The sequence below is a fragment of the Netta rufina genome, assembly GCF_964035555.1.
Source record: "Netta rufina genome assembly, chromosome: 1".
Lineage (NCBI taxonomy): Eukaryota > Metazoa > Chordata > Aves > Anseriformes > Anatidae > Netta > Netta rufina.
In genome coordinates this window covers 158,422,110-158,492,053 of record NC_140123.1, presented here as the reverse complement: position 1 = coordinate 158,492,053, position 69,944 = coordinate 158,422,110, and the positions used below count along the sequence as shown (strand labels likewise).

The following is a 69,944-nucleotide window of genomic DNA, read 5'->3' as shown; positions in this document are numbered from 1 at the left end:
ATTGTAACAAGATCTCGTTCTGTTTTCAGGATACTGGAATAGAAGCAATGGATTTTGCTATACCACAACTGGCTAGCCATTACTGAAGTAATATATGTGATATGAATATAACCTAAATTATAGTGTGTCTTATTAGTACTGCTGTCTATAAGTCTGTGTCTACAATCCTCTGCGAAACCAGCTTTTCCATTTAAAAATCATTACTCTGTTAAGACTTGAGACTTGGAATCAGATTTTATTTCTGTAGAATTTATTCTTTTTTTTTTTTTTTTTTCAAATAATCCACGTGTCTTCAGAATTTCAGTGTAAAGCAAGAGTGACATATGCACACACACGTGTGAAAACACATAGACATTTTGAGAAAATGATGAAAATAATGAAATAATAATTCGATAAAAGTCAAATTGTGGCTTGGCTAATGTCAACAGACTTTAGGATCCAAATGTTAATTTTTATATTTAAAGACCAGATTATAGCTCAGAGTTTAAAGATGTGTCTTTACTATTAAGTGAAATCATGCCATTTCCCAGCTCTGGAAACTACTAGCTACTATAGCTTAGCCTGGTCTCTGTTCTAAGGCTATCTCACTCCACAAAACTATATGGCTTCCTTTTAACATGCTGAGAGTAGTAAGTCTCAGACCATGGCTATGAGTTGTTCAATTCAGGCTAGATAAATTATAAAATTAAATAAATTAATAAATTTACTGTAATAAATTATTTGTCAATGCCAGAGGAACTATCTGATTTACTATTGTAAGTAGAGAGTAAATGGGAAATGTGTCATGCTCATAGTCAATAATATTAAATGGGGTTCTATTCATATTTTACATTGGCCAATTGACAAATTTGTTACCTACTTGCTCTGTGAAGGCTTTCCTTTATCATTATTTTTTTCTCAGTCATTTGTAATGCCTTCTTCAGCCCTTCACAACAAAGTTTACATCTGTCTTTGTTTGTCTTTGACCAACAGCTAATAACATGGAGTTCTGATCTGACTGAAAGCTTGGAGGAGTTACAATATTTGAATGTAATATTTTACTTTCCATAATTATGAGAAGAAATGCAAGAGAAATTGCAATCCAGCTTTTGAAGAGAGAAAAAAGAAACTCCCTCTAGGTTAAATACATACCGCTATTCTGAAAACATGAAGTGTGTTTGTAAATGTAATTCAATTTTTTCCATAATATATATTTATATATGCAAGAAATCATGAAAGAATCCACCAGGAAGTCAAAGAGATTTCTATTATGTCCATTTGTGAGGCCAAATCTGTTTACCATTTAGCAAACAGACATACATGTATAGAAATATACAGATGCATAATTATACCAAAATGATTGTGAAGTGTTTCCTGAAATTTGAAATACATGAAGAGGTAAAGAAAAATATGTCAGACTGAGTAGAGAGAGCTCTAAGATCTATGGGAGGTGAGGAAGAAACCTATACCTAGAAAGTGATATATTTTCCTCCGTCAACATGGGATGAAGGAAATGTTGGTATAGCTTGTCCCTTCCTGAGTTGGATGAAGAGCAAATTAGACCTTAAGCAGTCTTGTATAAATTCACAATAAGCCCGTGAAAACCTATGATGCAAATCTCAAAAGCTGTAAACTGTTTCTTTCTTTTCTAACTTATACAACTATATAAGAAATCCATTTAAAAGACTTTAATAAAATAAAAGAAAACAGCTCACTGAGGAATCAAGTAATGACTTAATAGAAATATTAGATTGTCTTCTAAATTTTTGTTTTACCTTTGACCCCTTCCACCCCTTTTAAAAACTATACTTTTTTTTTTTTTTTTTTTTTTTTTTTAAAAAAAAAAAAAAGATACCTTTGGGACAACAGAACAGATCCTTACTGTCTCCAGGTTTGTACCTTGTACATCTCATTTTGCCTGACACTATTTCTATCATATTTGAATGCAGATATTGTTCTGAACACTCAGCTAATATAAATTGGCAATGAAAACTGTTGGAGAGAATATCATTCAGACAATTTCCACAAAGTGGGCATATTACCTCATTTTAAGAGATTGGCTGTCTCCTGGACTGGAGCTCCAAGTGAAGTATCAGGTCCCCAAACATTTTTAAAGTAATTTTAGATTACTTAGACATACCCGATTTCCTGCCACTCTTTCCAAATAACAAAAAAATTCATGATCTTAAGTCATAACTGTCAGTGATGTGGAGATGTGGATATGCTGGACAGTCTTGGACATATCTGACAGCAGTAGATGTCTTCATTTCACCAGCTAAATGAAGCACCTTGATAAATGGCAATTGCCTGAACACAGGTATTTTTTTTATTATGTAATATGAATTACTATGATTTGTCATCAGTTGCCATTTGAAAATAGAACAGATCTTTAAGCCATTTCTCATAACTTATACATATGACCTTGATATCTTAGAGTATCTCAAATAATACTATACAAAAATACAAATTTATGTAACTAAATCCTGTCATGGTGTTTGTGTTAAGGAGAGCTAAGTCACTCCCTAGGCTTCATAACTCTATTTTCTAGATTCTCATTGACTATAAAGAATGCTTGCAATCTTAGCATACATGTAGACACCTACATCAGCTGTCTCTCAGAAGCTAAAGTGTGAGATACAGCATGTGAGACAATTTATAAAAGAGAAAGTCCACATCTTACAGACAGATGGAGGTAATCTTGATGAGGTACAAGATGAAGAAACTTTTAAAATAAATATCTTTTCTAATAGGAAATTTTATTTTCTGAACAGTTGTCATAATAAAGCATTAGTAGAGCTTCTCAACACTGTACAATTTCTAAGACACAAAGTATTGCATACAACATGAGGTAAATCCATTTTGAACTTCCTTATGATGAATAAAGACAAGTTAATCACTGGATTGGAATCTGGTGGTTGCCAAAGTTGACCATTTAATATGGTCAAAAGCATGTTTCTAGCCAGTACTTCAGAAGAGCTAAACGTCCCTGAAGAGGAAAAGGATTAACAAATTTGTATGGAAGGAAAAAATTAGAAGAAAAATAGGAATACCTATACTTAAAAAGAATTTAAGAGATTGTCCTTAAATACTCCCATGATTTTGCAACCAAAAAAGGCCAATTTTAGCCATAAGCATATTTGTTTCAGTAGAAAAGTGAAATGCAATTGGAAGTGAAAGAATATAAAAAAGTATGAGACATGAAAAATTAGGAACTATAAAGTATATTGAGAATAATAAAATCATAGAATATTTTGGGTTAGAAGGTACCTTTAAGGATCACCTAGTTTCAATGACACTGATATGGGCAGGGACACCTTCCACTAGATCAGGAGTCCCAACGCCCCCTCCAGCCTGGTCTTCAACACTTCCAGGGAGAGGGCATCCACAACTTCTCTGGGCAACCTGTTCCAATGCCTCACCACTCTCATAGTGATGAATGTCTTTATATCTGATCTAAATCTACACTCATAGTTTAAAGCCATTGCCCCTTGACCTGTCAGTACAATAACATCCTTCCCCATCTTTCCTGTAGGCCCCTTTTAGGTACTGAAAGGCTACTGAAAGGATCTCCCCATAGACTTCTCTAGGTTAAGCAAGCACAACTCCCTCAGTCTTCCTTCAAAGGAAAGGTTCTCCAGCTGATTCATCATCCTCATGGCCCTCCTCTGGCCCTCCTCTAACAGGTCCATGTCCTTCTTTTGCTGGGGGCCACAGAGATGAATGCAGCTCTCCAGGTGGGGGTCTCATGAGAAAGGAGCAGAGTCACCTCGCTCAACCTGTCAGATACACCCCTTTTAATAAAGCCCAGGATATGTCTGGCTTTCTGAGCTGGAAACACATGTTGTACACATACAATAGTGTTTTTGCTCATACCAGCAATAAGACAGAAATAAATCTGAGTTGCATTGAAGATATCAGTGCAAGATCCATGGATAGCAAGGCTAAAGATAGTTATAAGACGCTGATGTTTATGACAAGAAAAATTCTATTAATTTTATAAAGCCACAGCTAGACAGACACAAAAATATTCATAGTAATTAAATATGCAAATAAAGTCAGTATAAATTGTTCCTCTGCATTTGGAGAAGAGTAGACTGACATACTTTCATTAGGCTGAAGTACTTTCATCATATGAGAATGAACTCTTAAGGGGAAATAAATAAATAAATAATATTTGTTAGTGATAAACATTTTTAAATTGGGATGTGACAGTAATTTGTACCTAAATGTTTTATGAAGCTATGTAAGAGATCTTTGGCTCATTCAAAGCCCATTTTCATGAGCCTGGGACTAACAGAACATCAGTGCAGTATTTGAGGATTATAGATAGGTAAATACCATAGCTACAAGTTTGCTAATCTGCCATCAGTCCCAGTAAAAATAATGTAAAAATGAATGAATTAATGAATAAAGTAACAACTAATGTTATAATAGGTACAAATAAATAAGTAATCATAGGATCACAGAATCATTTAAGTTGGAGAAAACCTTTAAGATCAAGCCTAAAAACCTGCCTAACACTACAAGTCTATCACTAAACCATGTCCCTAAAAGCCAGAGACACGTCTCTTAAATATCTCCATGGATGGCGACTCCAACACCTCCCTGGGCTGCCCATTCCAATGCAGAACTCTTCCCATGCAGAAATTCTTCCTAATATCTGATCTAAACCTTCCCTGGTGCAGCTTGAGGTCATTGCCTTGCATCCTGTCACTTGTTATCTGAGAAGAGACCAACACCCACCTCAGTGCAACCTTCTTTCAGGTAGTTATAGAGAGTGTTAAGTGAGATCTCCTCTCAATCTCCTCTATACTAAACAGTCCCAGTTCTGTCAGCTGCTTCTCATAAGTCTTGTTTTCTAGTCCCTTAATCAGTCTTGTTGCTCTTCTCTGCACACTCTCAAGCAACTCAGAATACTTCTTGTAGTGAGGGGCTTATAATTGAACACAGTATTCAGGGTGTTGTTTCACCAGTACAGAAGCACAGAGGGAGGATCACTTCCCTCGTCCTGCTGGCCACACTATTTCTGATAAAAGCCAGGATGCCATTAGCCTTCTTGGCCGCCTAGGCACACTGTTGGCTTATGCTCAGCTGGCTGTTAACCAGCAGCCCAAGGTTCTTTCCTGCCAGGCAACCTTCCAGATACTCTTCTCCAAGCCTATTTTGCTGCATGGGGTTGTTATGACCCAAGTGCAGCACTCAGCACTTAGCCTTGTTGAAAGTCATGGGATTGGACTCAGGGCATAAATCCAGCCTATCCAGATACTCAGATACCTCTGAAAAGCCATCCTGCCCTCAAGCAGATCAACACTTCCACTAAACTTAGTGTGATCTGAAAACTTACTGAGGGTGCACTCAATACCCTTATCCAGATCAAAGATAAAAATGTAAAACAAAACTGACTCAAGAACTGAGCCATGAGGAATGAGACTTGTGACTGGCTGCCAAATGAATTTAACTCCATTCACTGTGACTCTTTGAGCATGGCCAACCAGACGGTTCTTCACCAAGCAAACTGTACATCCATCCAAGGCATGAGCAGCCAGTTGTTCCAGCAGTAGACTATTGGAAATAGTATCAAATGCTTTGCTACTGTCTAAGTAATAAACATCCCCAGCCCTTCCCTTGTCCACTAAGGGGGTCATCTTGTCATAGAAAGAGATCAAGCTAGTCAGGCAGGACCATCTTTTCATAAACACATGCTGACTGCGTTCTCCTGTACGTGGTGTGTGTTGGCACTCATGATGCCATCTGTGACCTTCCCTTTTACTGAGGTCAGACTGACAGGCCTTTAATTCCCTGGATCCTCCTTCTTGACCTTCTTGCAGGTGGGTGTCACATTCACCAACACGCGGTCAACTGGAACCTTGGAAAGTCACTCCTTCAGTACCCTATGGTGGATATCATTTGATCCTATAGGTTTGTGGGTATTTGAGTGGTATAATAGGTTGCTAACCATTTCATCTTGGATTGAAAGTGCTTCATTTTGCTCCCTGTCTCTGTCTTCTAGCTTAATGATATGGGTACCTTGAGTAGAATTAGTCTTACTAATAAAAACAGAGGCAAAAAATGCAGTAAGTACCTCAGCCTTTTCCTCATCTCATCATTATGTTTTCCCCCTTCAACCAGTTAAGAATGGGGATTCTCCTCAATCTTCCATTTCTTGTTTGTGCACTTATAAAAACATTTTTGCAAAGTTAAGGTCTATCTGGGCTCTGGAACTTCTAACTTCTTCCCTGCATAACCTCACAACACCTTTGGAGTCCTCTTCAGATAATGGCCCCTTCTTCCATTCTTCCAAAGGTCTTTTTTTTATTATTATTATTATTTATTTTTTTCCAAGTTCCAAAATAAGTTCTCTATTTAGCTAGGCTAGTCTTCTACCCTACGAGATCATCTTTCAGCACATAGGGACAGCCTGCCAGCCTGCTCTTGTGCCTTCAGGATTTATTTCCTGAGGAATAAATATTAAGCCTTCCTGGACTCTTTCACTCTTTAAAGCTCTCTTCCAAGGGACCTGTTAATTTATCCTTAATTAGGATAAAATCAACCCTATGAAAATTCATAGCAGCAGTTCTGCTGACTGCCATCCATGCTTCCCCAAGGACTGAGAACTCTATCATCTCATGGTCACTGTGCTTGAAACAGTCTCCAAACATTACATCAGCCTTGAGACCTTCTCTGTTAATAAGCACGAGGTCCAGTGGAGCACCTTCCCTAGTCAGTTCCCTCATCACCTTTGTCAGGAAGTAATCCTCCACAAATTCCAGGAATCTAGTTTGCTCCTTCTCCTCTATTTCCAGCAGACACCTGGGAAGTTGAATTCTCCCATGAGAATGAGTGCTAGTGATTTACACTTCTAGATACTTACAGAATATTCTGCCTGCTTCTTCAGCTCGGTTGGGTCTATAACATGCTTCTACCTTAATATCTTCCTTTTTGGCCTTTCTTATGGTCATTACGCAGAGACATTAAACCCTTTCATCACCATAAATAAGCTCCATACACTCCAGACCTCCCCTTATGTAGAGGAATACCCCCATCTCCTCTTTTTCCCTTCCTATCTCTCCCGAATAGCCTGTAGCCATCCATTTAAGCAATCCAGTCATGTGAGCCATCCCACCACATCTCACTGAGGAATGTGACATCATAGCCCTGAGACTGGAATAAAAATTACAGTTTACCCTGCTTATTTCCTATGCTATGTGAGTGTGCATAGAGGCATTTGAGTTGGGCTCCTAATGAAACTGACTTACTGGTTGGCATTTCTTTGTGCTGCATTTATGGGCAGCAATAGTTAATGTCAGCATCAACATTCTCCTACCCTGGTAGCTTTAGTTTAAAGCTTTCTTCACCAGATTTGCAAGTCTGTAACTAAAGATGTACTTTCTCTCCTCATACAGATGGACCCCATCTAATCCCAATAGACAAGGTTTCTCAAAGCAAGTCCAATGGTCTAAGTAGCCAAATTCCTGACTGCAACACCAGCCCTGCATTTTTTATTTATTTTTTATTCACCAGATTCGACTGTCTCTGTCAAATCCCTGTTGGAACTTAGTTGTAGACAGTGTGTCATGGAGAAGCATGATACAGTTAGCCAGCTTTGCAGGAGGAAGCAGTTCCCACTCCCACTGAGGTCTTGTAGAAAAGGATGTGCCAGCATGTGCTGAGTGCTGCAGCTACATGCACAAACATAAGTAGATAGATTCCCGGGACCACCCTGTATGCCTTATGAGCTGGGAGCTTCTGTTCCTGGATAACATGGCAACTCTGTTAAGTTCATAAAGCTAAAGTTGCTTGATGTTTATGCGTGAAGGAGAAACAGAGTAACACTGATATTTAAACTGGGGATGTCTTGGGTCTGCACAAGTTGAGCAGGTCCTCTTTTCTACCAGCCTGCGAATGAGGCTGAGTGATACCTGAAAGTACATGCTACCAGACACAAGGATGAAAACTGTGAAATCTCTGATAAACAAAACTTACTTACGTAACTGGCAGTCTCATTGTCCAACTTTACCTCAGAAAGCAACTCTCTGCCCACAGATGGGACAGTGCTGAGTATCCCATCATAACGTGCCAGCTTGTGAAACCAATTCCAGTAAGGAACTCTTATTTTTCAGTAAGGAAATTTTCAGTTTCCAGTAGGGAAATCATAATGGAAAAAAAGGCTCAGAAATGAACTACTAAAACCGTTATGACACAAAAAAACACTTATGTTGTGCAAATGTTGGCTGTATAACAAAGAATAATGAGGAATTAAAGGTGTTTTCATCTTTGTGTAAAATAGTGACACATATAGCTGTAGCAAAAGGAAAAAAAAAAACCAAAACACTTCATGGAGAGGATAGCTAAAATGGAAGGCAGAAGATCAAGAGCTTAATCTGCTTTTGTTTGTTTGTTTTAGTTTATTTTCTTGATGATCTAATGGAAGATTAAGAAATGACCATGTGGTAGAGGGTATTCTTTAATGGTGGCAAGCCTTACAACTTCTTTCATCTGTTAGGAAAAAGAGTTACCAGAGCCAAAGATGATTTTATTTTTATTTTCATTTTTATTTTTTAATTGGATTTAATACAGCAAAGACAGGATAAAGTTTAACGTTTTGTGATATATTACAAATTGCGATGCAACAACCCTCCTGGCCTTAAACAGTAGTGATCTGAATGAAGAAAGACATTGCTAATGTCTAAATTAAAAGAAGATGTAAGAAGCTAATGACTTTCAATGGAGGTCTATGAAGGTAGAGCATTGTTATATTTGAATGCTAGTCAGTGAGCTAACCAAGTTTGCCATGTCTAGATCTTTCTTTCCCTATAAGTTATCTGTGCTGTTTAATACTTTGTAACTTTTAACTGTAACCACAACTTTCCCAGAAATTCACCAAAATTCCTAGATATCTTCTATCTTCTCATACTCTATATTTTAGTATTATCTGAGTTGGTTCTTGTTCCACGGATACATGATTTTCTATATGTTTATAAAACAGTTACCAACCTTAGTCTCTACTAACACAGAGACTAACATAACCTTAGTCTCTCTTAACATACAAGTCTGGTCAAGTTTTGAATTAACTAAAAGGAATTTTGTCATTGATGATTTGAGTCGAATTAAGTGCAGATTAGTACCAAAAACAGTCTGAGAAGCAATGGAGAGTACTCAAATATAGACACTGTCAAGTCTGAAGTAAAACAGTAATTCCTCAGAACCACAAAAACAAATATCCATATTCAACTAAAATATCTGTTGTGGTCTGCTAATAGGTTGTACCGCTACTACCATTTTTGTAAATTTCCAAAGCTGTTATTTCCTTTTTAGGAGAAAGGGAAAAAAGGATTTGGATCACTACAAATTTTGTAATGCTTATAGTATGTGCTCTAAAAATTTCCATTTAACATGTAAGTGCACTGTAGAGGCTGAATAAATAAAATTTCAATTTGGAAGAAAGCAAGCTTTCAGATGAAGAAATAATAAGCACCTACAGCCTTCAGAATCTGGAGCTGAATTGTTTTTAGTGGAACTCATATGATATGAGTCAGCCTTAAGCAATATTTTCAAAGTGCTGCAGAACTTCACAAAAACATTTAACTAATTATTACTGGAGGTTTGAGCCAATATAATATTTTTTGCTTATTATCTGCATATAGGCTCACAGGCCTATATGCAATTACTATATAGAGATGTGGAAAACATCACACATTTGCAATAACTCACAACAAACACCGTACCATCTATTTATAATTTGTGGCTTATGTTATGTGGCCCATGGCATAATCTTTTTCCTTAATGGATATTTCTTTACCTTCTGCTGCAGTAAAAATATCCAATTAAAATGAACTGGCCTGCATTTTGTTTTGAGAGAAATATTTAAATTAAAAGAGAGCAGTGAACAAAATTACAACTCCATTTACGTGGCAATTTGAAAAGTTCCACAAACACTTTATCTGGGGCTATATGGTCCTAGAACCCAGATTTCATATTCTTAAATCACTCAAATCTCTTGGCTTTTATGGAAATGGTACTTGCTTCTGAATAAGTACTCATAGAGTTGAAGTTTAGTCACAATTAAGCACTGATGTACTCTACTCAGTACCAGATATGTACAGTTTTAAGACTAGAAAGAAGCAGTTGTCATATGTAATATCTATTAAGTTTCAGCAACTAGAATATTTTTAGAAAAGTAGGACAAAAATAAACAAACGAACAAAAAAAACACAGATTAGGAGGAGTTATTAAGAAGGTATTTTTCACAAGAGAGGAAGGGCAGAAGGGATATCACTAATGACTGAAGGGAGAAAATAGTGGTATTGTAACTCACAATTCTTGAAAGCTAGATCTGACTTACAGCAAAGTGATATGCTTACCATGAGGTTTGCTTTCAGATCCTTTTACTAAGATCTACCAGACTTCTTGGCCCTCTCCAGCCCTGTACATGTCTGGAGAAGAAGCCCTGAATCTAGTAAAAAGAACATTTCTGTTAATGTATCACAAGCTGAAGAGAAACAGATGACAGTATGTTCTGATCACATTTTCCATTAATGAAAATAAATAGGAAATAAAGCAGACAAACGTGGAAAGGGGAAGAAAAAAAAAAAAAAAAAAAAAAAGATTAATTAGAAGTACAGCTACTGTAAGATGAAATATCTGCATGTCCTGACATCATCAGGCATAAAGCATATTCATCATTGCTTTTTAAATTATATGTCATAGGTGAATTTACATGTTATTTTGTGAATTAATTGGAAATTAGCTAGACTATACTCACATTCAGTTTAACAACTTCTGAAAGCTGTGGGGAAAAAAAAAAAAAACAAAGGCCCAGAAAGAAGAAATGACCCACCCATTTTCCCATCCTTTGTTGCAGAAGAAACCATACCTCTACCAGCTGTACTTTAGTCCCTACCTGCTCCCCTAAGCATAAGTTTATGAGGTGTGTGCTTCCTGAGTTAGAGCAGAAGGATTAAGAAAGCATATAAGATGATGTTGAAGGAACAGCATTCAATCACAGAATAGAGAGAAGGCAAAAATCTTATTGAATAAAAGGAAAATTCTATTATTTTATACCTTATTCTTGGCATGTGATTCTTCATTTTGACTGTGCAATTTATATAGCTAATTTAAATCAGTCAGCAAGAAGGGAATTATATGAATGAAAAAAATCTCATCTGAACTTTATGTGACCTAAGATCTTACCATATGTTAACTGTAAAATATCATCACGTTTGTTTAATAAGATTTTTCTACCAGATATGAAAGATATGCATGTTTTGTGTTTCTGTTTATAGTATGACACCAACGATTTAGACTGGACCTACATAAATCAGTGTAATAAACTACTGGTACGTAAATATAACTTTGCCAAAAACATGTTGAGCCCACACTAACATGTAACATACAACGACATATCTACCCAATGTACAATTCTGTTTGTACTGCAGAAGTAAAACCATATCTATTACTGGAAGATCAAAATATCTGTTAACTTTTTATAATGAGCTTTTCTTCCAAAATATGTTTTTGATCAAAGAAAATACATCCAGTACCTTTCCTGTGTATTTTTAAATTGTCTTTACAAATGTTATTCACCATTGCTCAGTTTGTTGTACCTTCTTCCCCAGAGCAATTCCCCAGACACTCCAATGCATCCCTTTCTGTACTCAGAATGTTTTCTTTATTCCAGATAGATCATTTTCTCAATACTCCTGTTTATTGTTCCATTTGCAGTCAAGGCTACAGTTTAGGTTTTCTCTGGTCAACTGAAACTAACGAAGTTATTTTCAGATAAGTATCATACCGTGTATGAGAAACTCCATCTGGTCTCCATTTGTCCATGCACAGGACAACAACAGCTTTGTCCACTTTTACATTTCCAGTCCTGATCCCATGCACATTTCACCTACTTAGCTTAGTTTACTATGGCAATCCCATGGCTTTAAATGGGAGGAGTTTTCACATTCTATTAACCATTTAGGTGATTTACATCATTCAGTGTAGCTATGATCTGTCTTCAGCCTCTGTTTCTTAATATATAAATGGATCTCCCATGCCACAGTGACCAGCATGACATCAGAACATCAAAAGAGTAAAATTTACTCCCTCAGAACTGAACTGGTACTTACTACACTGTCTTGCGTAAGTTTGTATGCCAATTTTGTTATGGCAGAAACAGGAATTGTAGCCCAGGGGGCTGTAACTATGTAGTGTTTTTTCCCATTCTCTGTGAAGGACACTGAATTATGGCCAATCTTTCCCTGCTACCAGTGACCCCCACAAGCATGGTGGCCTAGATACATCATCATCAGATCTCAGTGGAAGCCCCATCCAGGCTTCTCTGCTGCAAGACACTGCTAGGGTTCTCCAGCCTAGATAAATACCGTACCATGACTTTCTACAGAAGTAACTGGTTTCATTCACTGCATTATCATGTGACTTAAGACAAAACTAAATTTAGTAAAAGGAATGGATTACAAAAAGTTATGGAAAAGTAATTTACTCCATACAGGTGATCACAGATAGCAAAAAAAAACAAACAAACCACTACCACCAACAAAATTGATAATTACAGCTATATGTAATTAAACACCCAAGGTTCTTTAAAATGTATGTGCGTTCTATATGCACATTTGTTTCCATCCAACTTTAGAACAGAGCTTGCATCCCATAAAAAGAGAAGATATCCACCAATTAGAGATAAGGGAAAGTTCTCACAGAAATATTAGGATCCATTTTAAACAGTTACTGTCTTAGTGCATTATTTTCTTGGCATTTCCCAGTGAAAATAACATTCTCCTCCAAGCTGTAAGATGCATTCTTGAACTACATCCACGGAATAAGAAACAGACAATGTAAAGCTGAGTAGTTCCAGATTCTGAAAAGCAGAAGAAAGTCGTAAGTGTAAAAATGAACAAATGTATAAAGTTTACAGTAACTGCTGAAAAAAAATATTCCTCAGATGTGTTTGTACTAAACAGACATGCATTTAGACACCAAAGAAAAGTTAGAGACCATGTAAATTCCTAAGCTTTGTAGAACAAACTTTGAACTCATTATTTAATGCTGAGCAAAAGGTTGTAATTTAAAGATAATTTTTACATCTTTTAATCTAGTCCTTAAGCTAAAAGTTGTATTAAGGATGTTTTATTGTACACATATTACAAAAATAAAACAAAATAAAATAAAAACAAAGGAATGAGTCACTTGGCTAAAGAAATACAGCAGCACAGAGGTCTTAGAGCTATTTGTTAACTCATGTCTAGCAGCATAAAATAAGTTGGGAAACAAAAGTCTGTTTAAAATTTGTTTTATAAAGGAAAATATTTTCCTTCAAAAAAAAATAAAAATCTTTGTATAAGGCTGTGGCTAGTGGTCTAAACTTTTTCAGGTTTCTGAACACTTATCATTCTCTCATCCCACAGGAAGAGCAGATGGGTTGTCCTTGTACAAAATATGGTATCCACCTGCACTTCATTAGAGAGCTGCATTTTTGTACATGCCACACCACAAGATCACCATGATGACATAGCAGCTTCAGAGAACAGCGTGACTAGGGCTTTTTTTTTTTTTTTTTTTTTTTTTTTTTCTCCTCCTGTAACACAGAGGATCTGGCAGACTTTTACCTCCTGACACTGTTTACAGCATATATTGGTCGATACAGTCCCTTATTGCATCTGCTCTGGGAATTAACGAAAGCAGCTTCAAGGCAGTAAGGTAAGTGTTTCTGCATGTTTTAACTGTAATGTTCAGCTATTTAAATGTAGTTGTAATATGAATGTGAAAACATGTCAGGATAAGTTTGCCAATTTGTAAATTGAACACAAATCAACAGTTGTTTAGTACATTTACTTTTTTAGTTTCCCTAAAACGACCTCACATGTTTTGTGCATAAATCTTGCTCTCATTTCAAGTCTGTTTTGTTTTACTTCAAAAGAAGAATTGATGTACAGTAGAAATATATTTTTAAAGACTATTCATTCCTTACTTATTCATTCATAGTCTATTAGTAATAGCTCCATAGCACTCCGTTTGTTAAATCATTTTGCTTCATTTCACAAAAAGACAAGGCATCCAGACAGTGAAATATTTAATCAAGTAAACAACAAGAGGAAAATCATAGATACTTTGAATAATTTAGTTAATTTTAAGACATATTTGAAATATCCTATTGAAGCTTATTAATGATACCTCTTATGCAAATTGTGTAAAACATTATGCTGCAGAATTAAGGTATATTAATTATAGTGGGATCATAAATTTATATTTATTTTATTTCACAACAACTTTAGAAATAAGGCAGTATAGGTTCCAAAATAATTTAAATAGTTTTTCTACTCTACTGTAGTAAGCATTTTTCCAAATTTGTGGATTTGTCATTTAGTATGTTTTGGCATGTCGCCTGAGCAACTTCATAAATGTTTTCACAGGTATTTTATAACATAACTGAGTAGAACAAACACAAGCAATCCATTCAAGAATGCTTATATTTATAAGATAAACATCTAAGAACATATTCTGATGTTATCTTTTGAATTCATATAGTTCAGTGTAACAACCAAGTATGTGTACATGATCTATTTACATCTTACATTTCTGACAGAGAAACATTTAGAACCACGAATTAAAATAAATAAATAAATAAAATAAGTTAACTACACTAAATATTTACTTTACTGTGCTATTTTATGTCAGACACATACACTTATGGCTTTGCAATAAGGAATTGGCATCTAATTTTAATTTTTTTGATAAAATCATTCAAAAAAAAAAAATTGCTGTCTAACTCCAAATTACTTCCAGGGTTTTGTGAAGCAGTTAAACATTGTATACTCTTTAAAATAACTATGTCAGCCTATATAATGACTATATATAATACTATGTCAGCCTCAGTAATAAATCAAGAATTATGAGTATAATTTATAAATACAGGAGCAATAGAATTTGAATTTAAAATAGGAAGTTTACCCTACTTTATCAGTAAGACTATAAAATAATGAGGACGTATAAAAATGTCATTGTAAAGCCAAAGAACGTAGTCCAAGAAGTTCTCTACAGTATTTTATATTTTGAGAACAGAAGCAGTTAGTCTCCTGTCCTTAATGTTTAGTACCTAAATATGACCAGATTTTGAGGTGAATTTTGTCAATGTAACTTTTCTTTCAGAGGAGCTGTACTTACTTATACCAGCAGGGGACTGAAGATCAAGTTTTCATGTTCCCATGCAGTAATAAAGAACAAAGAAAATTACACTGACAATTCACATTTGATTGATTCTCTATGCAATACTTTGTAATTAGGTAAATGTGATGAAACCAACACCATGGAAAAAGATATGCAATACTCCTATTCATCCAGAAGACTTAATATCCAGCTTAATATCCAGCAGAGGGGCTTTTGGGATGGTTGACTAAATTTAAAAAAAATAAATAAATCCTTTTTCTGCACCAGATCAATAGGCCCTGCTTAGAGTTACTTTAGTTGAGCGATTATGTGGATTTTATCAAGTTAATAAAAGCAAGCCAATTTATTAAAGACTTTCTAGCAATGACCCTGCATTTCAACTTTAGGTATTCTGTGTTACATGAAACAGTGCCAATAGCAAGGCTGACTTTTCTGGAAGACTGCCTAGATCTGAGATCAATGCATAGTGGTCAGTTTAAAGGCTGTACGTGCTGTCTCAAATTACTTGAGAGCATGATTTTTCTAAGGATTTTCTTAATTGTCTCACTCTTTAAACAGTAGTTGAGTACACTTTCACCAGTGAAAATCAAAATTAGTTCACTGACTTTACAACACAGAATCCATGTAGGTAGTAAGAAATATTATCAAGATATTAATCTATGAAGATTGTGATATAATAATAAATTAATATCTTATGAAGTATGCCTTTAAAATGTAAGGTGAGATCACGTATATTGTATCACAATAAAACATACCCAAAGACACTAAAACATCCTTTAGCTATATGTGATCTAGAAGGCCAACTATGCAAAGCAAGTACTTTATTAATTGATTTATTTAGAATGGTAACGCAATGTAATTATCACATTCATTGTTATATATCGACTTTGCAAGGACACTTGCACTATCTGAAGTGCAGTCATTTCAGATCCACTGTAGACCCCTGTTAGACAGAGAGATTATACTCATGCACCATATGTAGTACTATATGTAGTATTGGTTGACAGGTCCAGGAGAACATGCACTATGTTTCCATGAGTTTGTTTATCTGAATATGAAACTTGGTGGAACTTCCTACCTTTCTTTAGAGGAAATGGGAGAATAAAATATTTCAAGCTACTGGAATTTAACAACAAATTATATAGTAGACCATCCCTCTCAGTTTGTAACTTTCCTGACCTTTTTGAACTTAATTGAAAACATCATGTTATTTAAAAATGAGGAATTCTAACATATTAGTAATAGCAATGAAAGCTTGATAGAATTTACATGGAAAAACTATCTCTGAACATGGCCTTCAGCAAAATTGGAAACTCTTCTGTGCCAAGTTTAGAAAACTTGGACATTATCATCCTTATTGTAACTTGATGAATGGCTGCAGTATGACTTTAAAAATGTGTTATTTGCAACAGCAGAATAACCTGCAGTTTCACACTACAAAGCAGTTTATAACAAAACAGGGACTGTAAATTTGTAATAGCAACTGTGCATTACTAACAAAGGAATATATTTTTATTATTTAATAGCTTTATATGGGAAGCCTGAATTGATTAGCTTTGAATCATAGTCTTTGTGTGCTAAAATTTCAAAATATTGATTAAAAAACAAACAAACAAACAAAAAAAAAACAGAATTGTAACTTTTTTATCCCCCTTCACTATACAGGGACAAGACACATTGAAAAGATGACTTTAAACTCACTGCACATTTTTCTGGTATTGATTAGTGGCATTTTTTGCCAGTATGACTATGGTCCTGCAGATGATTATGGTTATGATCCTTTTGGGCCATCCTCAGCAGTCTGTGCCCCAGAATGTAATTGTCCTTTAAGCTACCCTACTGCAATGTATTGTGACAATCTTAAACTGAAAACCATTCCAATTGTACCAAGTGGAATAAAATACCTTTATCTTCGAAACAATATGATTGAGGGCATTGAAGAAAATACATTTGATAATGTAACAGACCTACAATGGCTTATCCTAGATCACAACCATTTGGAAAATTCAAAAATTAAGGGAAGAGTCTTCTCTAAACTAAAGCATCTGAAGAAACTTCACATTAATTACAACAATTTGACTGAAGCTGTTGGACCACTCCCAAAAACTCTGGATGACCTGCAATTAAGTCACAACAAGATCACAAAAGTTAATCCCGGTGCACTTGAGGGGCTGGCAAATCTGACTGTCATTCACCTCCAGAACAACCAGCTGAAAGCAGATTCTATTTCTGGGGCATTTAAAGGCCTGAATTCTCTTTTGTATCTTGACTTAAGCTTCAATCGACTCACAAAGCTACCAACAGGACTGCCTCACTCCTTGCTTATGCTGTATTTTGACAATAACCAGATCTCCAACATTCCTGATGAGTATTTCCAAGGTTTTAAAACCCTGCAATATTTACGTTTATCCCACAATAAATTAACAGATTCTGGAATACCAGGCAACGTCTTCAATATCACATCACTGGTTGAGTTGGATCTCTCCTTCAATCAGCTGAAGAGCATTCCAACTGTCAGTGAGAATCTTGAAAACTTCTACCTCCAAGTCAACAAAATTAACAGTGAGTTAAATTTGCATATTTTCATTTCTGTTTACCACTATCTAGACACTAATGGTTGATGCAAGTATCTGGAAGTGTAGTTCAACCAGTTTAAATAAATGGTACTGGCTATCATTTTTCTTACTGTTGCTTGCATTGATATTAAAAGACAGACATTTAGCTATGCAAATTAATCTTAAAGATACAATATTCTATTTTCATACATATATGGTTATTATTTGCCAAATACTCATCTCAGGTACACTGAAGCACCTCTATCAAAGTCAATGGAGTGCACATATACAATTTAGAAAATAAACAAACAAACAAAACTCTGGGAAAAATTTAATCAGTGTGGAGGATAGTCATAATTAGTAAGTCAAAAAAAAAAAAAAGCTGAGAATCAAACTACAGTATGTGCAACCTTTCAGAAGAGTGTCAGTGAAAGTGCTGGAGGAGAGGAGAGAACAAGAGTACAATAAATACTAGTATAAACACTTGTGATACTAGGCACAAGGCATAATGAAAAAGACAATGAAACAGCTTATATATATACATACATACATACATATATATATATATATTTTTTTTTTTCTCACATTTCCTGCCCTTCCACCTAGCAGATCCTGATACTGTTGCTTTCTGTTTTTAATTCTCATTTTCCACATCATATGATTAGGTGTCAAGTTTGTCTCCATTCAAGCATGATTTTAAAACAGTTCCTTCTAAAATCAATAACAGCCACACCTTGTACGAGATCATGGAGATTTCTACTGAGACAGAGCTTTTAGAAGGTTGTCCTAATCCTAGGATGGGAAGGAGATACTATAAAGCTGGGCCAACCCCACCTTCATGTTAGAAGCTCTCCAGCTGGATCTCTGTCAGCAGTGGCCTCTCATGTAGAGGTAGTAAGGTCAAATACAGCATTCCTGCTGGAAGACTTACATCATCCTGCTAGCTAGCATAAACTATAAACCATAAAATCCTCATCTTCTTATCTGTATCCATCAGGGGTCTAGGATACCAGTTAGCTAAGAAACATTTTTTTCTTTACTCAATACAGACTTAGCCTTTGCAGCAAAATATTTTAATGGAGATCTTACCGGGGAGAAGGCAAGACCTTTTGTTTGTTATTTACTGTTTCACATGTTCCCCAATATTATGATTTTTTTTCCCCTATATCTCATTTTCTTTCATTTCCTTGTTTTGAAGAGGGAAAAAAAAAAAATGAATTAATGCTTCCCACATGAGGTACTACATACAGCAACCTGTAGAACTCTGTCAGATACTCTCTTTCCTAAAAAAGCTGTTGATATTTAACTTATCCTAAGATAAATGAGGCAATTTTAACTGATTAGAATGGCTTTTCTGAGCCTTCTGCAAGATACCCAGGTACCAACTTCGTTTTCCATTCATGTTTCCAAGGACTTCTAAACAACTGTGACAGCAATATACTTTTCAATGAAAGCTGTATTTCCAAAATGCTAGTCAGCAGGAGAGGGTGACAGTGTAAGGAGTAGGACAGGCTACTGCTGCGCTTTCATTGCTACCATATGGACTAATGCAAGAGAGCTCTGATTTACTCTTTTGCCTGAAAAAGAAATGTAGCAGATTTTCATAATAGATTTCCTTGACTATCTAATTTCACAGAAACGATATTGTGTTCCCTAATATGCTAATAATCAACGTGGGACAAGCAATAATCATTTCTTTTTAAGGAGATACTATTTATGTGCTAGGTTTTGCTCAGCTTTTCAGTTTAAGTGTAATGATGTAATGAATTGTAATGTTATGTGCTAGTTGGATCTCCAAGCGAACATAAGACCAGTGTCTTTGCTCTCTTCATACCTCAAACCCAGAATGGATAAGATTGAATCTTCTTTTTTAGTATGTCTTTTTAAATAATTTCAGGGTGGAGTTTCCTGATTAATGACAACATTGGTTTACTCCCATGCCTTAGGATTGCATTGGGATTAAATACATATTTGTAATATTTATTATTATACATGTAGATTGCTCAAGGCAAAAATACACTTTGTAGTTATAGAAATCAATGAGGATCAGTGAAGAGGGTCCACAGATGGACTTCTCCATATTTCACTTATGAAGGATTAAGGAAACAGTGGCTTCCACATAAATTCCTAGCAAGAAGATATCATATGAATAGAGTATTACAAGGGGAAACTTGAAAATGTTCAAAGGGACAGTCAGGAGACAAAATATTCTGCTGGATCAGTAGCTGTACCATAATTTTAATTACTCTAAACACAGTTAGTTGTAGAGATACTTCGTGGTATTTTATCTGAAATACTTTAGCAATCCCAAATTTTTTTTTTTTTTTTTATAGTGGCTTGTACAGTAATGACTCAGATACAATTACTATGGGACCACAGACCAGCAAAGGTGACTAGGACTGCTGATCCCATTAATCTTTGCTGTATTGCACACCTGAACAAAAAATCTTAACACTATTAATCTTCCTCAGCTTAAGGCTGCTTGTAGTCCTGATGTGCAAGGGATATACTCTTGCCTAGCATATAGTCAAAATAAATTCTGTCTAAAAATCTTAAATATTTCTATGGTCCTATTTTTCTCTATGGGTATACGAGAGCAGAGGGCAAAACCTTCTCCTGATTTTTTTATATTTTTTTCTCTCTCTAGATATTTCTTATTTAAATATTGTTAAAACAACAGAATTTCTTCTGGGAACAGACACATTTAGTGAGAAAATAACTGTTCAGGTGAAAATCCAATTTTTACCCAATCCCTGTAACTATCTCTTTGTCTGACTCATGCAGAAATTCTGAGTAGGGAAAATATGAATATCATACTAATAGCAGAATTTAATGTTCTTTACCTCTAAACCTTAATACTATTTATTCAGAAAGATATTTGAACAGGAACATCTGAAACATGAATCACTTCAATAAAGGAGGAAGTAAACTAGTAATGTCTTATCTGCTTCAGCTTCACAGATTGCAGTTTCCATACAGAACATATAGAACACATTGGGTGCACTTCCAAGAAACACTTATCTAATTTTCTGCTAATATAGATACAATTAGAAAACAGATATTTTTAATATGCTTCTTACAAATGACAATTATATGAACTGCATAATAAATTAATTCCCAAATACATGCACTTTACACCAAGAAATGGAACCAAATATCACTGAAGTCCATGACAGAGTTCCTTTGACTTCTGTGAAGACTAAATCTGAATCTACTTGCAAAGTTGTCTCAATCTCATAAACAATCTGCACAGCTGGGTATTTTGGTAACACTAATAAACTTGCTTATGTGCACAACATTTACATATGAACTTGTGCTCAAAAGTAACAATATGGTAAACAAAGTAAATTTTGAAAACTTATATATATATATGGTCTTCAATAAAATTATACTTACTGTGTCATTTTATTTTCCATTAAAGACTAGAAAACGAAAAACATATATATTAAAATTCATGTTTTTTTACCACTTTACAAATTTTACCCAAACAATCTCCAGAGACCTTGGCCTAGATAATAAATGGTTGAGGCTGTAGGCCAAGCAAACTTGTTTTCATACAACAAAATCCATACAGATCCAATCCTGTAACTTTTTCTTAGATTGCGTGACCCTATCTCATGAGAATCATCAGTTCACTTCAGTGGGTACATTAACTGGTAAAGTATTAGAATTGGTCTACAAGTTTAATATTGTACAATATTCCAATTTGGACTGCCCTATACTTGTTCCATTAAGGATGCCTTTTTTATTTCACCCTTTCAGAACAAGATTATAAAATATTCAAAAATCAAGGATTTTTGTTTTTGTTGTTTTTGTTTAGTCTAAAAAATCTTGGTGATCAAGATCTAACACTTGAAATACATTTCCTCAATCTCCACATAATATTCCTTACTTTGTGAAAGATATGCAAATATTTACCCTTTCTTTGACATCATCTCTCTGTCTGTAACAAATTAACTACACTGTCATTCTTTAAAGATCTGCCTTTAGAGATGGGTGTACACTTATACCTAGTTTACACAATAAATATTTCATCAATTATAGAAGATTATTGTAATGTCAGTTCTGGAAAAATCCAATTGAGGTTAAAGTAGAGATATGAAAGATATCCACTTCCTCTTCCATTATTACTACAACTGAATGTAGGTCATCTTGTTTTCTTAAATGAGATAAATAGTCATGCAGAAAGGATATATCGTGGTATTTTCAAAAACCCATGAATGACCTATGACCTGTAGTCAAAAGCGTTTTTGATTTTGAGAATCCTACCTTGATTTCTCAGAAATTATGAGAGCTGATCCTCTGTACCACAAAAGCATTTAATAACGTTTAATCACTGACAAAAAAATTAAGAAGATCAAGTCTCTCAGATTGGCTCTTGAGTGGTGACAGTGTCTGAATCAAAGGGAACTGGGAGAAGAATGAAAAACTATCTTTGCAGAATTACACAATGGACACTGTGTACAGTGGAGATTAGGTTAATCAGGAGATTCTCTCCTGAGGACAAATCTTTTCTGAATGACTGAGGTATACAATTCATGCATATGAATTTATGTATACCGAGCACAGAATTTCTGTTTCATGCATTTTTTTTCTGCTTACAGTTAATACTGCTCATAACATACAATTTCCACTCAAAGACTGCCATATTTCAATTGGATGGAAGCTATACATAGCATGATATGTGAACTGCAATAAATATAAATATTTTTACTTTTTTTTACTTTTTTTTTTTTTTTTTACTTTTATATTTACCTTGCAGTCCTGCTTTTCTGGAAAGGTTCAGTTATACAATTTAAATGTCCCCAGCCCAAATTTCATTTTAAAACTAGTAAATCAAAATGAAACATTCCAAAAATAATATTTTACAAACATACTCAGGGGACTGCCTCTTCATATGAATAAGATTATGTTATGTACAACTTTTCCAGAAACTTATCCCTTCTTTCCTTCTCTTTCTTTCTTTCTTTCTTTCTTTCTTTCTTTCTTTCTTTCTTTCTTTCTTTCTTTCTTTCTTTCTTTCTTTCTTTCTTTCTTTCTTTCTTTTTTAAATGCCAAATTGAGCCTCTAAATAAAATCTGAAGACTTAAAAATTAAATAGATGCTGCAAGCACACAGCACTTGTAATACCCAATCTTTAAATTCTGAACTTCTCGATTAATGTGAAGAAGCTCTCTGACAAAACCCCCTGAAGTCCCAGTAAGCTCAAGTAGAATGGTATCAGCAGAGACACACAAAATATTGAAATAAAATAAAATAAAATAAATAAAAATAAAAAGTAGAACTCACAATTTCTAAGTTAAAAAGAAAAGGCAGAAAAATAATATTTTTATCTCATTTGTCTTAATTATTTGTGCTTTCTCTTACTTGTGTCCCCTTTGTTTCAGAGTTCCCACTGAGCAGTTTCTGTAAGGTTGTTGGACCATTGACCTATTCCAAGATCACACATTTGCGCCTGGATGGAAACAATCTCACTCGGGCTGACCTGCCACAGGAGATGTACAACTGCCTTCGGGTGGCTGCCGAGATCTCACTGGAGTGAGATGCCTCAGAAACTTAGATTCCCTTCTAGGTGGTCATTATTACATGAATTACATCCAGATAGCTCTTTAAAATTAAAATATGCCTTAAAAAATATCAGTCTGCATATTAACCATTCTCTTTGTTAATATTTAGCATGCAACACTAAGACAACAGTAAAGAAATGTGTGCATACTTTTACAGATGCTTGTATTTAGGAAGCACAAGACTGACCAGATGTGGTGTAAAATATGCCTTCATCTGGTTAGTTAAATTGAAGGAAAACGTTTGGCCTCATAGAAATCTACATCCATGCATGCAGTATGTGCCATGTGGTATCAGACATAACTACATAGTCAGATGGGTTTCATCAGAGCGTTGAGCAGTATGGGCTAGTCTGTGTAAATAGAAGATTCTCCTGCAAGCAATCCAGCATTCTTAATTATTCATGCCTTGCTCATACTACCAATCTCAAGGGAAAACAAATGATTTAACAATATAAAAACAGTTTAAAATATATGAAAATATCTTTCAGAGACCATTACAATATACTATTAATGGAATATGTAAAAGATAACAGGATGAATATTTTTTCAGGTTAAAAATTTTTTATTTTATTTTATTATTTTTTTTTTTTTGTCATGTTTCATCTAAGTTTTCATGGCAAGATTTTAATCTATTGCTGGTAAAATTCTTATTTCAAAATAAGTCATATATACAAGTATTTTTATTCAAGTACTTGCATGCTAATATTATCCAAAATTGTAGAAAATAAAACATAGCAAATAGTATTTCTGTGTCCATATCATTGTCAACTGTGTTTCAGTCTTTTATAAATTGAAAAAAAAAAAAAAAAAGTTAAAGTATGATAATCTAAGCTATTCTATTTTGCAAAATTTATTGTAAGATTAAATAAACTGTTTTCTCTACTTTCAAGTTTCAATATGTTTGTAAAGATATAGTTTAACACTGTACTTGTGTTGGTCATTAAGTCAATGTCTTATGGAGTTTGCAGTATGGGAGTCACAGAACCATGCAACAGTGTGAATTAATTCATCAACATTGTCAAAAGAACAATAAAATCTTTCAGAAACTGCAGAAAATAAGTAAAAGGTAAACATAGCTATTCACAATAAACAGTAGTATATTCTACCTGGGAATGAATAGTCCAAATATTGTCAGCATTCTGGAACACACATTAAAATAAATGCAGATGAGAATTATAAATAGGTTGTTTGCAAACACAGATAATCCCAGAGGTACTCCTTCCCCTCCAACCATTAGGCTATTAAGCACTCAAACAGAAACTTACAGTTTCCATAGCAAAAAGAGAAAATATCACCTATGGAAAAAATGCAATCAAATAAAATAAAGAAAATAACACAAAAAATCTCAAACAAGACACCTTAGTCAGCACCTTGCCAGTTGCAAGTGTTCAGAATCAATATGTAATCCCAAGGAACCCTAAAATTAATAAAAAAAAATGAGGTGCAGGAGACATTTCCCTACTTATTTTTGTCATTTGGAATTCATAAGTGTTATTACTTTTATGTGCACATACAGGAAGGATTGAAAATAACCTTTGCTACAAGTAAGCTAGAATTTCCATAAAAGTCTAAAGCTGAATGAAGAATTAAGTCTAAATCTGTGAGTTTTGTAAAACATAAGAATGGGGATCATTATGGAACAGAACCTAGGAATTGTAAAATGAGAAGAGAACGGAGTGCCAAAAAAATATTAAAGAATTAACAAGTAGAGAAAGTTATGAGAAAATTATTCAACCACTTCCATAGATTTTTTAACCCAGATGTCTTTTTCACAGAAAACACTGAACACTAGGACTTCTGCAGCACAAAACAATACTGAAATATATTGCCACTCAGCAGTGATCTAGCAAACAGGACAGAAAAAAATCTTTTCAGTTTTTTTCAATGAGTAATTTTTCTTTGTGCAAAATGAAACAGTGTGAACAGTGAGGCTGAAAACAGTTCACCTCAAGACAGATTAAAACCTGTTGCTGAGGGTACTTTCTGCATAGCCAGTTGTTACATATAAAGCATCCACTGATGTTCACGAGGTCTTTTATTCAAGGGACACAAGAAAATGAAGCTCACTGACAAAATATCAAATTATCAAATGATACTAGTGAGCTCCCTCAGAAACTGGGAAACCTTTATCTTGCAATAAGCACTTGGACAATTAAGAGAAAATAGTATTTGGCAGCACTGTTTTGTGTTGAATAGCTCTTTCCTATGATTTGGAAATTCCCTAAAAAAATAATAAAAATACAGAACATGATGTCCCTCCACTAAAGGAGAAAGAGGACATTATATCCTGTATCTCTTTGCTCTTATATTGTAAACCACAATAGCATACTTTTGCATTAAGTGGTCATTTTAATCACTATGAAGATTGTTTAAATTCCCAGTCCCTATGTCTAGGAGAAGCAGATATACAATGATATATATTATGTACCTTATACTAAGGTGCATCAGTATATCTTAGTTCTCATTTTATGAAAATTAAATAGTTTTGTAGGCACTGGACAGAAATATAGGTGTTCAGTAATCCTTAACAGAGCTAGAGCCTTGGAAACTGAGTCACTATAACTTGCAATTTCTGCTCTTTCTGGAAGGTAAGTTGATGGAGCTTGGTTATACAGGCTTCAGCACCCTGGATACAGAAAAACGTGTTGCATACACCTTTGTTCTCTCCTAACCTTGGTCATATTATGAAATACATGTACGTACAGGAGCAAATATAACTTAAAAGTAAGCAGACATTAATGGATAATAACACAGATGCAGTAGTATGGAGATAATGGAGTCTGTAAATTAGCCTGAACTAAACTCTTTTTAGGACTACAAATAGGCATTGGGAAATGTTCTCAGATATATGGTTTAATTTTTAGGTGGCCCTTTTTGGAGCCAGGAGTTGGACTCAATGATCCTTGTGGATCTCTTCCAATTTGGGATATTTTATGATTCTATGAAATTATGAAAACCAGTGAAGCCTCCCTGTTATCTTCAATATAAGAAGATCAGAAACTTCATAATTGTACAGACCTTCTACATGAAAATTACCCTAAAGGGCCTATCATGCTTCCTGAAAATAACTGCCTTAATGACCACAGTGCACATGAATTCCTGTAGCTATCCAGGTATTTCTAAATTAGAAAGAGCAGATAAAAGTTGTTTTGCAGAAAATAAATAATTAAATAAAAGAAAAATAAATAACATTATTTATAATACCAATAATGGCAATAACTGAGATGGTGGTAATATTTCCATTATAAATTGTTACTGTTACAGTTTTATAGTTATGACATAATAACATTTTTGTAATTGAATTTTACTATTGCTGGACTCAACTCAATTCCTAGTATAAGTATGAATTTAGAGACTGAGAAACTCATAAAAATGATACTAACATTTTCTTTCTTTTTTTTTTTTTTTTTTTTTGCCTTTATTAAAAAAAAAAAAAAAGGGCAATCTAAAAAGAAGAATCATAGGTCAGAAAAAAAAGGCGTCCAAGTGCAAAAGTTGTCTTTAGACCTAGGCTGTGAATTTGGTTCCCATGTTGAATCCGGGAGAGGTGAGAGTTGTCTCCGTCAAAAAGAGACAGAGTGAAGGAACAAATTTTAGGCTAGGGAACAAAATGTATATTGGAATCATTTATTCTAGGTAGCACAGTAGTTTGACAATAAATGTAATTTTATTACATTTAGGGAGCGTGAGCGATAAATGTAATTTTATTACATTTAGGGAGCGCGAGCGACCAGGAACGCGGCGAACAGGGCGGGCAAACAGGGCGTGGCGCGTCAGAAGGGAGTGGCGCGGCAGTTAGCGCGGCAGTTCGCGCAGGCAGGGCGCGCAGGAAGGGCAGAGCGCTCCCCCTACACACAAACAACACCTCCTTAACAACAGCTGTTAGCTAGGTGATAATGGTCGCCACCAGGCACGGCGCACTCTCCAGAAAGTCGGTACACACCCAGACCGACTACCCGTTAAAAAATGCCGCAGTTCAGGTCACCGGATGCAAGGAGTGTCTGAGCCTGTTGCTGCCATCGGCGGGAGGCAGAGAAACAGCGTGCGTGAGGTGCGAGCAGGTGGATGACCTGGTCCGCATGGTGGCGGAGCTCAAGGAGGAGGTGGAGAGGTTGAGGGCCATCAGGGAGTGTGAGCGAGAGATAGACTTCTGGAGTAACTCCCTGCAGGGCCGCAAGGGGAGGTGCCGAGGTGAGACTCCTCAAATGGGGGTAGACCCCCTGCCCTGTCCCCGTCGGGCAGAGGGAGGGGATCTGGGAGCTGAGGAGGAATGGAAACAGGTCCCTGGTCGACATCGCAGGCGACGCCCTCCCCTTCCGGCCCCACCTTCCCAGGTGCCCTTACACAACAGGTTTGAGGCCCTAGAGATTGAGAGGCCGGTGCGTGAGGAAGAGGTAGCAAGTGTTCCCAGGAGGATGCCTAGGGCGAGGAGGTCGACTCCACGCCTCAGGACTGACTCCACCAGGAAAGACAGGAGGGTTATTGTTGTTGGAGACTCGATTCTTAGGGGAACAGAGGGCCCTATTTGTCGGCCTGACCCTACCCGTAGGGAAGTCTGCTGTCTCCCTGGGGCCAGGGTCAGGGACGTTGCCAGGAAGCTTCCCAACCTGGTACGCCCCTCTGACTATTACCATCTTTTGATAGTCCAGGCGGGCAGTGACGACATCGAAGAGAGAAGCCTGAAGGCTATCAAAAGAGACTTTAGGGGACTGGGTCGGTTAGTGGATGGAGCGGGAGTGCAGGTGGTGTTTTCATCCATCCCTACGGTGGCAGGGAGGGGTTCAGAGAGGACACGGAAAGCCCACCTGTTAAACACGTGGCTCCGGGGCTGGTGCCAACACAGAAATCTTGGGTTTTTTGATAATGGGGCACTTTACTCAACACCTGGCCTGATGGCCGCAGACGGGTCCCTATCTTTTAGGGGAAAAAGGATCCTGGGCCAGGAGCTGGCAGGGCTCATTGAGAGGGCTTTAAACTAGGTAGGAAGGGGGATGGGGCTGAAGCTAGGATTGTTGGGGCTGTGCCAGGGGGAACGATGGCAAGGCCGAAGGATAAGGCAATGGCCCAGCTGAAGTGCATCTACACCAATGCACGCAGCATGGGTAACAAACAGGAGGAGCTGGAAGCCATTGTGCAGCAGGCAGGCTACGACTTGGTTGCCATCACGGAGACGTGGGGGGACCAGTCTCATGACTGGAGTGCTGCAATGCCTGGCTATAAGCTCTTCAGAAGGGACAGGCAGCACAGAAGGGGTGGTGGTGTGGCTCTCTATATTAGAGAGTCTTTCGAGGTTGTAGAACTCGAGGCTGGGAACGACAAGGTCGAGTCCCTTTGGGTTAGGATCGGCAGGGACAACAAGGCTAGTGTCCTGGTCGGGGTCTGCTATAGACCGCCAAACCAGGATGAGGAGACGGATGAGGAACTCTACAGGCAGCTGACAGAAGTTGCAAAATCGTCAGCTCTTGTACTCGTGGGGGACTTCAACTTCCCTGACATATCCTGGAAGCACAACACAGCCCTGAGAAAGCAGTCTAGGAGGTTTCTGGAGAGCATGGAAGATAGCTTCCTGACGCAGATGGTTAGTGAGCCTACCAGGGGTGGCGCCCCGCTAGACCTTCTCTTCACAAACAGAGAAGGACTGGTGGAGGATGTGATTGTTGGGAGCTGTCTTGGGCAGAGTGACCACGCAATGGTGGAGTTCACTATTCTTGGCGAGGCCAGGAAGGGGACCAGTAAAACCGCTGTATTGGACTTTCGGAGGGCTGACTTTGAGCTGCTCAGGACACTAGTTGGTGGAGTCCCTTGGGAGGCGGTTCTGAAGGGCAGAGGGGTCCAGGAAGGCTGGGCGCTCTTCAAGAGGGAAATCTTAATGGCGCAGGAACTGTCTGTCCCCAAGTGCCCAAAGATGAGCTGGCGGGGAAGAAGACCGGCCTGGCTCAACAGAGAATTGTGGCTTGATCTTAGGAGAAAAAAGAGGGTTTATAAGCTTTGGAAAAGTGGGCAGGCCACTAGGGAGGACTTTAAGGATGTAGCGAGGCTGTGCAGGGACAAAATTAGGAAGGCTAAAGCTCATCTGGAGCTCAATCTGGCTACTGCCGTTAAAGATAACAAAAAACGTTTCTATAAATACATCAACACAAAAAGGAGGACTAAGGAGAATCTCCATCCTTTACTGGATGCGGGGGGAAACTTAGTTACAAGAGATGAGGAAAAGGCGGAGGTGCTCAATGCATTCTTTGCCTCAGTCTTTAGCGGCAATACCGGTTGTTCTCTGGATACTCAGTACCCTGAGCTGGTGGAAGGGGATGGGGAGCAGGATGTGGCCCTCATTATCCATGAAGAACTGGTTGGTGACCTGCTACGGCACTTAGATGTTCACAAGTCGATGGGGCCGGATGGGATCCACCCAAGGGTACTGAGAGAACTGGCAGAGGAGCTGGCCAAGCCACTGTCCATCATTTATCAGCAGTCCTGGCTATCGGGGGAGGTCCCAGTTGACTGGCAGCTAGCAAATCTGACGCCCATCTACAAGAAGGGCCGGAGGACTGACCCGGGAAACTACAGGCCTGTCAGTTTGACCTCAGTGCCAGGGAAGCTCATGGAGCAGATCCTCCTGAGAGTCATCACGCAGCACTTGCAGGGCAAGCAGGCGATCAGGCCCAGTCAGCATGGGTTTATGAAAGGCAGGTCCTGCTTGACGAACCTGATCTCCTTCTATGACCAAGTGACGCGCTGGGTGGATGAGGGAAAGGCTGTCGATGTGGTCTACCTTGAGTTCAGCAAGGCTTTTGACACCGTCTCCCACAGCATTCTCCTCAAGAAACTGGCTGCCCTAGGCTTGGACTGGCGCACGCTTCATTGGGTTAGAAACTGGCTGGATAGCCGGGCCCAAAGAGTCGTGGTGAATGGAGCCAAGTCCAGTTGGAGGCCAGTCACTAGTGGTGTCCCCCAGGGCTCGGTGCTGGGGCCGGTCCTCTTTAATATCTTCATCGATGATCTGGACGAGGGCATCGAGTGCACCCTCAGTAAGTTTGCAGATGACACCAAGCTATGCGCATGTGTCGATCTGCTTGAGGGTAGGAAAGCTCTACAGGAGGATCTGGATAGGCTGCACCGATGGGCTGAGGTCAACTGCATGAAGTTTAACAAGGCCAAGTGCCGGGTCCTGCACCTGGGGCGCAATAACCCCAAGCAGAGCTACAGGCTGGGAGAGGAATGGTTGGAGAGCTGCCAGGCAGAGAAGGACCTGGGAGTGATGGTGGATAGTCAGCTGAATATGAGCCAGCAGTGTGCTCAGGTGGCCAAGAAGGCCAACGGCATCCTGGCTTGTATCAGGAACAGTGTGACCAGCAGGGCTAGGGAGGTGATCGTCCCCCTGTACTCAGCTCTGGTGAGGCCGCACCTCGAGTACTGTGTTCAGTTTTGGGCCCCTCGCTACAAGAAGGACATGGAGGTGCTTGAGCGGGTGCAGAGAAGGGCGACGAAGCTGGTGAGGGGCCTGGAGAACAAGTCCTACGAGGAGCGGCTGAGGGAGCTGGGCTTGTTCAGCCTGGAGAAGAGGAGGCTCAGGGGAGACCTTATCGCTCTCTATAGGTACCTCAAGGGAGGCTGTAGCAAGGTGGGGGTTGGTCTGTTCTCCCACATGCCTGGTGACAGGACGAGGGGGAATGGGCTTAAGTTGAGCTAGGGGAGTTTTAGGTTAGATGTTAGGAAGAACTTCTTCACTGAAAGGGTTGTGAGGCATTGGAACAGGCTGCCCAGGGAAGTGGTGTAGTCACCATCCCTGGAAGTCTTCAAAAGACGTTTAGATGTAGAGCTTAGGGATATGGTTTAGTGGGGACTGTTAGTGTTAGGTCAGAGGTTGGACTCGATGATCTTGAGGTCTCTTCCAACCTAGAAATTCTGTGATTCTGTGATTTATTTGGAAATATCCCAATACACTTGGCAGAAGGAATCAAATCTATCTGACTGCTTGTGGTTATTGTGACTTCTTTACGTTCTCTCAAGGTGTTATAACTTTGTGTACATTTCTACAGGTATGTACGATTTACCAGAAAACCCTCGGTTTTAACAAAAGGGGAATAAATGTCTGTTCAGCATAAACTAAATTATTTTGAAAAATGGGGACAAGAAATTAAACATCTTTAAGAAAGGCAGCTTGAATTTTTGTACCTACAACTGCAATAAACATCCAGTGAAGAGGCTAGGAGCTGTGAGGTTGTAAAAATAAATAAATAAATAAATAAAATTCCAGTAGAGAGCCACTAAGACAGAAAGTGCCTGTAAGAATGTCCCTCAGTCTACTTTTTTTTTCTAAGCAATGCGAGTTCACTTCCCTTTGTATCTATGAATATACTATATACCTCAGACCAAGAATCTATTTCAGTCTTCCACTGGCAAAAGAACACTGTAGAACAATGGACCAGATTCAGGGGTGCACAAAGGACAAGAATGCAAAGGAAAAATTTCAAAGAGAGAAATTCAGGCTGGACAGATGAACAAATGCTTCAAAATGAGCGTATAAACACTGACATGGATTTCCCAGGGAGGCTGTGGACTCTCTGTCCTTGGAGGTTTTCATAACCTGTGTTGGCATTGCCCTGAGCTTTGAAGATGAGGTGGAACTAAATGACCTCCAGAATTTCCTTCAAACATATTCATATTGTATAAGAATATGTGATTCCAAGAATGATGGTAAATAATAGAGAAAAAATATCAATTTTAAGAATCATCACTACAGTTGAAGAGTTTTGTTTTAAATTCACGTGGAAAATTTATCATTTCACATTCCAGTCTATAATTCAAACTCCCCTGATACTTGCAAAATCATAACTCAGCTAACATTTGGATATATATTCCATAGGTAAGAACTGTGGAAACTTTCATATGATACCCAGATGCCTACATTTGGCTTGTACAAATCTGTTCCCATTCTGACACTTGTGAACTACTGAGCACTAGCAGTGAAGTCAGGGATCCAGACTATCTAACTCTTACATGTGGGACAGCACTGTCAAAAATGCTTAGATGTATATACAAAATAATGTTGTGAGTCTTAAGAGCTACTGCCCAATGGGCAAAGTGCTCATTCCAACTGAACAAAAGGAAAAACCTCTTTACTGTGAGGGTGACAGAGCAGTGGCACAAGTTGCCCAGAGAGGATGTGGAGTGTCCTTCTCTGGAAATACTCAAAAGTTATCTAGACAAAATCCTAGGCAATGTACTCTAGGGAACCCCCTTTGAGAAGGGAGGTTGGACTAGATGATCTCCAGAGGTCCCTTCCAACCTCAATCATTCCGCGATTCTGTGACATTTTGGTTCTCACTTTTTTTGCAGATTTAGATTTTGGATAAAAAGACTCTCTATTGTAAGAAAATAACTTAATCAAGAAACTATATGAATTTCATGGATAAATCTTTCTTAAAGCTTTTCTACTTAATGTGAATAGTTGAATACTAGCTGACACAAGGGAAAAAAAGATGAGCTAAATCTGTGCTTCAGGGCATTCACCTTGAATGAAGGAATGTCAGATTGGATGCCTGGGGCATTTTATTATGGAAAGGAAAACAGTTTGCTGTTATGGGCTGTGACAGGAAACAATTTTGCCCATATGTCTACATGCTGCAACCAAAAGAAAGATTTCTCTCTGAGGCAAAAGGACCTTCCAAAATTGCCCAACTTGAGCAAGTTCAAGGTTGTTTTTTTCCCTGAATCACGTAAATACTTTGCCATGAATACTTCAGTTTGCATTCTTTAAATTCTTTCATTTAATCTTACTTTAATCTTACTTTGATAGCTTTTGTGGAACCCTAAGGTTCAAACTGTTTTTTTGTTTTGTTTTGTTTTGTTTTGTTTTTTAAACATATATATATATATATTTTTTTTTTTTTTTTGGCTGGTATTTACATGCCTTTGTCTACATGTCCAGACAGATGTAGATATATAAACAAGAGAGGAAGCTTTATTTAAAAGATTTATTTAAAGAAAAGTTATACTGTTCTTCTGGCAAAAGAAGGCAAATCATACTCATTGCACAAGGAAAATTATACATATCACAGAGTTTTTTATTTTCTCCAAGAAAACAATCATCAACAATGTTTTTAACGAGTGTCTAAATTCATCACTAAGACAATACTAATAATACTTTTAGCTGTTAATAAAAAAAAAAATACACATGACTTAAAATGGTTTATGAATGTTGCCTGTGCCTTCTGTCATATTTAGTCATAAGAGCTTAAGCAAACATAGATTATTCTGGTTATCATATAGGCCATGTTTTTATTGTTGCAGAAAACTACCTACTATAGAATCTCTACAATGGAGGTTGGAAAAATCAAATATTTTTTCATACTCAGACTCTGTTAGTCTTTTTTGTTCCCAAGAGACAGGCACGAATTTTTATGAGGGAAAGCAGTAATGTCTAGGAAAACAATGAGAATGGCAGCACTTTTTTTTTATTGCTTTTTTTTTTTTTTTTTCCAGAAAACATAACCACCTCCTTAAAATGATATGACATTGGCTAACTTTAGGCTTCTATCATTCATTAGATGTGCAAAAACTCACATATCTTATATCTCTTAAGAATATCCCTTGAGGAGCTGCTTGCTAGCTGCATCTCTGAGGACAGTCTCATTGCCTGCAAGGTAGCACAACCTTCCTTTAATCATATATTTTCTTAATAGGTAGACGGGCTCCTTGCAGCAGTTGTTCTGCCAGCACTCATCAGAGAAAGACACTACTATACTACAACATTACTGACCTAGACAGCTTCTGTTTCAGGAGCTGCTAGTATGGAAGTTGCAGCTCCTTGTATCATTTCCACTGTAGCTCTAACAGTTCTTGTATCACTTAGTAGCACAGCCACAGAGATTGGCACAGTTGTCAGGTAGCCTTTGGATATGCAAAGAAAATGGGCTGTTAGATTTAACTGTATGGACAGTTATGCTGTGCAAAAGAACATTTTTGGTGTCTCCTAGCATGGGATAAGTTGTGCAAGAGAGCAGTGTTATCTGATCAGCCTGACTAGAGAATACATTCCAAAAAAATTATAAAGACACTTTGGAATGTACTGTATAATATCTGTAAAAATATATTTCTATTGAAACATATATGAGATTACAGACAGAAGCACTGGAAGTTTTTATAAATTTCATACCCTGTAAAACAATTTATTAGTAAGATTAAGATATCTAGAAGATAAACAAGGCTGAGCAATGTCTTTTAATTTATTTTTTTTTTTCATGAACTTTCCAGTACCTCACCACGTGAATCTGCTGTACATCTTACTTTATAGACTGGTTTCCAAATGGAATAAAAAAAAATGTTTCGTGAACTTCACATTTAGTTTTCACCGTGAGGACCATTTTACTGCCAAAGAAATAAACATCAAAACTAATAAGTTCTCAAAAGAATGCCAAAATTATATGCAACTCTGTGTTTATTCTGAAAAGGAATTGTGATTTTGTGTATAAAAATAAGATTTTATTTATTTATTTTTTTATTTATTTATTTTTAATTCAGGTTCCTAAATGTGGGAAAGAAAATTCATCCCCTGCAGGATTTTTCAGTCCCACTCTAGATTCAGGATGACAGGTATCCAAAACCATGGCATGAGTTGCGTATACCTGTATAGTACAGAAAGAAACTAGTCAGTTAGCTCTGGACTTCACAGAAACTGTGTGATGAGTGGGAAATCAGCTAAGATAAAGAGTAGGCAATGATGGAACATGACCATGCTCCTTTATGGTCTCTGGAATGCTGCAGCATGCTTGGATAGTGATGGATGCATTAATTCTGGCATGGAGCTGGGCTGTGCATCTTTCTTCAGAGAAGAAGATGTTGTTAATTGGCACCAAAGTACTTATTGAGGAATTTCATCTACAGTATATAGTTTCAACATATCTTGTCTGGAAGGATGATTAACAACTGGAGTGGTCATGGTGAGTGAGATTCTAACTTCAAGTTAGGACTCTGGAAGATAGCATGAATGCCTTTGGAAATGCCAGTTCTGGAAAATTACAATCATCATGACAGTTAATTTCAATATTTTCCAGGGAGTATCTACATTAAAAATTAGACCAAAATATGTTACAATTAATGGAATATAAAATTTGGGCTAGATTTTCATACAGCTTATACCATCTGGATTTTCTTTTTAAATGTTAAAAAATCACCTGATCCTTGAATTTCTCATTTGGCAAAATAAGTATAGTATGGTTTTATTATAAGAGGACTACTATATATATACATATATATATATATACATTTCAATAAGCTTTCTCAAAGAAAGATTTTTCTTTCTTTGAAACTCTTGTTATTCTTTTCAGAAGACAAATCTTTCTATAGGTCTAAGCTTCTCAGAATTAGGTTCCCTCTTGTGGGAAGCTAAACGTAGAAGAATTCAAACAATTTGCACTTCTTAAACAATAGAATTAAATAAGGAAATGAAAGAAACACTACTACAAAGATTCTCTATCTGTTTTCACTATCTATTTTCACTATCTTTGTGATACCTTCAAGTATTTAATCAATGATAGCTTACTTTTCAAAACTGGAGATATACAAAATAGTCATTGAGTGACTAATTCATGTTTTATTTTATCATTATTTTCCTATTAATCATTTAAAAAGTCATATGGAGGGCCAAGAACTCAGTGTATGTGTTTAACCAATAAATGTATAATTTGGGTACTCAATTTAAGATACACTTACCATAGTGTTGTACATCTAACATTTTAAAAATCAGGTTCCTGTTATTAATGTAGGATAGATTTGTCTCAGTATTGAAATTGATGAAAACTTGAAAACAAACTAAGGTAAGAGATTAACAAGTACTTTTACCTGGTAGGTAATCTAAATTTACCTAGCCAAGGTAAATACCAGATCTTGGCATTGTGTTGTGGAACTTTTGTTGTGTGACTGTGGTAAAGAGCTTAAAATATAGAGAGAAAAGCAACAGAGAGACAAATCATTCCTTAATGAAGCATATTCAGGAGAGCTTGATATTTTCAATAAAAGCTGAGCTACTGTGTTCTGAATTTTGCTGCTCTGCAAGGATCTCTTTAAACTGAAATATTCATTTCATAAGGAAGTGAGGGTGTGCAGAAAGTAAACCATCAAAATATTTTTCCAAACTTTTAGGATAAAACCAGATCTTCCTAAATCCCATATAAACCAAGAGTCAGGTGATATTTGCATTTCACAACATAAGCCAGCTCAACAGTTTTCCAGGATTCCCTTAACCAGTGCCTCCTATTTGAACCTGAGAGCTCACCAGGCAAACTTGGTGTACTTCATCTGAACATATATGCACAGAATGCCTGTTTAAACAAGAGACATATCTCCTAACTGAGAGGTCTAGGCAGGCAGTTCTAGGTTCTATTTAGCCTTTGGAGTTTGATCCTACCTTCTCTGTAGCTAGGAATGTAGGCACCAGTGCCCCAGCCTTCTCTTGAACCTCTGTACTGTTCAAGAAGGCTGTTTGAAGGACTGTTGCGGAGAGGAAAATTACGAAGTCTTGAAATTACTTTAAGAGAAGGAGAGGGTCAGAGTTCCTGCTCCTAAATCTGTTTTTGATATATGTTTGGTTTTGGTTGTTCTGTTGTTGTTTGTTGTTGTGTTTTTTTTTTCACCAGGAATGATGTGAATGATGTGAAGTACCACGTCTATAGGTGCTGGGTCTGGCCGCTTGGGCTAACTGCATTGTCCTTTGTGCTATACTGATGCCCTCACCCATCTTCTTTATTTTATACTGTTTGGTCTTGCCAACCTGACTGCATATCTTTTAAGATAAGTAGAAGCTATTATTAATTGCAATATATCATGCAGGGTAATCTTTTGTCCTTCTGACTCTGAGAACAGCCTGAAAATGAAAGCTTCTTCTCTATGTTTTAAGCAACAATGCAAAAAGAGAAATATATCACCACTAAGTGCCAATCTGCAGAAGTGAAAGAGGCAGAGTGAACCCTGAATAAATATAAACACCTGGATTAAATGGATCACACGGCTGTCTGGAACTGCAGAATATATGATGAAAGGTGCTTAAACTGTGCACAGACTTTGTTTCGGCAGATTTTGAATCATCACCATTTCTCCAGTCACCCTGAAGAGAGTTTAAGAGAATTTTGGGGAAGGCAAACTGATTTTCCTTTTAGACAAGAAACCTAAAATTTTAGTAAAGTAGTACCCAAATTAGGCACACGGGATTGCAGTCTTTGTTAAATGGAGCAGTCCACAGGGCTGGTGAATTAGCTCTGCTTGCAGTGTACTCCTGGGTTTGCTGGTAATGAACTATACACATGCTTGATGTTTAACAGACCTTGCTTCATACTAAATCTGAATCATATGGCAGCCATTATTGAAAGAAAGCAACGCATTTCTTCCCTGTCAGCAATGTTGATACTGAAACAGAGCAACTGTTCTTACAGCAGTCTCAGTTGTCCATATCTCTTATTTGTGGGTCTTTCTAGTCTTTGACCTTTTAGCCATTCCAGTCTTTCTTAATCATATGGGCTATTCAATTCCCAAACAAGTACACCACTCTGTTCAAGGAGATTTTATTGCCCTCTGTGGTTATCGGTGTCCCTCAATCTCTGATTTTTTTTTGACAGTGACTCTTATGACATTGATTAGCAATGTGGACCAGTGGGAGAAATATGGAACAAAAATTCTGTAATAGTTTCAGACATTCTTCTTAAACTAGGATAATTTCAGCCATATTTTTTAAAAGACGTCTAGGATCCACGGAATAGGTATTTTCAGGATTTTTATTATATTCATATTTGCACTTCCTTTTATTGTCATGCAATAACATTGCAAGCACAGGGGGTTGGACCCGACGATCTCTTGAGGTCCCTTCCAAACCCTACAATTCTGTGATGCTGAAATACAGTTTTAGAGATAGTTCACGATGTCAGAAACATTTTGTGATATTTGTCTTTGATTGCTCAGCTTTGCAACTTAAAAGTGACCTTGTTAACACAAAACTTTCAGTCCCCTCTTACTGAAAATAAGGCTCTGGAAAGTCTCTCAGGTTGGATACTCACGTTGAAAAGCCTCCCAAACCGTTAGTCATTTTTGGAAATCTTGGCTATGGCCTTTTATTAGTCTGTAAAACTTTATCACCATATATTTCACCCTTTAAATAATAAAGATGATGGAGAACCATACAAAACAAATGCATGAAGGAGAATTTGTGGGTAATCTTAATGGCTTCATGGAAAGTAGGCTTTTCTGCAACATCTGCTTGGGCACCCAAACAGTCACATGTTCCTGAAGAGCTCTTTCCAAAACTTGGGAGTGCATGTGAGAATACATATTGCAGCCATCACATTCTTGATATATTCTTGAAAATATTATTGATCTTGAGGACTTTTGTCTCTATTTATTTATTTATTTATTTATTCCTACAGTTTGCATCAGTAAAAAAAATACACCTTATAAAGAATCTCTTAGCAAATGCTTTTGTTCTTTTCTTCTCCTAGTGAGGAACTGCATCTTTAAAAGGGATGGCAACATATGTGTTTGATAAGGATCAAATTTATGGTCTCCAGATCCACAAAGGTCTCATTGTGACCTGCTTCTCCTTTGCTAAACAGTAGTTCACTCAAATAATACCACCACCTGTCACAAGGTAAGGCAAAAGTCCCTTGTCCATGACTTCTGTGATAACATAATGAACATCTGTACATGATTAGCAGGTTAAAGGGTAAATTCAGACCCTCCTGAAGTATAAGATAAATTCTTTCTTTTTAAATGTGCAACATCTTGGAACTTGTATTTAAGTGTGTCACAGAAGATATCTGCCACCAGTACTCACTGTTTAAAACCTTTCAGTATAACATTTGTGAAGGTCTTGGATTGTTCTTTAATGGTGAACAGATCTCAGAAAGTCCATATCTTCACTATGTACTCCATGAAGATTTAGCACAAATACAAACCAGATTTGCATTGTACTGTCTGGCTTTGACAAGAATCATAGATACACTTTTCATGTTGAAGCCTCCTTAAATCATTTGTTACTGAACTCACAGCTATTGTAACATTAATACAGTAGCACTTTCTGCTTTTACCCACCTCTCTTCTGTGGAGTCTAGCTGACCATCTTTCTTGTCATTAATATGCAGCACCATGACTGCTGCAGGATGTCAAAGGTAACATTTTAAGGCCTAGGTGTTTAAAATGGCACACATAATGAAAAATGGAATGTTGTACATATAATTTTTTGTTTACAGGCATTGCATCTACTCAAAGATAGAAACTTTAATTTTGAGGTATAGGTGTAGATTGTTTTCATATAATTTAAGATTTTGAAATGTTCAGCATAGCACTCATGAAGGAATCAGTTTTATCCCTTACTTACAAGAAAGCCCTAATAATTTGTATGCTGGATGAGTCTGGACTTCTAACAGGGTGGAACACATAAACACTTGTTTCGTTTTTAAGCACATACTTACATGTAAACTATGCAAAAATAACAGGTAATGAGGATGTATTTTATTCCTATACAAAGTAGCACAAATATTTACTCATGAACAAATTTTTGTTATGTGTTTAACATTAACCTTACTGAAGTCACTGGAAGCTGAACACATACTTAAGAGTTGATTTACACCTTTTTGTTTTGTTTTGTTTTTGCAAGATAACACAGAAGAGTGAGGATTAAAATGAAGATTATATTACTAGATATTTCTTTCTATTCTTAAATGTTGTTTTTTTTAGACATTCTCAGGAATCAAAGTATTAAACATTATGATATAATTTGTTAGAGATTTTATTATTAAAATGAATTAGACTAAACTCTAATACATTATATGAATTTTATAACTAATATAAACATCAAAGTTATGAGGATATATTTTGTTTTTAGAGTATTTTCATTAGCTTTTTCCTTAAAATACTTAGGCTCTGTCTTTGAATGTCTAGTTTTTCTTATGTTCATCTGTTACTTTAAGTTTGTACCAGAAAAGAAAATAAAGTACTTAACATCAGAAATATGTGTCTATGCTTTGGAAAGCAAGTTGGCTGGAAAGTGTTTACTTCAGATCGATGATAAAACAAGATAATTAATATGTGCCTTGATAATTAAAAACAGAGATCACTGCAGGAGGCACTGGAGAGCATGAAGTCTTTGAAGAAATATATGCAAAAATATCAAAAAAAAAAAAAAGCATGTTTTAATCCTTAGAGAAATAGAAATAGATGTTATTAAAAAATTCTTAGCAAATGCTTTTGCTATCTTCTTCTCTTAATCAAGAATTATGTCTTTAAATGGCATGGCAGCATCTGCATTTGATCAAAATCAAATAAAAGATTTCCGTAGGAGCAGATGGCACTGTTTTTCATTCATTGTGGCCAGTTCAGGTATCATGAGAATGAATTATGATGCAAGCAAGCTTTGCATGTAAAGTATCATTTGACAAAAATGTTGAATAAAGGTACATTTTGTGTTACCTGTTTCATCTAGACCAGTTCCTCTCATCTGCTAAACTATAAAAATCAAACTACTTCAGCTCTGTGGCTGTTTGACATTAAAACCAGTATTTCCTGTCTTTTCTTGCTTAGGTGCTGAGGTGCCTTAGCTATTTTAGGGGTTAAAAGCTGTAGTCACTGATGCGTATATATTAGGCTGTATTCATAGAACACAGCTTGTAGCCTGAGTCAGGCTATTACGGTCTAACAACAGTGACCAATAGAAAGAAAAGAAGATCCAAGAAAGCTGAGGTAAGCCCAAATTCTGAAGCAATGTCAAATTAGAAACAATAGCTAATAAGGTGTGTATGGTAATGCAGCTGGGAATGTTAGCATTCATTTCAAGTTTTATATGCTATTAATTCTTAGAAGAACAGGAAGCAAAACACAGTGATTAGCAGCCAAAGGGAGCCAAACACTGATTTTTAACTGGCTTCAGATAGCTCCAAGAACTTGACTAACAAGGTAAATTACTTTATATTTCTTTTTTAAAATGTTATTAAAGTACTATTTCATTGTGTAACTTAAATATGCTATTCTTCAAATACTTGGAATATTTCCAGATAGCAGAATGTAGGGCTGGAAGATCTGTAGGATACTGCACTTGTTACTGGTAATAACAAAAATGAAAACTATTAAATGACTACGTATGGTATGCAGAGATTAACTGAGCTATTAACCTTACTTTTTCATTAACCATATGAGAGAATTCCTTCTGTATTTAAATATTATTTTTGCTAAAACTAATCTCTTTATTTGACCAGAAATCTCAGCTCTCTCTTACCTCTTCATCGCAAAAAAGAAAAAAAAAAAAACAAACAACAGAGTTTGTGAAGCCTTTGTGCTGCATAGATATGTCCTGTTGTAGTAAATTATCATTGAAAATGTTGCTCATTTTTTAATGATAGAAGAGTATAAACAAAGCAAGTAATTAAGTAGGTAAAACTGATACAAGAAGCATGAATGTATATGATATACTTTCTTTAGGACTTACTTTTTCTGTAATTTAGATCAGGCATTTATTTTGGCTGTTTGCTTTAGAGAAGAAAAAAAAAAAGAAAAAAAAAAACCAACAAAAAAAAAACTTTGGATTTGAAAGAGGGAGGGAGGGGAAGGGATTACTCCATATTCCGTCCAAGCTGTTTAAGAACATGCCCAACAAACAGCTGTTAAAACACTCTTTGATCTTTCACTTTTCTGTGATGACAAAAGACCTGGAAAATCTGATCCAGATGCCATTATAATTTAGGACAGAGGAAAAACAGAAAAAGATTTCATGATTAATTTTAAATGGAGTAACACTTACTACAAAGGTATAAAGATCATCATAGTATTGATAGCATTATTGAAAATAATACAGTTCCTTAACTAGCTTATGCAAAACAGCTCTGTATAGGAAAACTTAAATAAATTTATAAGAAGTAATGATTTATTGTCAGAGAAATGATCTGTGTTTCCAGATTCTTTGAAATTATATCTGAAAGAACATCTGTTAAATTGGTAGTAAATGTAAAAACTAAGTTGAATCAGGAAAATGTTTAACATTTAACACTTGTATTACTGTTAAATTTGTCCTGAACATGCTATAGTAATTCCAGAGGTAACTGAATTTGGCTGTTCATAAAGGAAATATTATTTGCAATGTAATACAGTTTTGTTAATCTCGTATATGGTTAGAGAATTGTGTTAAAACGACTAATTGTTTTTCTCCCCTTCCAAGGCAAAAGATGACTCTAAAAGTCTGTCCAAGCCTTTTGCTCTTATTCTTAGCTCATTCTGTGTGGACTCGAACTGTGAGACAAGTTTATGATGACCTGGATCCTGAACATTGGTCTCACTACACTTTTGAGTGTCCACAAGAATGTTTTTGTCCTCCTAGTTTCCCCAATGCATTATACTGTGATAACAAAGGTCTTAAAGAAATACCTGCAATCCCAGCAAGAATTTGGTACCTCTATCTTCAAAACAACCTAATTGAAACAATTTCAGATAAGCCTTTTGTGAATGCCACTCATCTGAGGTGGATAAATCTGAACAAGAATAAAATTACCAACAGTGGAATTGAGAGTGGTGTGCTGAGCAAGCTGAAAAGGCTGCTTTACTTGTTCCTTGAAGATAATGAATTGGAAGAGGTGCCTGCTCCATTACCAGTGGGCTTGGAACAGCTAAGGCTGGCTAGAAACAAAATCTCCAGAATCCCAGAAGGAGTCTTCAGCAACTTGGAAAACCTTACTATGTTAGATCTGCACCAGAACAATTTGTTGGACAGCGCTCTTCAAAGTGACACCTTCCAAGGACTCAACAGTCTTATGCAACTCAACATAGCAAAAAATTCCCTTAAAAAGATGCCTTTAAGCATTCCAGCTAACACACTGCAGCTGTTTTTAGACAACAACTCCATTGAAGTGATACCAGAAAACTACTTCAGTGCAATACCCAAAGTGACGTTCCTTAGGCTGAACTACAATAAGTTATCTGATGATGGTATTCCCCCAAATGGGTTTAATGTTTCATCTATTCTAGACTTACAGCTGTCTCATAACCAGCTCACTAAAATTCCACCTATCAATGCTCGTCTTGAGCACCTTCACCTTGATCACAACAGAATCAAAAGTAAGTGTGTATTGTCATTAACATTAATTCTTTGAAAATGACTGTTTAACTACAAAAATTACTATTTGAAAACAAAGAGTAAAAATGTGCCACAGGCTATAGGAAGATGAGCAAAAAACCTCCCACGGGCTAATTTTCAAGTCAGTTTTAAATATGACAACCAAATATATTTATGTAAGTAATACCACATTTGATTTGTTAATTCTGATACTGAAAATAAATAAATAAATAAAATAAAATACAAGCAGATCAGAAGGTCAGAAATACAGGTGGCTTAAGGAAATTTTTTCCCTTCACATTTTGATATATACATACATATATATATATACATATATATACATACATATTTATATATACATACATATATATATACATATAGACTGCTAGTTTTCCAAAGCTCATGAGCATCTTAGAAGCTTCACTAAGCTAACAGAATCAAAGATCAGCTGATTTGAACATCTCTCTTTTACCTGTTACCTAAACAAAAAAAAGGAACCTAATGTGAGAGACCCTTAAAGCAGAATAAAACGTTATCTGCAGTCAAAATGGTCTTTTTCTAATAGAACATTGTGGCTATTGAATATTTCAAGCTTGAATATCCTACCCATGTTTTATTTTTTTTATGTATGAAATGCTGGTATTTATCATTAACCTTTCTTCCTGAAAATTCTTTTAACTAACTTTACAGAAACTTCATTCTACTAATGCTTATCTCCTCAAATGTCTTCTTTGTATAAATGACACAAGACTTTATTCTCAAGGCAATAGAAGCCCGTCATGACATAATTTTGCTTCTAGCAATGTTTCAGGCATTCATCCTTGTACAGCAAGAACATGGTAGTTAGGTATATAGGGTAGAGAGAGCATCTGCTCACAAGTTCTGCAAATCCTTATAAGATCCAAGTTCTTAAATCCCTTAGTTTACTTATCTGTGGTTGCCTTTTGCTAGGCAGTACAGTAAGCTGTTTCATGTCAAAATCAAAGTAATCACTTTCTAATTATCACTTCACAGAATATATTCACCTCTCCACATTTTTCATCTTGTTACACTGATTTAATTGAATAAATGGTTCCTTACTTCTCTGTTGTATTACCTTAGTTCACAAAGATACTAAAAATAACAATTAGGCTGCTCTATCAAAGAAAAACATACCAGAAGATAACTAATAATAATTTAATTGAATGCAGCAAATCAAATGTATGAAACCTCATAAAGACAAATAAATTTTGTACAACCCAAACATATTTAACTGGCCTGCAAAAAGCCTAACAGTTAATTAAAGTTAGGGCTCAAGACATGTATTGTCACTGAACACGTTTCATTGCCGCCTTGGCAGCAAAGAGATTTAGCTTAATTGTTTCACTGAATGGCCTCAGGAGTAGACTTTATCTCCTGTCTCTTTAAATGGATCCTAAATTAAGATCAATGGAATATAACTTGCCCAATTAAGATGTGTTTTGTGTCCAGGTAACACAGACCCTCTGAAAAACCTACCAAATTATTTTATTTTCTTTAATAAGATAAAAAAATAGGTTAAAACCAGGAAAAGTCACCCATTGAGACTAATTTTCCAATTAGTCTGTCATAATAATGTTCTACAAGATTTACATTACTAAATGTGTTTACCACTTTTCAAAATGGGACATTCATTAACTGTTTAATCACTTTGAAAGGTTGCTCTTTTTTTTTTTTTTTTTTTTTTTTTTCCAATGAGGATTTACTCTAAGTAGCTGTGTATAAAATGGTCAAATAAACTTTTTTAAAAAAGAAGTCTTTGGGCCAAGCAGCAATACTTTTCTATCAGAATCCATTATATAGTATTTGGAAGAAAATGATAAAATGATTCAAGTTCTAGATTCTGACCTATTGTCAGACCCCTGAGCTATAACTGCTACTAGCTTCTTTGCTGAAAGAACCCAGAAACATACAATTTGCCATGTTTGTCCTTGGCTGCTGTAGTTAATATATAAGAAGGAAAAAGGAAGTCCAACTATTTGAGTTAGACCACGATGGGCGCAGCTGTAGGTTACAAGACTAAACCAGAAACATCCTCCTGATCATATATGTCATAACAGATTAATCTTCTATATAAACTCATTTTCTAAATGTTGAGAGGCTATGAGTTTTATTGATAAAAAAAAAAGTAAGATTCTTTCTGGTTCTTCAGCAGATACACAGTGTTGGTAAGTAATGAGGAAGCTTTCTTCTATAGCAGCTCCAGAACCTCATTTTTAAATATTCTACTTATCAATACTGTTGACCACGTATGGATTCATGTTATTTGAATAAATCATCCCAGATTATAGTATCTATTTTGAATTAGTCATACAGTCTTCCAACTTAGGAAATGGAAAGTGATACACAATTCCAGAGGGAAATTCAATCCATCTTAGGGAGATCTGAATCACCTTTTGAATGTATCCATCTTTCCAAAGTTTATAAACAGAGTCGAATGATTTGCTTAGGCTGACACTATTGTCTGCATAGATCAGTTTAGGTGGATGCATTCCATACAACTGGATTGCCCTGTCCCTCTTGCGTCTGCTGGTAAAATTTATCAATATACCTATGAACCCCAAGTTTGAACGAGAAGAAAGAGAGACTTTTACTCTTCTGATAATTTGGCAGGATTTGTTACTTACAGGAGGAAAACAGTAAAAGACCAAGCCTCTTCATACCACACACCATCAAGAAATCATTTCACAGGTTGCTTGTTACATAATTTCTTGCTCACGTTAAGGTTGGAGTAATTAACCCAGTGAAGACTATTATACTGAGATATTCTCTAGATCAGAGAACACAGAGGTTTAGAGTTCATTTGAAGCCATCTTGTTTCCTAGGGACAGCATTTTGACTTGAGAAGATGTATTTTCTGCTACATAATGTTGATTCATTTGTAAAACTTGGAAATACCATGTAAATATCATTTCCATAATGATAGTCTCAAGCTTCCTGCTTCATTTTCACACATGAAAAAAAAGTTGTACCTTGTTTCTTCCAAGAATATCAAATGCCTTCCCAAAATATCTGATGAATTAATAAAATTTCACAACATAGGCAAAGAGGATTTGATATAATGCTTCTGATAAAATATTCAGTCCTTGCCTGAATAGATGTATTTATCTAGTTTTCATGACAAAGATAATGTTTGTTTCCAAGATGTTGCAAACATCTGTACTATGTTATTCAGAAATATTATTTTTCTTTTGATCAAATCAAATCAAATCAAATCATGTTTTATTTTAAATGAATTTTGGGGTTTGTAATCAGATATTGTGGATATACTATTATTGATATAATATGTGGATATTATTATTGCTAAATACATGTATAAGGGAGAAAAAATGCAAAAAGCTTTTCTTTTTCTATTTCTAGGGTACTCAGAAAAAAAAAAAAATCTGTTACATTCTCTATTCAAGTAGTTTTTGCAGGTGGTCTGGCGCCAACAAGATCTTCATGCAGTCAGATTAATCACTAAAGACTGTAATTTGGTCCAAGGAATTTGACATCTTTAATAAGCAAACACCGCCAGTATTTTCTAGAATAAGGCTGAAATAGGTCAGCTGTGCTATACAATAACTGAAGACAAGATGTGAAAAACATTTTTGTTAAGTGATGGAAGTAATTTAGGAGAGACAATGTAAAGAATCCAATCTATTTAACCCATATGAAAATAAGCAAATTCAAATTATTGTTTTATTATTATTTTATGAATGTTAATATATGTGTGATTCATAAAGAATTTTAAGCATGTCTTGGCTTTTAAATTAGGAAAAAGTATATTCCGTTGCACATTTTATTACTGCAATTAAAGAGAACTGTACTGAGGAATTTGAAAGAACAGGAAAATACAGACATATGAACAGGTCCTCTGATTCAATATTGTTATCAGTTTGAATATGACATCTTCAGTGAAGTATATCTGCTAAAAATTGTGCAGTATAATTGCAGTAAGAGGTTTGAAATTCCTCAGCATTAGCCTTGTTTTGGTCCCTCTGAGGTCAAAGAGCTATGTCTCAATAAATACAGACAGTTGTCTAAGCTAGTCTCTGTCAAAGAAAAATCTCTGTCCAAGAAAAAATTATGTATCTAGTACCTTTTAGTCATAATTACAGAACATTAAATATGCAATTCACTGTTCTGGATTACGTTATTTAACATGTTTTATTACATTAACAACAAAGTAGTTAATTGTTAATTCTGTGTTTTTCCAACTCTGACAACAAGTGACTCCCATAAAAATACTGGTGAAAGGCTGTCATATTTGTCTTCTAAACACATTTTATCTTCATGAATCCTTCCCGTGGAAATTACCTAACATGTTTAATCTATATTTTCAGGTGTCAATGGTACTCAGATATGCCCAGTCTCAATTACTGTAGCAGAAGACTATGGTTTTTATGGTAACATTCCTCGCCTCCGCTATCTACGCTTGGATGGAAATGAAATTCAGCCTCCAATTCCATTGGACATCATGATATGTTTCCGACTACTGCAGGCTGTTGTCATATAAACATATTTCAGTGTCAGTCTTGTGCTGTGAGATCTCTAAGATACAAGTTTTGCTGGAATGAAACTTGTTCCAACTCATAAATCAAGAAGTAACAGTTTTATTTTGACCTTAATTTGTTCTTTGCTTGCATCTTTTCTACAGCTGAAAAGATTGTTCTTCTTTTAGAAGAGATTTTGGATCTACATAAGACATGCTTAATACTTTACCTAAGAATTCCTAATGCAAATATGTTGAAAAACATCTGTAGTACTATTCAAAATATTCCAAAAAAAATTCTTACCTACTCTATCTCTCTTGTCAAAACCTGTGATATCTAACCTATTAACATCATTGGTATAGACGAATTATATCTCCATGTAGTTGTTACCTAGTAACTAGCATGAAGAATGTGGATACACTTGGCTAAATATATGATAGAAAAATCATGTTTTACATGAACACTATCTATCAAAACTGTCAGTCTTTAGGATAGTCACTGTCTAACAATAAACAGCTACTTATCATGTAAATAATTCATAAATTGTTGTCATCCCTTGAAGATGGGAAGACTGATATTGGTATTTTAAGACATGAAATGTGTGAGATGTAGGCCCCAAAACAATATACCAAATATATATTGATATATGACTTATTCAGTGTGTGATTTCAAAATTGAAATACACTTATCCAGCTCAAATCCTTACAAGGGAATATGACATGAAACCTTACTCTATCAAAGTGACAATTTTGTGCTGTTTCTTTCTTCGGTATTCCATTTCTAACGTTGACATAATTTCTTTCTTCAGTTTTAGGACTGTCATTGAGTATTTGGTTTATATTTTGTTTCCCTAGAGATAAAACCAAGTAAAGTAATGATTCCCTATCACAGAGTAGGTTCTTCACAGAAATTAAAATGTCAAGTTAATATAACAGGAATAAATATAAAATTAGGAAATTAAGAGAAAACATTCCCTTCCCCAGCTACTCACAACTTACTTTCTGAACTAACCAAATATTTGTATAGGAAGAGTGTCAGTTTAAGCAAATACAACAAACTCAGAGCAGTATTTAATTATCATATATATGTACATAACACTGGATTTTGGAGAAGTATTTATCACAGCAGAATTTTGGAGAGGTATTTATCACAGCAAATTCACAACTCACTAACAAGAGAGATATAAGCAGACACCTTTATTATTATTATTATTATTATTATTATTATTATTATTATTATTATTATTATTTTCTTCTCTGTTAGGTTTATGGTTTTTTGTTTTTTGTTTTGTGTTTTTTTTTTTTTATTATTATTTTGTTTTGTTTTCTAAGATAAAATACTGGGATTTTAATACATATTTTAATACGTATCTCAAATATTTGACTCAACTGTTCACTGGGACAATATGACATTTTTGTTATTTCTGATAGCCAGCATAATAGACATCAGTCATATTATTTCAGTCTTCTTGCATTTGTAGATAGGAACAATTAGTTGCTCTTCAACATCTTGCATATATTTTTAACATTTCAAGACTGGCCTTTATAACAAACATTTTAAACTATGCATGTGGTATACTTTTTCTTTGAAGATAAAACATTTTCTTAAAAGTAGGTCCTTAAAAGTGCTGAGAATTGCAACTTTCAGAGTCTTTTATTTATTTATTTTTTTTTTCCCCCAAAGGCCTTTCAGAGGCCTCAGGCCTTATTCTCCTCCAGTGCACTTCTGTATATAATCCAGTATAGAAACCCAACATAGAAATAATCTCTTTTTCTGAAATCCTGTTATGAAAACCTTTATTATTGCAGTTCATTTTATGTGATTTCTGGGAAACTTCTGCCATTTTAGCAAAATATTTTCTGTTCCTCTATGTTCAATCTATATGAAAAAATACAGAAGATTTAAAAATTCTCTACAGTATATATGCATGTTTACCTATGTTCTTTAATTTAGTAATAACATAGTAATTTATTTTTTGAAAAGAAAATTTTGTGTGACAGTGTTACTAATTAAATTATAACGATCATCTGCTTGTACTTGGAAATTAATTTCTACTTACAACAAAGAAAAAATATACATATTACAGTGTGGGTATTTAGAGGTATATATGCACATTGTTATAAGTCCTAATGGGCAATATCGGAAAGCATCCTAAAGTTCCAGCCAAAGATTATGACACTTTAGACACTATCTGGTTTTAAAACCAACCAACAAACAAAAAAGACTAACCCTTCTCCAAAGAGATTTCAAAATTGTCTATTAGATAATTTAATCTATTAGAACTAAAAACATTCAGGGACAATGGAATGTGAATGTACTGAGTTTTCTTGGTAGGGACATTATGTTTTCTATAATAAAATTGTTGTTAATAGTTGCTTTCCCTCAGCTGGGTTGATATCAACAGATTTTTTTCCAATTGATGACATATGACTGTAGGATGGATAGCCTTATGAATTCTTCAAAGGTCTTTGTCTGTCTTTGGAACAATCTTTGTACATATGCGGATTGATCCTAAGGACTTGTAATTGGCAAATCCCAGTTAGTCTCAATGAAGACAAAAGTTCACGATACTTCCTTGGACAAATTTATTAAGTTGAAGAGCTGTTCTTACCAACTGCTTTATGTCTTACACCTTTGATACAACCAGCTGACTTCATATCTGGAAACAGTTTAACAAAAAGAAAACCCCAAGTATCCCCATTTAGGCTAATTTGTCCCATCTTGATTGCATAGTAGAATGAAAAATATCTATAGAATTAAATAATTCAATGTAAAATGAAAAATAGGTTTGTTACTGCACTGATCTTCACAAGATAAATCAACCTTAGTTGAGGGTTGAGCAATTTTATTGCATTCATAACTCTATTTGCAATGGTCTTGATGTTCTAAATATTCTGGGAAAGTTGGTGAAATTCCCTCTCAGATTCCAATAACAGGCCTAAATCACATCATTTTTGAATCACATGACTATATTCATGCTCAAATCTTTCTGCTACCACAGATGAATCAAACAATATAAAGGAAATGGGAAACTAAATGATGTAGGCTTTCAGCCACATCTCACCTTATTCATTTGTCATGCCAGAAGACTATAAATGAAACAGTAAAACACACTGCCTTTTTCCCTATGAAGAGGATCTCTAAAACAATGTAAAAAGCATCATTGTGCTTGAAAGTCTGATGTTAATTTTTCCTAACCCATGGTTCCTTTAACTCTCACCACTGATATTTTATGGTTCAGAAAAAGTGCAGCCTCTTCCACTGCAAGGAGGGAGGAGCAGACCACTCATCTGTCCAGTCTGAATGCACAACTACCATCATAAGGTTGACATGTGTTTCACTTAATTACCAAAGTGCATTACAAACTGATTTGAACGGATTATCATGTATAGAAGCAACTATGTCTAGAAGAAGTATGTAAAACAGAATAAGTCAAGTCACCTTAATAACACTGCAACTATGGTCAATAGCTAACCAAGCCACAAATACCTAGTGCTTTGCCAGAAATGCATATTAGGTATGAGTTAATTTTGAAATGATGACAGTTAACACAGATGTGTTAACACCTCAGCTCAGCGTATGGATGGTTGCACTGTAAAGAAAAGCATTAAAAAAAGTGAGGCTCAAGAAATGAGAAGTACCCAGACATTTCTGACATATCTGCCAACTTGATTGAAGTTTGTATTATGACTTCATCAAAAGCCTGTAAGTGTTTTTTAATGTAGCTGGCTCTGCAGAAATAAAAATCCTTTATAGACGCTGCCAGCATAATTTAAAAAAAAAAAAAACAAAAAACAAAAAACAAAAAACGAAGAGTTGACCAGCTTCATAAACTTCTCTAGCATTTTCTGTTTCTTTCTCACTATTCCAAGCAGTTTGTTACCACTTTCTTCTTCTTCATTTTTAATGAAAAACACCACAACAACAATCATCTGCAGAGATTTCTGACCACAGAAGCTTGTATGAAGCTAGAAGGAAAAAATACAAACAATAAGAGGTAAATTTTTTGAAGATGACTAGCAAGCCAATTTGCATGTTTGTGATTACAAATTCCAAGACATATCCAGTGTTATGCCTGCATTCAGTGTGCCTTGCTGCACCCAAATGGTTTCCAATTTTTGTCACATATACTTGCTCTCTTTTTTCAGCCTAGAAAATATATTTCCTAATATTATGCTGTAGTTAGTTACATTATCTATCTGGAATTCTATTACTCTAACATATAAATTGCTATGTTGGGTGTTGAACAACTAATATCCCATTTCTGCAATGTGTGACAAAGAATCTTTGGCATTGTTGAAGTCAGCGAGTAAATATCTTCCTCTTCTCTGAAAGTCTCCTCCATAAGTTTTTGTTTGTTTGTTTGTTTTTGTTTGTTTTTGTTTTTGTTTTGCTTTCCCCAGAATCACTTTGGGGAGTAAGGAAGGGTAAGTCTACATGCCAAAACCCTGTGTGAGTAATGATACACAGAAGCATTGCTAGCCATTTCACGTCAAGCATCTGAAGCAATATAATCCCATCTGCATAATATTCTGACTTAGCTAATTTACTTTCTTCCTCATTAGTACAGTTAGCATTATTATCCTAAGCAAGCATACTCTATGCTTGCTCTGTCAGTGCTAGTTCAAACAAATCTATACTGCAATGAATTTTAAGAGTTTATCAATACAGTTGTTTCTCACATCCTTGCACTGTTACAAATAGCATGGGTATTCTTGCTGTTTTTGTCTTGCTTTCTGCAGCATATACATTTGACCAGCCTACCTGCCTCTTGATCAGCTAGATACAGTATTGTTTCCTCGGTGTTTTTTAGGTTAAACATGTTTATGCATGCTGCAGTAGTGGCTGTTCTGATTTTGCCTGGTTCCTGGCAGCTCAGTCATATCTGTTTTTCTCAAGGGGAAGCACTTTTTTGACTGCTGCTCATGTTCCACTGCACAGCAACATGCCCTACTGCTCACAGTACTCACACCTCCTCCTACACACATGCACGAACACAGGCTGATGCTGTCATGCAGAGAGAGTATATCTGGAAATGTCATTTCCAAGGCTTTTGTTCCCCCCAGTCTTTTTCTTTTATAGGAAAAATTGTGAAGAAACTGGAATCACATCTTCCACAAACAGATCTGTTCCTAATTAGGGACTGGGGCAATAAAAGTCATACATGGAATCAGCAATGCTCAGTGAAACCAGGCTTTTCCAATAAAGCATTTACTCATGAAAATATCAGTTTTTCTGAATTATTAGTGAATTCATAAAAAATACACAAATAGCCACAGGGAAAAAATATAACAGTGTTCATGCTTCTCAATAATCCTCTAATGAGACACTAAAATAGCATGCTAGTGCCCTTCTCTAGGTAATAAAACCCTGGAATTTGCCTTAAATTTTACTCCTACTACTAGGAAGCTTATTTTCAAGAAGGGTGATCTCTTTGTGATTCTCTGCATTGTTTCAGGACTTGAAATAATCCACTGAAACTCTACACTGGCAATGAGGATAGCCTTCATGGTATTATAGGATCTAGGCTCAAATCCATCAGAGAGTGAACTGGAGTGTAGATTTTTTTTTTCTCTGAGGAGGCTGTTTTGATCACCAGACAGGAGGTTCACTATTTTATGAATCTGAGCATTTGCTTCTTTTAACAGATGGAACTGCACCAATTGAAAAGGAATGATAGCAGTCCTTCTAGATACTGCCCAGCAGCATGAAAAGCAGGAGCTACTCTGCTCGAATACACCTAAAATTCCTTGTCTCAGAAAGTGGCCAGGCACAGGACCCCTACAACCCCTGTCTCTGACTTACTGGACAAAAGAAAAAGCTGTTGGTGAAGCTTTTATCTGAGAATGAAAGTGTTTTGGATCCTTTAAAAAGCTAGTAATTTTTGTGTTTGAACTGACTCGATACAAGTTCCTAAACACTGATTTTAAAGTGCAACATAAAAACATGGTGTGAGGTTTATTTTCTGGTTCAACAAGAAAAAAAAAAAAAAAAAGATGAAAATGTTTAATTCTTAGTCAAATAAATTTTTTTTATTGGTCTGACCATCAAATAAATCAACTGAAAGAAAAAAAAAAAAAAAACAAGCAACAACAAAAACTGTTCCCTACACAGGATTTCTGTGCTTTCTTTTTCTTTCTTTCTTTTTTTTTTTTTTTCTTTCATTGTTATTTTTAACATTTTCTTTTTGTCTGAGATCCCATAACAGACTTTTCAGGTGTTGAAGAACATTGAGAATGATTTCTAGCAGCAATATTATGCATGCTTCTTATTCTTCTCAAGGCACTAATATGAATTATGCCCGTATTTTCCTACTTTTATGAGCTCTGCATACATATCCCCCTTTGTGTGCTGTTTCAACTGTCATTGGTGTCAATGTTTGTGCAAGATGTCTGCATTGGAAACTGAGTATTTCCAGGATTCAAGGCTGCCTGTGGTGCCTGTTTTTTCCATATCCATATTTTACTTCTTTGTTCTGTTAAATACACTCTCTTCCTTGCTGTGGACTGTACATTATAAACATTACAAAGAATAATGTGAAGAGACCTTGTTTTCCTAACATTACTTGATACCTTTCTTACTCAAGCTGTCACAATGTTGTTGTACCCACAAGAAGGGCTTCTGTTCTTCAGGCATACAAGTTAGTTGCCCGCTACCTCCTCCAAGCAGATCTCTTTTACAACTTGTGCTCTTGTAATAGGTGATGGATAAGAATAATAACTGTCTTTATCAGAGATCCTCCACCTACTTCCTGAAGCCTTGGTAGCCCCTTATTCCAAGTTTAATATTATCTCTATACTGGGATTTTTCTCAGTGTTGGTATTATGAAGGATGGAGCACAATAAGTCCCGTTGCTACTGGGCAGTGTCTAACATGGGCAAACTGGGCTTATGGAGTAATATCAGCCCGTGAGCCTTGTGTCTGAGGAGCCCAAGGTGACTAGCAGCTCAGGGTTATGAATAAGTTGAATCAAGTGGTAGGAATCAAGGCAAGAAATTAGTTCTGCTGTTAAATGAAGTCTCTTTTATCACACTCAGAGCAGAAAATAATCTAGTGCAAGACAGGTTGAGACAAAGATGTAATTGAGTCAAACTGTCAGACAAAAATACATGTAATTACTTGTATAAGTGAAAAACACACAGACAACAATTAGGTCTGTCTAGCATAGAATCAGCACTGATTAAAAAAAAAAAAAAAAAAAGTTTTTAAATTTATTTCAAGCTCTAGGAGCTTGGAGGATCCTAATACTAAAGTTAACAAGCCAACCTGATACATTCTGCTTGGCATGTTACACCTCTATAACTACTTTATCTAATAAAATAAATAAATAAATAAATAAAAATAAAAGAAAGCCTGGTATATCTGTACTGCTTTCTGTTAGCAGTTATACAGAACTGTTCCCGGAAATACATTATCTTTTACAATAGATCTTAATGTGCTAAGAAGAGGAAATTAGTAGACAACTCCACTGCCTCATCTATATAAATATCAGCAAATAGTCACATTTAGGTGGAAGCTGTATACATTTTGGAGAGCAAATATACTTCTAAGGTAAGTGCCTCACACCTTTTCATATTTCCTTCAAGGAGCTGCCCACACAGATTGAACCAAATTGTAGTTTAACCCAGTAAATCAAATCCTCTCGAGGTACACATCACAATTCCCCATCCTTCCACATTACTCAGCAAGTGCATCCAGATCCTTGAGCAAAAGCAATCCCACAGATTCCAAGACAGGAATAACCCAGTCTGTCTCTCCTAGAATGTTCTTTTTGTGCACTATGCAGACTTACCACCTTTTACAGTATGTAGGGTTTTTGATTTGTTGGGGCTAGCTCAAATGGCAGATTCCCTAGTGTTGACTAACCAGGTGGCCTTTGCCAAAAGTGTATCCCAATGCTAGAATGTCCCAGAACCCATTGCTCTCAGTGTAGTCTTTAACAGCTCATTGTATTGTTTGTTTTTCACAGAGGTTGATGTATGATGGGGGATGTGATATACCTACTCGATGCTATGATCTTTGGTCCAAATGTCTATGAGGTTGTTTTGGAAATGAGTCCCCTTGCCTGACTCAGTTCTTTATGGGGTGCCATGTCACTATTTTGTCTTATAAATTTGTCTTTTAAGACCCAGATAGTGTTTTGGGTAGTGGCTTGGGACATAGGGTATGTTTCCAGCCATCTGGCAGTTGCTTCTGCCATTGTAAGCACAAGGCACTCGCTTTGGCATGTTTGTGCGGGTGTGATATAATCAATCTGCCAGACCTCACCATATTGGTATTTCAGCCATTCTACTCCAAACCAGAAAGGCTTTAACTGCTTGTCTTGCTTGATTGCAACATGTTTCACAATCATGGATAACCTGTTCAATAGTGTCCACAGTCAAGCCCACGCCTCAATGATGCATTTATATGCCCATCTGTATGTTGCATCTGTTCCATGATGGCATGAAGTGTCATTGACCAGGGGTGAGTTTGTGGCATTTTTTTTTCATACTGACCATTATGATCAGGACTAAATAATCATCAATCAACTCTTCCAGATCTACAGAAATTGTTTAAACATAATAGCTCAGACACAGACCAGCAATTAAGTCTCACTGAAAGCTCAAGTAAGCATCTGTTGTTAAAAATAATAATAATAATAAGTAAAATAAAATAAATCTCTTCTTTGAAAGCTGTTACTCTTTTCAAGGGAAATATGTCAAATGCTCTTACAGATTTACAGTTTTTAATTATCTTTTTTAATCATTTCAGAAAGAATTTCCAAAATAGTTTTGATTAATTCATTTGCCTTATTTAAAAGAAAATAAACTTTGAGCAAGTCTCTTATCATTAACAATTTAAAATGTTTTAGATGAATCTTGTCTGTGAATATATTAGTAGCAACATTTCACATTCAATCTTTTCATCCCATTGAAATGAAAACACGTAAAATTTATATCCCTGATCCATGTATGTGTAGAAAGACATATTTTAATTTTAAGATTGGTTTGAAATTCAACAAAATGTATGATGAACTGGGAATCACCTGAGCTAGTGACCTCAGTCTATTTGTTTGCTGGGAATGGAAATTCCTAGCCTTTCAAGAGAGTAAGCCCTTTGAACAAAATGTCTTATAAGAAAAGTTCTGTCTATCCTCTTTCAGTGGTAAGAACAGAGCAAAGAGTTTTCCAAGCTGAAACTATTTTCAGAAATGAAAATAAGTTAAAGAGGAAATACAAAGTGACATATCACTTTCCCCAAAAGTTCATAAACTGACAGTAGAAATGTATGTGATGTTGGACAATGAAGCTCATTCAAATGATTTTCTAATGCATACATTTACTCTAGAGAATTCCTACATTGATTTTGGGAAAGTTCCCCAAAAAAAAGAAAGTGAAGGTAACTCAGAATTTAGTATATTACTGAAATAAGTTAAGGTACAGGAAGCCTTCCCCTAAAGTAAGAACTAAAACCAAGTATTTTAAGTGAGTTATTTTTGATGGCTTTATGGCAGAAGATGACAAAAAGACAATTTTTGGCAGAAGAAAAAAATTGTAGTGGAAAAAAAGCTGTCTGTTTATGGATAATTCTTAGAGATCTCTAAAATCTGTGCAGTTATTTCAGGCATAGTTGGTAGCAGTATAACCAGTACTCCCAATTATATGAAAAGGCTTTTGTTATGGCTGACTGTATTTGTTATGTATGTATGAATATAACCACAGCTTGAAAGGAAAGGAAAGAAAAGATGTCAAATACTAGATGAGAGAAATGAAAAAGAAGACTAAGGAAGAAAAAGAAGAGAAGGTGTTTAAGAGAAGGAGAGCAATAGAGTGAGAAGGAAAATAAGACTATTTGGAACAGAAAAAAAAGCTTGAGAGATGCCTACTTGGGCATCCACTTTGCATAAAAATAAAAAAAAATAATAATAATAAAAAAAAAAAAAGCAGGAGGGAAGGAGGCACAAAGAGCTCAGATGCTTTCTGGAATGACAACCAAGAGCCTGGAAGCTTGGAAGCTCCTGCTCCGCAAGGACTTCTGTAGTGGTTCTGTGGTCTTTCCTAAAACCTAAGACTCACAATGTCTCAGTGTAGTCTATCTTTACTTCTTTGAGAAGTAAGGCAAGAGCAATAGCTTTCAGTAACAGTGTCTCATATTTGCAATAATGTCTAAAATTCTGTGATTAATATTTAATCCAACATTTGAGCCCTGTACAAACACAAAGAAACTGTGCCGATTTGAAAATGACACCCCTGAGCTTTCTTCAGATCATGCATTACTATATTCTGTGTATTGTTTCATGCTGATGTGGAATTGTCTTTTAGAATGAATTCCAGAAGGAATATGGTAATATGCCACAACTATGAATTTTGCTAAAGACTTGTTGGAAACCACGGGAGGAAGCAATGTCAGCTGGCAAATCAACTCCGCAGTGCTCTCTGGCTTAGCCCTTATTCTATAAACCATATGCTTCTCCATGTGCTTCGTTTTATCAGCTAATGTTTCAGACACTGGCTGATACAAGATTCACGGTCTACTAATTTTCAGTGGCCCTCTAACGTTTTTTACAGGAGTGCTTTGGCCCTTTAAATGCTTTCAGGTGCTGAATCAAGGCTGAGATGTACTACAAGCTGTAAAGAAACATTTTGCTTCTTGCTGGTCTCTGCTTAACAACACGCAGTGGAAAACTCCTCTTTTTTTTTTTTCTAGGAATATCAGAGGGAAAAAAAAGTTTCATGTTGAATGGGAAAAGTCAACGTTGGATAGCTACACAAGAAATGTGTAAAGAAGTTCTAGGTACAGACGCAACATTAGTTAATCACAAAATTTTGGGCATCTCTACTCTTGTAAATAGGATAGATTTGTAAATTTATCTTAATCATGAAAGGCAAATAATTGGGTAGTTAAGCTTGACTAATATGGATCAAATTCAAAATGAAATTTAGATTGCAGAATATCAGAAATTCCTCTTGAATATTTATTTATTTATTTATATGTTTATTTATTTTCACTAGAGGACTGGTTAGCTTTTCAGATAAATATTTTTCAGGCTTTATTTATTTATTTATTTATTATCAGTCAATAAACCTATGTTCTTACATCTTTGAGGGTTTCAGGAATCTAAAAGTGAATTGCTTGTTGCATGGATAGGCGGAGTTTTCACAGCAGTGCTGTGAAATGGCCAGAACAGCAATAGCAACAAAATATCTGTTCTGTCACCCGGGACTATGAAGTCAGTGAAGGAGTCGTTCCCAGATAGTGAGCATGACCTTATGGGGTCCTGTTAAAGCATGAAGGGAAAATAAACGGGTAAAAGGAAAATCATGTGAATTTCCCTAGGTCCCTTTCTCCTTTAGCAATATCTACAACTTTACTGAATTTCAGTGTCAAACAGGAGTGAAAAATTGAGAGGAATGGACTCATCAGATCTCATATCAAACCTCTCTCTACCCATGGTATTACTTTTTGGCTCTGCCTTAATGCAACAGCATTTTTATTTCAATACTTAATCTAGTTAAGGGGAAAAAATGTTCTGGATCATGCATTCTCTCTTCATATCTACAAATCTGATTGCCAGAATCCTACAGTGGTAAGGTTGTTCTTTGTGTCGATAGCACATAATAGAGATATGCATATGCTCATTTTAGTATGTTATCTAATTATCTATATGTCTAGTACACAAACTGCATACATATAAGACAAATGGTAGAGGAAAAAGAACAACCATAAGTATGAAATGGAGGTTTTCATCAAACTGGTTTTACTTAGAGAAAAAAAAAAAAAAGCTTTTAACTATAATAAATGCTTCAAGCTATTCCTGGAATAATCCAAGAGAAATGAAATGAAAATGAGGTACATGAAAGCTTCTGGGTTTGCAATAGTAACAGCTGTGTCTCAAGAACCTGGGCAAAGGAGTTTGTTATTCAAGTACGTCTGTTTTAAATAGCATTTTCAATTCAAGCATACATCATTCTCCATTAAAACAAAGAAAAAATCCAGGGTTATGCACACAGTACAAACACTATATGATCTTCACTAGACAGTCTTATAATCAAACACCATGTAATTAGTTCAATAATTGACTGCCAAAAATATGCTGTGATTCTATTAAATGTACCCTTACAGATTTGTGAAAAAGAATAAATATTCTAGGACCAATGCCCATTTACCCTGTTCTGTTCCACATGAAATAAATTATATTAAATCAACTGAATATCTGGAAAGAATTAAATCATCATCCCTTGTTGGCAAGCCTAAAGGAAAAAGCACAAGAAAGCAGTTTTATATAATAAAAGTTCTCATGTTTCATGGAGTAAAAAAAAAAAAAAAAACTGCCAAAGGGAAAGGGGTTTTTGTTGCTTTTGGTTATTTTTCTTTTCAGATAATATATTATGGATTTCTCTTTTGTTCCCTTTTATTATCTTTATTCAAAGTTACAAACATAGTACCCAAATTTATTTAAATTAAAATAGTTCAAACTCTGTCACAGAAAGTCCTATAGGAACAAACTTTTCTCACAAGCAGCTGATACAGTGACAGTCACTGGCATTGTACAGTAGCAATCTAAACAGAATGGCCCCCTCAGCAGGACTCTTTTTAATGACAGAAATGTCTAGAGTTTTTACTACTCTCAAGGTCTGTTTAAAGTAGCATGTGGGTCGAAATCTGCCTTTGTTAATGGTGTTTCAGAGGTGTAAATGAAAAGACTTTCTCCAACAGACCAAACTCACCACTGTCTTTAAATGATTTACCTCAGAGCTGCCTTTGGTTCAGTGCTGGAGTGTTACAAGCCTCATGACACTGTGTTTTAATTTATATTTAGTTTTGGTATAAGATTCTTGTATATTAGCTATTATCATTGAACTCCCATAAAATGTTCAACTCCCAAATCTCATTTAATCTGTACTCTGATGTGATAACATGTTGACTTTCACCAGCTAAGGCTGTGTCCTTCAGCTTTTACTAAGGAGAAACCATAAACTATGAATGTTATAGATTACAGATGAGATGTATATATCCACATAACAGATAGTAACTTAAAATTCTAGTTGCTCACAGAAAATCTCATTTCTGGTCTTTAGCAACTCCATTCATTCATGGGACTCCTCTTACATCTCATGTCCTTCTTCAGCAGGTTTTAGTGCTTCTCTCAGTCTCTTCTATGTCCTGCTAATCTCCCATTGCTCTTTTTCATTAAATAAATCAATTTGTTCACACAGAGGTTTTTAACCTCTGTGGTGAGGATTCCCCAACCTTCTACTGAAGGCTGCATTAAAGAAACCTCACTTTGAAATGGAAAAATATGGAACTTTTCCTTTTGTAATTCTCCACTGTGCTATATATACTTGTTCCTTCCTGCTGTTCACTTCTCCCCAGTTCTGTTTTAGGGCCCCTCCTTTCTCCTGCTGTGATCTGAATTTTGTCACCATATCATGGAATATCCAAATTGGAACGGACCCATGAGGATCATCGAGTCCAGCTCCTGGGTCCCCAAAGGACCGCCCACAAAATCAAATCTTGTGTCTGAGAACGTTGTCCAAATGTTTCTTGAACTCTGGCATGCCATATTATTTCCTATGTTTCTTGAACTATTACTCTTATGCATAAGTTGTGTAAGGATCTTTGTAAAGCTCATTATTAGAATATCTTCCTTCTGATCTCCCTGACACAAATTCCATGGTTTTTTGTTTTGTTTTGTTTTGTTTTTTCTCCCTTCTATCTCTTGACACACATGATCATTTGCATGTCCTCATGCACTAAAAATTTAGAGTTTCAAATCATCTTCCTTGCCTATTATTTTGAACACATCACACTGTATTTGATTGTTTTTACTGACTCCCTTTCCCTAGTTGATAGAATTCAAGATTCTGATCTTCAGGTGGGGCTAATTTATTTGAACCAAAAGCCACAGCTACATGATCAAATTCATATATTTCTGTGATTTTGTGCTAAAAACTAGGAAAGATTTTTATCTCATGTTTCACTGGACAGTTCCTTCATAATCTATTTCTCTTACAGTTAGAAAACTTTGACGTTTCCACCTGAATTTAAACATGGCCTATTTAGGCTCATTTGCTATGGTGCTAGCTTTTTTTTTTTTTTTTTTTTTTTTTTTTTTTCCCTAGTTATTTACAGTGAATCCTCTGACTACCAAAAAGAATCAGCAAAATAGCTGTGGGCATCTGGGCAAACAGCACTGTAATCACCACATTGCTCATCAAAGGACAGAAACAGAAAGAAAGCACACAATTTGTACAATGCAATTTGACACTGTTTCCCTTGTGCTTGCATGGAGAATTTTCCTGTGCACCAGAGATGGAATAATTCCCTCAGTTTAAAGCTGGATGAATCTGGATTAATCTGGGTTTCTTGACTTCAGGAAACTTGCACAAGCTGAAACTTCCCCATGAATGATTCCTTTACACATTCATCAGCACAGCTTTTTGTGAAAACAGAACATTACTAATCTTGAAACAGCACTGAGTCACACTACCTCTGCAGTTACTTTGAACACTGAATTGTTCCTTTTCCCTTCCATGTCTAATCTACAGTTTGTGCACTTACCCAACACTTGGCACACTTGCTTAGATGTGTTGTTTAAGTTCAGATTTGTCTCTTTTGGACAAAAGACAGTACTAAAATTCCGTTCAATGAAGAATATTACCTGAATTTTAGCTGTGTTGGTTATGCTAGATAAAAGGTCATTCATCAGTTAATCCAGATCCTGCTTCTGTTAATGGTAACACAGAGATGACAGAGCTCATGCAGCTAAGACCACATGGTAACTTGTTGCAGATGGTGGGCTGAGCAACTACTGACTGAGGTTTAATTTTAAGCGGTGAGAGTCACTGACACGTTGTGCAGGCAATGAAGGAAAACAAACAAACAAAAGCCCCTCAAAAGACCATCCTGTAAATCAAACTTCTAAAAGACTTCTGATTGCACAAACCTGAAATTCTGTCAAGCTACTGGGATCCCATATGTGCATGTCTAAGTCTGCAAGAGTCTCGGTGTGGCGCATAAAATAGACTTTTGGAAAATGCCACATACATTTCAAATAGAAAGTGAAAAGCAATGTTTTCATACATCTGTTCAACCAAAAAATAACCAAAAATATTAATGTAGTGTTTGTTTTTCTTTCTTTATTATTTTTTTTTGGGGGGGGAGAGGGTGAAAGGAATATTCCCCTTTAAGCATATGACTAATACCTGACCTTTAAAATGGTAGAGAAATTCAAAAGTCACTCTTCAACCAATATTAGTTTCTTTTACTGCCATGCTAATAGCAATCTGCACTTTTGCTGAACTGTTATCTGGGCTGATATTTCTGAAAACTAATTTTTTTTTTAAGATGTTTTCCAAATATTTCATTAATAGAAACAGAGGTCTGACTAACATATTTCTTCTTGTTTACAGCTACATTATTTTGCAGATAATTTATAAATCACCATGCTAATTATAACAGCTAAAGAAAATTAATATTTCCCTTAGAGTCTATGAGAAAAATCTTGTGCGATACACTAAATTCTCACATTCTTTGTGCATTAGTGTCTCACAGGACATGTTCCCAAGTCTGCTCAGAAAACAAACAGTTTAAAAGAGAAATTAAAAAACAAATAAACAGAAATATTGGCTGACGGGTGGTGTGTCTCTCATTTGCAGTGCCAGAGGTCCTGGAGTCAGGCTGTGGCTAGCCGCATCACAGCCTGGCTATGTCTGTCTCATTTTGCACAGTTGGCTCAGTTGCTTCTGACCTGCACTCCCAGCCACAGCACCCATGGGGAGCCCATGCTCCCCACCGAGCACTGCCATGCCTCCTCCTGTACCTCTCAACCCAGCTGCCTGGCAGCTGTCAGCTGGGACCAGGCACCCAAAAGCAGATGAGAACCTGCAACTGTTTGTTATAGTCTGAGTGGATCATCAAACAGGACCCATGGTCTTTCTGAAGCTCTATGAGGAAATAAATCTTTGGTTATAGCCTGGTCAGTCCCTCATCAGATGACCTAATGAAGGTGTCGATATATGCATTGTGTCACTCAAGCCACCTGCACGCATCTGTCAAGCAGCATGGTCTTGTCTCTGTCCACAAACCAACCTGTGAATACTGTCATTTGCTAGGGAGAGCTGTAAGGAGGGCTACTAAAGCTGGTGTATCCCCTTGCTTACCCTGTTCCCTTTTCCTGGTGATGTTGGTCATCCCAGGGACCATGGAGGAGAAGCTGTTACCTTTCTCTACAGACTGCCTAAAACTCCTAGTGCTATTTTATTATATGACTATAGACGGGACCTGCTAGTGAATTGTTCTGACGTAAAATTTGAGATACTGCAAGTAATTAATACTCATGCATTTTCCTGCAAATTCAGTGAAAGCAGAGATTGTTTTCATGTTACAAGCAGAGTTACATAACAACATTCAAATGCAAATAATCAAACAATTATTCTATTCTACTTTCAAGCATATTTTAGAAGCATATTTACAATTTCATATCCAAATATCATAGGAAAAGGGGTTAAATTTATGCTAATCAGGGGAAAAAACTTAAATGTTCTCAATTTCAAATTTGCTCAGGATATTGAGGACAATATGACACCCATTCTGCTATATAAAATCTTTTACTATTTTTATACATGACTTAAGTACAGTATGATAGTTTTTGTCATTTCTTTTGAATAAATGGGTAAATCAACATTTAATACATAATACAAATACATAATACAAAGCCTCTGCTCTACTGAAATCCAAATCTTTCTCTTATTGAGCCTTGTTTCTGGTTTATTTTTCCATCCCAAGCAAAACATTATGCATCTTTTAGTGATAAATATGATAACCCAACTCTGAACTGTACTTGTTTAGCCAAGCAAAAACATTCTAAAGTTTTCCATCTCTGTGGCCAGGAACAGACTTTTCCTGAAAGGGTCTAACACCACCAGTCCACAGGCTGGGTTGGAACAGCAGACAATAGCTTGGATGTTAATAAAAAACATTCTGCTACACCACATGCTTGCATACTCAGCAGTGCTATCTTATGTTCAACTATGATTAAAGAAAGAACAGAGATTTCTTTCCCAACCCCTCCTCAAAACTGATGAAAATTATACCTCTTAAAGAGCAAACTGTAAGTTTGGTTTTAGAAGAAAGGCAGCCTATCTAATGTGAATGGAATATAACCCAAGTATGTCAGTCTGAAGCTCTGACTCCAGCCTTTGGGCTCGGCAGGAATTTCTGAGATGGTTTTCGTTAGTGAACTGCATTATACTCTTCATTTGACTGTATGCTTACATGTAACTGATAGAGAAACTAAGCACAGCAAGCACTGTTGTCATCACCTAATTCATTTTAAAAGCACAAAGAGATTAGTAACAGGTTAAAAAACCCTAAACCATTATGATTTATCCAGCAAAGTCTTCAGAAAATGCATCTCTCCACCTCTCTTAAAGTTTCCATGGTGCAGTTATCTTAGGCACCAATCTCAATATAGATTACGTTTCAGCATTACTTGCCAGTTGTGTCCAAACTGAAATTATTAAATATCCTGAAAAATATATATTCTCTTGAGACTTGTGAGTCAAATAAGGGGAAGAAATGCAAAATACAAAATTTATCATAAAGCTTATTTCAGACCTGTTTTAGCTGAGTTTGAATAATCAGAGCTTTCTCATTTCTAAGTGCTTTTCTAAGTTAGCCATATGGTTTATTCACATATAATATACAGTAATAATCTGACAAGCTTTTCATCTCCTTGAAAAATTATAGCATACAGAAAGATGGAATAGCATATTGTGATGGATTTAACTTATGGGCTGATTGTACGAACAAATGTCAAAAAGGTAAAATTGGAAATGGAATTAATGGACAAACTTTGAATTTTACAGGAGAGTCATGCAAACAAGCCAGCTTAAAGATGATTAAAACTAATAGGTTTTGGACCATGCTTATAGTTTTCAAGAACATTTAATGATTACAGAATTAGATATTGCAGGTTCTAAATCATCCTTTCCAATAGAAAAGTGTGAACCATTCATTATAATTATGGATTTAGTGTTTAATTTTACAGTAAATGTGCATAGTCCCTGTTAAAGCCAGTTTATAACTAGGAAATTCTAGGTCTAAATAGATATGATATTTACATGTGCAATAAAACCATATTCTGGGTTCTCATTTAGACAAGCATCATAGTTTGGCAGACCAGACTGCATGAAAATGTTCAGAGATCTAACTAGTAACAATCAATGCTACCCATATTTGGTATACAAGTGACAACTTTCAAATAGACGTGATATTTTTATTTTTATGGAAGTTATATGAAAAGGAAAACAACAACAACAACAACAACAGGACAGGCTGTACAAAATAGTGAAAATTAAGATTTGAATGACAGGAAGAAGCTACATGATCTGACACTTTAATCTGCCTACATCAAGCACAGAATTAAGAGATGACAATAAAAGTAACTTCAAAGGAAGAGACTAGCAACTGTCATAGAGCATGTAACTTGAAAGAAAATTTGAATCAAATTTTGACCAAAAATGAGGAACGATGAAGTGAGAAATAATACATTTACACTGATACATATATAATGGGTATTTAGTTGTATCTATGACTCATTAAAAAGTTGTTTCCTTTCCTGCATGGACTGTTTATGCAGAAATAATTAAAACTAAACAGGACTTTACTAGCAAAAACAATTGTAGCTATCTTACATTTTATGTATAACTCTATTTTCCCTCATGTTTATCGTGATTTCCACAAAGGATGAAATATTTGGAGCACTCTAAATCCTTCTTTTGTACTCTGTTTAACTTTGATGAGCAAAATGGAAATGCTAATCCCTTCTGCAGACACATGATTTCCTTCCTTTCTCCTTCTCTCTGAGACATTTGTTTTTCTGTGCTCCAGCCTTTGTTCTCTAGTCCCAGTGAGGTTCATACGATGCACTCTTTTTCCCAGGGTCCTAGGGTGAATGAGGTTCCACAGTACAGCAATTCATGAAATTCAAGTGATACTGAGACGGGCAAAGGATGTGTCAAAACAGCTTCCTACCTCTCCATCCTCCCCCTATGCCTTTGGAACAAACAAACAAAAAGGACAGCCAGGGCACTCAAAACGTCAGGAATGAACACTCTAAAAAGAAAAATGGGCTGAATTTTAGCTCTGCCTTTGACTGCAGCTAGCTTCAATGATTCCAGGATTTCATGCTGTGGTCTTCCTTTGATCTATATAATTCTGACCACATATTTAGAATTTGAAAATAAACAACAAACAAATATTCAGGAAATAAAAATGTCATATACCAAGAACAAGAAGAGGAAAACATTTGTTTGGACATGAAGCAGACTGTCTAGTACAGTATGCACCTTAGTAAAGTTCTTCATGAACGTTCAGTGGAAACAAAATGTAGTGCCAAATACTACTTTCATTTAGAAAATTAAAACCTGTCTAATTGGATTTTGTTGAGGTATATATAAGCAGGTTAGAGGGCATTGGTTGAGAAATCATATTATGAATTTTAAAATATATATTTTTAAAGTTCACAATAACAGCTGTCTTTCCAAATAATCTGGAGTGCATGTAGAAGGAATTACACCAATTTATGGTCTCTTCTCTATACAGAAATTAAAGAGAACAAGCAATCACTGGGGGCATTTTATTATAAAGGGTACATGTGCTACCAAATAATCTGAAACCTGACATAAATATGTAACAGTTTACAGTTATTTTAAAACAGACTGAGAAGTTCAAACATAAAGCTTAATATATAAATCAGTAATTAAAGTGATACACTGTGTAATATTTTATTACTTCAATCATTACTTCTCTTTTAGTACATGAAAAGTAAGCTACATATTAGACAGAACTTTTAGGGAACTAATGTAAACTTGTGTTTTTGTTGTTGTTGTTGTTTATTGTGTTTGGTTTTTTTTTTGTTTGTTTGTTTGTTTTGTTGTTTGTTTTAGGAAAAGAAAAAAAAAAAAAAAGCATAGGTTCAAATATATAAAGAATCTGCCAAAGAGATCAATTTTAAAGTTTAAGACCAATGTTTTCCATATCCACTGAGGTGACATACTTGTAACTTTATTTAGAAAAGATGTCTCTTGCCTTTGCTTGGCTACCCTATAGCCTTTGTATTAGACCTAGTGCTCAACATCATTCAACCTGATTTTTTATTTATTTGTTATTTTTTCTGCTTTCTTTTGTAAGGGCCATACAGTCCCTTCCTTATACTAATGTTAATGTTAGCAATCTAGTGCTAATGTTAACATGCTAATGTTACCTGCATTTTGATCACTTAACATAGCATATCCTGTGAAATTAATGTCTATGGACCTTCCACACATGAGTAAAACACAAGTGTCTCCCTTGACATAAATAAGCATGTGCTTACCACATAATGCAAGTGACCCGGATTTATTCATGTGGCTGATGCACTTCTGATCACAGAAAATGATCACATGGAAGAGTTGAGGGAAAACCAGTATGTCTTTTTGAGAGACTGTGTACCCTGAGCTGTTGAAGTTACTGTTAACAGTATATAAACACTCACGTAATTCCTCTCCTGTATGTAGACTAGTCCCTGACCCAAAGGAAGGTGGCCTTTCAATTTAGTACGATTGTTTTTTATGAAGGTACATAAACATCTTCATTGACTGTTCTTACTCTATTGTTTCATACTGGGAGTATCTTTTAGTCAGGAACTAAGTAGAAGCAATCAAATGAATGACTCATTTTGGGACTCTTGTGTCACTCCTTCCAAAGCTGGACATCTTTCCCTCCTTGTTTAAAATCAACAAAAGATTTTACCAGAATTGAAGTAACAGACTAAAGATCTGTACTTCTGTCTAGGCTGGCAGACTGAAAACATGATGATAGAGAATCTTAGTACTATAGATAAACTCTGTTTCTGAGGAAGAGTTAGGATTTTTCATTCCATGGAGAAGCTACTATTTTTCTCCCACACATTCTTCATTATCACAAGTTTCTGGGGATGAATCTGTGAGGCCCAAAGCAAAGCAAAGAAAAAAAAAAATACATTTATAGTAAATGGATGCTGACTGTCTGAATCAAAGGCTTTATAATCAAGGTTTTGGAAAAACAAGAGTAGGACAACCCTGAGGCTTTGGCACTGAGTTCAAGAACACAGTTAGGAGTCATTGCACCTCCAAGAGCTGGGAGAACTGAAATGGAAACAAAGCAGTCTCAAAAAACCAAGGGAATAAATTAATTCATTTAGCATTGCCAGCAATTATTCAATGGGAATGCATTTTAGCTGGGAATGTGTTAGGCAATGACTGCAGCTGGATATGCTTCTAGCTCAAGTCATGCTTCAAAAACTACTGAATGCAATGGAACTCTTCATTAACTTTAGTGAGCTTTTAATTAAGCCCAATTTACTAAGTCAGACAGAAAGATTTAGAGACAATCGGATAAGTTTGCAAGACAGTAACTTAAACTGCACAATGAGGCCAGAGGATCTGGAGAAAAAACAAATGTCTGTGAAGCAACTAATGAAAGGACATGTGAAGATCACTCCCAAATGTTCTTCAGTCAGACTCAGGAATTTCAATATCTTCTGTGATAACAGAAATCAGAAATCACCAGGCAGTGATCTGAATCAATAGATATGCCACTCAGCCTCCAAATATTGGTTCTTTAAATCATAAATTGTGTTCCTCCTGAAAAACAAACCCAAGCTTTTTTTTTTTATTATTTTTGATCCTTTTATTTTAATTTACCAAACTTGAAAAAAAAAAAAAAAAAAAAAGCAAAAATTTGCAAAGGATTAATTTGCAACATTCGTTCAGAACTTTGCTGTATGGTTTGTATGAAATGTCACCATCTTCAAGTAAGCTTCTATTACTCTAACAAAAAAAAATAGCAATAGCAATAACAATATTTATAAATTAGCATTTGCCTTCAAATTCATTTTATTTGCTTATTTGAATCCTTTTTTTTTTTCTAGAAAAAACAACCAGCAAAGCATATTGTAGTCTGATAGGAATACAGGAAGACATAAATAATCAGATTAAGTTAAGATCTGTTAAGTCCAAGTGGTGTGAACTTTATTGGTTTAAATAATAAATAAATAAAGTAAAACTACAAACCAAAAGATGCAAAAGTTTCA

At 35.8% G+C, this 69,944-nt stretch overlaps 2 protein-coding genes across 2 annotated transcripts; both read left to right on the top strand.

Annotated features, from left to right (window-relative positions):
- Positions 1-13,648: 13,648 nt before the first annotated feature.
- LUM (lumican) lies at positions 13,649-23,905 on the top strand. Its single transcript, XM_084293279.1, has 3 exons — positions 13,649-13,683; positions 16,816-17,712; positions 23,093-23,905. The coding sequence occupies exons 2-3, from the start codon at positions 16,836-16,838 to the stop codon at positions 23,245-23,247; spliced, it is 1,032 nt and encodes a 343-aa protein (XP_084149405.1). The 5' UTR covers positions 13,649-13,683; positions 16,816-16,835; the 3' UTR covers positions 23,248-23,905.
- Positions 23,906-42,468: 18,563 nt separating this feature from the next.
- KERA (keratocan) lies at positions 42,469-47,868 on the top strand (the record flags this gene model as incomplete). Its single annotated transcript, XM_084302664.1, has 2 exons — positions 42,469-43,354; positions 47,696-47,868. 2 exons carry the CDS (start codon positions 42,469-42,471, stop codon positions 47,866-47,868), a joined length of 1,059 nt encoding a protein of 352 aa, XP_084158790.1.
- Positions 47,869-69,944: the final 22,076 nt, after the last annotated feature.

Excerpts from the sequence above, each read along its gene's own strand:
- LUM (XM_084293279.1), top strand. The coding sequence starts at position 16,836 with ATGACTTTAAACTCACTGCACATTTTTCTGGTATTGATTAGTGGCATT. Across the intron at positions 17,713-23,092 it reads CCAAGTCAACAAAATTAACA|AGTTCCCACTGAGCAGTTTC; the intron begins GTGAGTTAAATT and ends CCTTTGTTTCAG.